This window comes from Gallinula chloropus, assembly GCF_964237585.1.
Source record: "Gallinula chloropus genome assembly, chromosome: 23".
NCBI classification, from domain to species: Eukaryota; Metazoa; Chordata; class Aves; order Gruiformes; family Rallidae; genus Gallinula; species Gallinula chloropus.
Window position 1 is genome coordinate 6922911 of NC_140108.1, and position 70783 is coordinate 6993693.

Consider the following 70783-nt stretch of genomic DNA (forward strand, 5'->3'; position numbering starts at 1 on the left):
TCTGGATTCTCTTGTAAAGTTTCAGGAAACAACTTGGGGGTGCCATGTCTGTCTGAAGGTGTGTGGTGTACAGCTCCCCTTCTGTAAAACCCTGCTTGTGTCATCTGTTTTCTTGATGCACCTCTTGGCACGCAGGCGTCTGAGCAGATGTTGTAACCAGGCCTGTTGAAGCCAGGGGATTCAGCAGAGGAGGGAGGCGCTGGAGACCGTGTTTTACCACCGGACTGGAGTAATAGGGAGCATTAGCTAAATTGAGTTGACTTAATAAAATCTTGATGCATTCCAGAAAGATTGTGAATTCATTAAGGCCACAGCTGGACAATCTGTTCCCCTCCGGTCTGCCATGAGGAGTTTACAGCCATTGCAGGGAGTTGTCATTTACCTTTTCTGTTTAATTACTGTAAAGCTATTCCCCTCCTCCACGTTTGTTTAATATTTTTTTTTCCCTGGCAGAGCTAGGCTCTGGGGAAATTAAACAGCAATTATTATGTTTGCTCACTGGGTTATACCATAACAGATACTTGAAGGTAAGTTGATGTGTTTGATTGGCTTCTGTTGGAGCAGCGGCTGCTGCAGCGGGGCTGTCGGACCCTCTGCAATCCCCAGCACCAGTGTTAATCCTGTGTTTACCTAAGGCCAGGGCTAAACACTAACATGGGGCACAGCTTGTGCTGGGTATACTGGAGCAGTTGAAAACAACTGATAAGAAGTGAGAAAACCAGGGTGTGCAGGGTGTAGTGGCACTGGTGCTGGGTGAAGGGTATGGGAGAGCTGGTAAAGCCAACCCTGGTGTGTTGGGATGGGGCCTGGAGAGCTTGAGCTGCTGAAGAGAATGAGTGAGAGCAGTGGGTGAAAATGGTGAGGGAGATAACAAGGAAGGTGTTATTTGCCAAGAAAGCAGTCTCCTAATAAACGTGGGAATGCTGGGCTGGGACCTACTGTCGGGCGCCTCAAGGCTCTGGTGTCACCTTGGCCTTGGAGCTGAGCTACAGTCGCTGCTGTGTCCTCCCTCAGATCCTTAAACATCATCCCTGCCTGAAACAGAGCTAAAAGGAGGTGAAGCGTGACTTTTTTTCTACATACCTACAATGTGGGGTGAAGTGGCCTTGGCAGAAGAAGGCAGGAGGTTGGAGTTGTGAGCTGCAGATGTGTTTCAGAATTGGAGAATGCTGAGCCATGGTTTTTAGTGAAGGATGTGCTCGCTGTCTTGTGAAGCTTCAGTGATGGGAAAGGAGGTGTTCTCAAGGAAGGGTGATGTTAAAAGCTGCTCATTTTGCTTTGTGTTTGATAAATTGCTGGGGACAGTTAATAGGATGTTAACACAGAAAAATGGGAGTTGTGTTTGCAGGAGAGAAGTGGTGGTGTATCAAGTGGAGGAACGGCTGTCACTGTGAACAGCTGAGCAGATTGGGAGAGAGATGAATCTTCTCCCCACGGTGATGGAAAAAGCTGTTCCTTGGCAAAGTTGATCTGGGTGGGCACTAAGAGCATCTCTCTTGGATGTGGCACAGTGCAGCAATTAGAGCCCCTAGGTCGAGGTGTTGGAATAGACTTGAGGGTCATTTTATTGGGACTTTGCTTCTAATGTTGGATTTATTGGTAAGTGATACAGATGGGCAGTTGTCAGCATCATCAGTGTCTGGGGCTCTGAGAGGTGAATCTCAGGGACAAGAGGCAACCCCTTAATGTTCCCCCATATTCTGGTGAAAGCAGCAGTGCCTGGGACATGGGCACCCTTCCTGCTGGACAGCTGCCTCAAAATACTGTCTGTAGTTCCCACCAAACATCTGGAATGTTAGCACTGCTGGATTCATTAGATGAGGAGCTTTGCTGAAGAATGGTTTTGCATGTGCCCTGAGGGGACTGCTTCCTCCAGTGCTCCTGGTTTTCATCTGCACATGTATCATGGGTCATCCATGTGTGTGCAGCCATACAGAACGTGACAGCTTGATGTCTGAAGTGATGAGCAGGGCTATGCACGCCCCTTACTGTTTCACTGTGAGGTGTTGCAGTGATTGTTACCCCAGTTTTAGCAGTGGTCCAGGAGCTGGATTAAACAGCACCACGTTCCAGGGTGCAGGGAAGGGAAGAGGGTGGCAGAAGCAGTTGGATGTTGCTTATTGCAGAGGGGACAGTGTGCTAATTTCAGATGGTCTGCACACTGCAGGACGCTCCATGGGGCTGGAGTGCCAGACAAGGGCACTCTTTGGAGCAGCAGGTTCAAGCCCAATTTGACTTACAAGCCTTGAGTTTCCCTTCTACCATCGGCCAGGTAGTCATTGCTCTAGTGGTCTCACCCCTCCCTCAGCTCTGGAGTGTGGAGATGAGGGCGATGCCACTCAAACTGAGCGAGTACAGTGATGCAGTGAAGGATGGCTCGGCCTGCTTTATCTTGTGTGATGTTTTAGTGTGCATTTTGCCTGCAATACCCAGTTCCTGGCCTGAAAAACCAACTTCCAAGCTGCACATGATATATTTGCAGGCTGTTAGGTTCGGACTGTTCCGCTGGGTGTAGACCTGCTACCCAGAAGAGCAGATTCCGAGCGGCTGCTCTCAGCCTGCCCCCAAGAACCAGGCTGCCTCCCAGCTCTGGTACAGAGATGTAGGATGTGTTGACTGCGAGACCTTGTGGTGAGGTGAGGTGAGATCGCCAGGAACAAAATGATCATTACAGGGCCGTTCGTGGCAGCGGCGTTTGTGCCTTTCTGTTTGCTTGCAAGCAAAACCAGCAGCTAATTTGCAAGGCTGCCTTTTGTAAAAGGCCCTTTTGATCAATGCTCTCCCCTGTTAATGTTTCAGTAGGCTATTGATTTCCACAGCAGCTTTTGTTCCCTGAATTTATGTGCGATGGCTCTCGGCAGCGCACGCTATGCATGTTTGATTAAAGTTCATTTGCCTTCGCTTGCAGTGAAGCTGGAAGCTGGTTTCACTCCCTGTTTGTAGAACAACCGAAGCTTTTCTGGCTTTGCTCCTTTGTGCTCCAGCTTCTGCCACCCGTGCAGTCACCAATATGCTCCTTCTAATCCTTCCCAGACTCACTCCAGCATTTAATCCCTTAGGTAGACAATATAATATTAGATAGCCAAGCAGCTAATAAGATCTGGCGTGGATTTTTTTCAGTGCAGTAGAGGTCTAACCTCTGCCTGTGTGTATATACGTACGTATAGAACATTAACATTCTCTGTGCGTGTTTCCTCTCTGACTTTTCCCTGCCTGTGTCAGAAAGTTGAGTCATTTACTGAGTCGTGTAGCTGCGCAGTCTGATGAAATAGCAAAAATACTCCTTTATATACCCAAATTTCACAGACAGGGGAAAATTAGTTGTTGAATAAACTTCTCTTTCCTCGCCATCTGCGTGCGTTTGTGACTGCGGTGCCGGGAGGCTCTCAGGAAAAGCAGCACTGTGAGCATAAAGTGCTGGTGGTTTGTTTGGGTTGGGTTTGGGTTTTTTTAATGAATACACACCATTTCTTCTTTTAAAGTTTGGTTTATGGTGTAGTGAGTGTGTAAGTTGTTAAACTTCCCTTGGGACCTGGCGGGTTTGCGATGTGTAAATAGAGCTCAAATAGATTCCCATTTCCTATTTTATGATAGGAGGGAAAGATTGGTTTGCACTCTGCTGTTGCCGTATGTCAGAGGACACATTAATTCACTGACATAAAGACAGGGGATTTACTGACTTGCTCCTTGGTGCTGACACCTCAGATTTGATAGAAATGAATTTATAGGCAAGCTGTGCCTGGCTTCATCTGCAAGAAGAGCCCTTCTACCTCCAAAAAGTGTTGCACAAGCTTTTCTGCCGAGCTTTTCTGCCTCCTGGCACACATCCTCTCCTCAGGCTGACAAACAGTTGTGCCCGATGGACTTTGAGCCCACTTAATGGACACAAAGTGAAGTGTTATTTCTATAGCAAACACGTGCTGTTGACCAGGCAGCAGCAGCAGCACCGGGCGGCAGAACTCTGCCAGCTTCCCAGGTCTGACGTGGCTCGACTGCTCCTTGCCAGCCTACCCCATTTTGGGTTTAGATTCTCTCCAGGAAAGAGTTCTGTATTTCCTTCTTTATTTTTAGCAGAGCTTTTGTCTTTCAGAATCACTAATTGCGGGTAACGATCAATTTTCCCTAATTAGCCTGCCCTTCCTCAAGTGTGGCTCTGAACATGGTTTGGTGTGGGTGTTGTTTGGGTCTGTGCTGGAGGTCAGTAGCATCAATCTCAGCCCATAGCAATGCAGATTAAAACCACATCTGTTTATTGCCATAAATCAAAGTTGTGGTTCTGTTTGTAAATGAGGCATTGGTCAAATTCTGAAGTGTCTTAAGTGTCAGCAGTTAATATCTAGAACCACATCCTCCTTTTGTCTTTGCAGTGTGCCAGTGGTACAGATGTTAGTCCAGGCTGTAATTGCTTGTTGGAGGCCCTTGGGAGAGTTTGGATGAAGGGTGTGTCTTTATTAGAGTCAACTTGAGTGATCTGCGGGAGTACAGGCTGCAGGATTTCCCCACAGAGGCAGCAGGCTGAGGTTATGTTATTTGATCAGATAAAATGCAGTTCAAAGAAACCCTTTTTGTGGGCAGTTTGGGTATGTTTGTTCTGATGTTGATTTTTCAAGGGGCTGGTTAGAACTTCTCCATTTTTTTTCCTTTGGAACTTGAAAGAAACAACACCTTTTACCTTAGAGGCAGACAAGTCGCCAGGAAATGATGGGGTTTCAAAGTAAGAGAAAAGAGATTAAAACCACATGCTGTTCTTCAGTTCGGCATTACATCCGCTGGTTTGAATGGCAGCTGCTCCAGTTTTTGAATGTAAGCCAGCTTCATTATGCTGTGAAATTATCACTCATTTCTCTAGGTGTGCTCTTTTAACTGCTTAATTAATTTAGATGTGGGCATATATATTCAAATTAAACAGCAATTTACTGTAGTAGGATTGTTATGGTTATAGACACCTTGTTGAACACATTTTTGTTCTAACTTTCAGCTTCTTGAACGGGTCTATTTAAAATTACCTGTATGCAGAATGTAGGGTGACAAAATGGCAGTAACTGTTTGAATTGATCCTTATTCTTTCTGCAAGCACAAGGGAATTCTTGGCAGTTTGCAGATTATTTGTTCTGACTGCTCACCGAAGGGCAGCACCTCCGCATCCCCGGTGCCTCCCGGGCTGTGCATCTCTGGGATGCTGATGGGAAGGCAAAGGCGGCCCCTTCCCAACTGCTGAGACCAGCATCCAGGCTGGCTACGTGCTCTTTTCTAGTGGAGGAGGAATGAGAAGGCATTTATTTACTTCTCTTCCTCCCCTGTGAAAGCAAACAGAAAATAATGAGGATTTTTTTTTCCCTGTCTTACCTAAAGAATTCTTTTGTCCGGCTGAAATACATCGCGAAGCTTCCCACGAAAACACGTCTTCACGCATACAGAGAGCAAAAAGGGAGGAGAAAAAAAAGCTGAGAAGTCAGATTTGCATGCCCCTCTAACATACTCCTTCTGTATTTGCAGGGAGAACTAATCACCTTCTATTACTATTGGAAGAAAACCCCTGAAGCAGCGAGTTCTCGAGCCCACCGTAGGCATCGAAGACAGGCTGTGTTTCGGAGAATTAAAACTCGAACTGCTTCCACTCCAGTCAACACTCCCTCCAGGCCCCCCTCCAGTGAATTCTGTAAGTGGAAGCTAAAAGCAATGCATTTATCTTTGTTTAGATGCAGGGAGCAACAGTAATGTGACGGGGCTGTACCTTCCCTGAGTGAAGCGAGGAGATGGAGTTCAGGCAGTTGCCCTCTCCTGGTCCTGTACCATTATGCGGGAATGTGGTGGGCGTCTTTGATCACCAAGTGCTTTGTGCAGTTCTTCAGCATAAAAGCATCCTGTAAAGATGGAAATGCTCGTCCTGGTACTGAATTTCCCCACTTGTTTTCTTAGGTTTGTGTTGTATTTTCTCCAGGGTTATTAGAGTAATGGGACAGTAGAAAATGCAAACAGATGGAAGCCTGTCATCCTGTTGGAAGGAAGTCCTCTCATCCTTCCTGGTGGCCCGTACCTTCTCCTTGGTCTGAGGCTGTGCACTGCAGTCAGCGTTCTAGTGTCTTAATGCATCTTGGAAGAACTTTGGCCTTTACTGAAGTTGGAAATGTCTAAACAAAGAATAAATGCCCAAACCAGTGCAAGGGGATGATCAGTAATGGCCCAGTGGCTACCTAAATGGCAGGGTGAAAGGGTGATACTACCCTGTGAGTCTGAAGTCTTTCTGTAGACTAAACCCAGAGTGTTTCCTGTACCTTCTAAAGAAAAGGGACCACATGGGAGGCAGTAATTGGCAGGATCTTACTTACATGGGGGGGTAGAGGATGTGGTGAGCAGCAGGACAGAGAATTCTGGGGAGGGTGTTAGGTATAAGAAAGGGCAGTTAGCTTCTTGCTGAAATTGATAGGGGTTGTTGCTGATCTCTGTGTGCATGAGAAGTAGGATCTTGACTCCACAGCTCAATCCAAGATACTCGGCACTTGACAGTGCCTGTAGCTGGAAGGACCCATCCGTATGGAGCCGACTGCAGGATGAGTATAAAAATCAATTTAGTAAAAGGAAGCAAGTTCTAGCCTGGTGTTAATTTTGCAGTCAGGGTTTAAACACTTGCAAGAATTAATGTTGAAATCAGGGTAGTGCTAGCAGCTACAGTTATTAAGTGGCACGCTGTGTTAATTTGAGGGGCAGCGAGTTGATGACAAATGCTAATGGCAAGTACTGCAGAATCCCTCCCTCTCGATAACCTGTGCGTTACAAAATACTCCTGGAACCTTTAGGGAAAAAAACCCCAGTGTTCTTGCATCAAGGACTTCTTTTCTAATTAGAGATGCTAACAAAAGGAGCCACAGGGCTTTCTGCTTGTGGCAAATTATAGGCCTGCTATGTCGTGAATTTACAGTGGTGGTGCTAGAAGAATGCAGCACTCTCAGTAAGAAAAGGTTTACTCCTGCATTGTTTAGGAAGATGAACTAAAGAGTTGTTGTGATCTCTGCAGATTCTCAGCAGTTTAGATGGTAGTTTTTAGCTCTCAGCCTTGTAACCAGCTAGTTTGCTGTATGCTGCCTGCCCCAAAGGGAAGTCACCCTTTCCATATGCTCCACTTGTTTGAAACAGGACACTCTAGAAATCCAAATCTGATGCAGCTTAAAGCTCTTAGGGAGGCTTGGGGGGAGAAACAGAAAGCTGGTAGTATCTTTGTAGTACTTCTCGTCTGAAGGAATCACATGTTTTCCAGTTAGATTATATGCAAGCTTCATTTCTTCCACCCACAAAACACATCTAGTTCTTGGGTTAAATATAGTCACTGTCTAGCAGAGCATAACAGCCATCCCCATCTGGTTTTGAAGTCTAGAAACAAAATAAAAAGCATCACATTATCTGTCCACAGAATTTAGTAAAGGAGGATTTAAATATAGAGTATTTGCTGTTAAATTTGATCAGGTTCTAGACATAAACCTTTCTCTGGAAATATGTGCTTTTGGAACACAGCCTCTCTAAGCATGAATGGTATTTGAACAAAAGCTTAATTGGAAGAGTAGTGTGTACTGAGTCAAAAGCTCTGCGCGTTGTATCGCTCGGCGCCTTCCTGGAATCCTCCTTTAATCTGGAGTGATCGAGCCTGGACTTGCTTGGCTTGTGGAATCGGAGATGTGGCCGTCCAAGGCAGGGGGGTTGTAGGTAGTCACAAAATGTATATGAGGACGGTTGTTATTAACTGTTATTTTAGCCAAGTAGGTGGAAAAAGAAAACCCTGGTGAGTTGTTCTTGGCTGATTTCTTCCTCTTCCCTTGTTCTTTACTTATGCAGTGGACTTGAGCTCGGCCAGTGAAGATGACTTTGACAGCGAGGACAGTGAACAGGAACTGAAGGGCTACGCCTGTCGTCACTGCTTCACAACCAGTATGCACCTGATTCCTTGCTGTATTTCTCTCCTCTCTGCTCCTGCCTGTTTAATGCAGGTTCACTCGAGCTGTTGGTATGCATGTACCACTGTTCAAAAACCTGTGGGGTTGAATCAGCTAAAACAGGCAGCATTCCTAGCAGACTTAATGATGCTTTGCCAGTGCAAACTAACATTGCAGTGACAAAGGAGAGGCCTGAGAGGTAGGGACTTACACAGTGGGGGAAATATCTATGTGATAAATCAATACTGGACTGTGACTGTCACACACACAACTTCTTTACACAGCACTGAATCTCTTCTGTGGCAACCTCCTTCTGGTAGATACTTCTAAAGGTTGTCTGAGATTTGGGCACATGTGTGGTGTGGAAGTGGGAGCCCCAAGTAGGGAAGGGAAGGAAATGAGATGTTCATAGAATTGTCTTGGTTGGAAGGGACCCTTTAGATCATAAAGTCCACCCATCAGCCTAACCTACCAGCCACCACTAACCCATGTCCCTCAGCACCACATCTAATGGTCTTTTAAATACCTCCAGGGGTGGAGACTCCTCCACTTCCCTGGGCAGCCTGTTCCAATGCCTAACCACCCTCTCTGGGAAGAAGTTTTTCCTAATATCCCATCTAAACCTCCCCTAGTGTAACCTGTTGCTTGGCACAAAGCTCACTGCACTTTAAGAAACCGCAGCTTTGGAAAAGAACAGCTGCCTGTTAGGTCCCAGGTAGAGGAGAGAACCCTTCTTTCTTTGCATTGAAAAAGCAGTTGCTTAAGTAAACAAGTAGTTTGAATAGTGAAGATGTGCAGGGTGACACAAACTGAGCCTGGAACAGGACAAAGTGTTCCAGAAATTTCTCCAACTCCTGTTGCCTTTAAGGAAGCAGATGCTTTTCTAGTTGGTGTGCTGTGTTTTTAATCCTGCAAAGTGTTTGTGCTGAATATCTGGCTCCATCCCTAAGCCATTGCTCTTCCTGCCCCCAGCCTCCAAGGACTGGCACCACGGCGGCCGGGAGAACATTCTGCTGTGCACCGACTGTCGCATTCACTTCAAAAAGTACGGGGAGCTGCCACCCATTGAGAAGCCTGTAGACCCTCCACCCTTTATGTTTAAGCCTGTCAAAGAGGAAGATGATGGACTCAGTGGAAAGCATAGCATGAGGACAAGGCGGAGTCGAGGCTCGGTAAGCTTAACACTCTCATGTTCTAGATCCTTCTGTACAGAGTTATCTCAAAGAAGGTAGGCTTCTGAAATGCTGCTTTCTCCACCTTGTGCCTGTTGCTGTGTTGCTGTGAAATTTGCTGAGGGTGAGGCTTTGGGAAAAGGGGCTGAAGTGTCTCCTTGGCACGTTCTAGTCAAGTTTGTTTTCATGACTTCAGTGGCTGGCAGTGGGCTGTCATCACGAGGGCTCGACCAGAGTGTATCAGTACAGATTTTGTACTGAATGTGTCGCCCTTTCCAGCTGGACCCACCACAGGTGAGCCCTTGGGCTTATGTTAAAGGAAGAGTTTTAAAACATTGAATGCTCTTAACGCAGTGTTCCTGTACTACTGGAGTTCAAGTCTCTTCCTGTGGAAAACTGCTGTTTTCTCCTGTGGTTGGTGTGCTCTGTCACAGAGGTTTTACTGGGGTGAGATGCTGGGAGCCTTGCTGTGCACAGGCCACCTGTGGGAGAACTCTGAGGCCAGCTCAGTTAGTTCAGTGTTTGGGCTGGTAGAAGGCAGCAGAGGTATTTCTGTTCCTCGCCCTCCCCTCTTCATCCCTGATCATGATGATATGATCATTGCTTTAAATGACTTGTGAGGTCACGCTGTCAGGTGAGGTTGGCATGGCTGTGTTTATGGTAGCCACTCATCCAAGAAACTGACCCAGAGCAAGACTGAAACAGCACTGATTATTGAAAGATGCTCTACTGTGACTCCTTATTGCGTAGCAGGAGCACATTGAAGCTGTGGGTTTGGAAACTGGTCTTGACTGCTTGAATGGCAAGATAGACTTGTTTTTAATGGGACATGAGGGTTCTCTACCCCCTTGCTCACTCTGTGTGTTCTATGAAGAAACCTCAGCCCATGAGCAGCAGCAGCTTTGGAATGTCTTTCTGATGTTGTCATTTCTAGCAGGCACTATTAATAAAATAATCAGCACTGAATGTTTTTGAGGATTTGCCTCCTGTTACTTTTAAGCCCAGATGAGCTCTCAAGGAAGAATTGTAACGCTGCTGAGTGCTCAGGTTTTCATTTTCCAAGCTCTTAGCAGCAGCGCTCCATCCATTCCCCTTCTGTCAGACAGAAAATGAAAGAGCTTGGGCAAATGCTGACTTTGATGCACTTCTATTTCTGTTTAAGATGTCTACACTACGTAGTGGTCGTAAAAAGCAGCCAGCCAGCCCTGATGGTAGAGCCTCACCTATTAATGAAGACATCCGCTCCAGCGGCCGCAACTCCCCCAGCGCTGCCAGCACCTCCAGCAATGACAGCAAAGCTGATTCGGTGAAGAAATCAACCAAGGTGAAATTTGCCACGTTGTTCTTTTGTGTTAGGACCAGACACCTGAGGCCTCTTCAGTCAGCTAAAGGAGATGCAGATTTTAGGAGGCCAGGGCATCTCTCAGTGACCTAGAAATTCCTACTTAGAAGCATAAAATGTCACGGTGCTCCTGATGGATGCTTTGTTCTGTACATGAGGATGCTCAGTGATACAAACCATTAAAGTATCCCCACATAACCCTGCTGCTCTCACGATAAATTAATCCTTCGATTTCAGATGCAAATGCAAGCATTAAGCTCGTGGAAGTAATACAGATCAGCAGTGCTGTGTTTGAGACGAGTAGACAGTTTTGGGGATTCTTTTTAAGCAGTTCTTAATCTTTATTTACAAAGGAATATGAATATGTAGCAATTGAGACGACTTCTGTTACTGTTTCTCTGTGTGTATTTGCTTGGTTTTTCAGAGCAAGCTGACAGTTTAGTCTGTTTAAATGAGTAAGTGTCTTACCCAGAGAATACTGAAGAAACAAAGCCAGATGAAATGAGAAGACTTGCCATTAAGCAGTGTAAATTGAAAAGTAGCAAGTTAAAAATAAATATTTTTTAGAAAAAAGTCAAAGCAGGAGTATGGATCAAGTTTTCACATGATAAAGCTGAGAACTTAGGAAAAATTGAAGTTAGGTGATTATGTGATGTGTAAAGCTGTCCCAGGCCATAAAAGGAGGTAGTAGTCTTGTAATAGCTACTCACAGTTAGCTCTGCATTTGAGGGACTATTAAAATATCCCCCTCAAAACATGAGGAGCAAAGCATGATTTTCCTGTAGGACAAAGAGACTTATCCCTTGCAGGTCATGGATCATGCACACCGACAGCTCCTTTGTTTTCCTTCACTTGGAAAGCTCAGGCCCACATCTGCCTGATGAGGAATGCTGAACTCCATGTTCCTTGTTCCTATTGCCTTGTGCCTGGAGCGTGTGCGGGGTTTGTGTGCAAACCACCCCTTAGGTCTCCATCTGTAGAAGTCAAGTTGCAGTCTGGTTTGGGTTCTGACTGAAATTTGACCTCCCGAGGGAGTGGCTGGAGTGTTAGGTGGATGTGAGTCTTCCAGGAGCTGCTCCTGGCAGATGGTGGGGAACAGGAGCAGCTCCAGAAGGTTCCCCTGCAACCTGTAATTGGACATTGGGCCAGATGTGTATTGTGTTATTAAATACTGACTTTCTCAACTTCTGATGAGTTCCCTGCTCTGTAGGAACCCTCCTTTGTTATTTGTGGTAAATGTGGTACACTGTTACATTTGAATCACTGGTAACTGTTGTGTTCTGCTTCACTCATGGCAGAAGATAAAAGAAGAGGTGTCTTCTCCTCTCAAGAACTCCAAGAGGCAGCGGGAAAAGGCAGCTTCTGACACAGAGGAACCTGACAGGTCCAATGCCAAAAAATCCAAAACTCAAGTGAGTCCCACAGAGGAACGTTTTTCTCTTAGGGGAATGGGGGAGGAGGGGAGGAAAACCCAGTAACAAACCACAAACATGAAATCAGTTTAAGCCACAGCAAATTGTAACTTAATCTGGAAAGCAGCTGGTATTATAATGTGGCTGGAAAGCAGCCGGTATTATAATGTGCTCCTTCTGTTCAAAACACAGCAGAATAATACGGGGTAAGTCCAGAAATTGTGTTTTTGGTTTCAGTATCAACTGTATAGTAGCATATTTGGACTATTTTCCACCCTCTTCCCTGGTAATTCTTTAATTGAAATTTGGGATTTCCTCTTCTGTGGCAAATTAGGCACCACCACTGGAGTTAGTGTCAAAACTCAGTTGAAATACTTCCAGGCTGTCTGTGTGCACCTGACCAGGTTCACTCTGTGCATGGGATTTGGTGATTTTGGCACTAAGTTTGCCATATTACAGAATCCCAGAATGGTTGAGGTGCAAGGGACCTGGAGGTCATCTAGGCCAAACCCTGTGCTCACACAGGGGCACCTGGAGCCCAGTGCACAGGACCATGTCCAGATGGCTTGTGTATATCTGCGGATGGAGAGTCTGCAGCCTCTCTGGGCGACCTGTTTTGTTGCTTGGTCACCCTCTGAGTGAAAAAGCTTCCTTATGTTCAGGCAGAACCTTCTGTATTTGTGCCTGTTGCCACCAAACACTGCTGCAGAGAGCCTCGCTCCATTGTCTTTGCACCCTCCCTTTGGATATGTATGTTTGTGCTGGTTTGTCCCATGAGGTTCAGCAGGTGGTACTCGCAGGTGTGATAGCTTGCACTGGTGGCATGCTGGTCAGGTTCTTTGTGCCAGTTTCTCATGCACGGTGTTTATTCTTCCCCCTCTTGCTGCAGGAGATCAGCAGGCCAAACTCTCCCTCAGAGGGCGAGGGTGAAGGTGAGAGCTCGGACAGCCGCAGCGTCAATGACGAAGGGAGCAGTGACCCCAAGGACATTGACCAGGATAACCGGAGCACATCACCCAGCATCCCTAGCCCTCAAGACAATGAGAGCGACTCAGATTCATCAGCTCAGCAGCAAGTGCTGCAGGCACAGCCCCAAGCGCTTCAGGCACAGAGCAGTTCTGGCCAGGCTCCTCCTCCCACACCACCGATAGCAGCCCAGTTACCAGCATCACTGCCAGCAGCGTCCAGTGCTGCCTCCGCTCCAGCACAGGTCTCGCCGCCGGCGTCCCAGCCCCCTGGCCAGCCCCAGGCCCCTGCGCCCCCACCGCCTCATTCTCACATACAGCAGGCCCCAGCTTTGCACCCACAGAGACTCCCGTCCCCCCACCCGCCTCTGCAGCCTTTGAACGTGCCGCAGAGCCAGCCCACCCCTGCCTCTTCGCAGCCTCACCCTCAGGCTCCGCTCCATGGTCAGGCGCAGCCGGCCCCTCACAGCCTGCAGAGCCAGCCCCTCCTGCCTCATCCTGTACCTTCGCAGCCATTTTCCCTCCCCACACAGTCATCTCAGTCTCAGGTTCCCCTTCAGGCACAAGCGCCGTCTCATTCTCACTCCGCTCTCCAGGTTCAGGTAACGCAGCCTGTCCTGCCAACCGCCACCTCCCTGCAGCCAGCTCAGCCTCCGCGGGAGCAGCCCCTGCCCCCTGCACCCATGGCCATGCCTCACATCAAGCCTCCCCCGACTACCCCGATCCCTCAGCTCCCCACTGCTCCATCCCATAAACACCCTCCTCATCTCTCTGGCCCTTCTCCATTCTCCATGAACTCCAACCTGCCTCCGCCGCCTGCTTTAAAACCTCTGAGCTCCCTCTCAACTCATCATCCTCCATCTGCACACCCTCCTCCTTTGCAGCTGATGCCTCAGAGCCAACCGCTGCAGTCTTCGCCAGCCCAGCCTCCCGTACTGACGCAGAGTCAGAGCCTCCCCCCACCTGCCAATCACCCCCCATCTGGGCTCCATCAGGTGTCCTCCCAGCCCCCCTTTTCTCAGCATCCGTTCGTCCCGGGAGGCCCACCTTCCATCACCCCTCCTTCTTGCCCCTCCACTTCCACGCCACCCACTGTGCCTGGCATCCCGCTTCAGACTTCCATCTCCACATCAGCAGCTTCTAGTGGAAACGTGCCAGTGGTGACAGCCTGCACGCTACCACCTATTCAGATCAAAGAAGAAGTCCCGGATGAAGCTGAGGAACCAGAAAGCCCTCCCCCTCCACCCAGAAGTCCATCACCAGAACCCACTGTTGTGGATACACCAAGTCATGCCAGTCAGTCAGCCAGGTATGGAGCTGTCAGCGGTGCTTCCTCCGTGTGTTCTGTGTCTGTGTAGAAGGGTGCTCTGAAACTGAGTGGGAGCTGAGTGAATTTTATGTGTGCATCTTCTCAGCCTCTCCTAGCATGATTTTGCTCTGGTTTTCTCAGTTTGTGATTGTGAGAAGGGTTTTGTACTCTGCTTGTCTGTGGAGTAATAAGGTGTGATTAATTTTCTCACTGCTCTCAGGGAAGCTGGGAGTACTGATGTGTGTGGGGTGATTTTTTTTCTTTCTTTTTTTTTTTTTTGACCTATAGCTCTTAAATCACAGACTCCTGCATCTCTCCCAGGGCTAAACTCTTTCTGTTTTGTTTCTTTCAGGTTCTATAAACACCTGGACCGCGGCTACAATTCATGCTCAAGAACAGACTTATACTTTATGCCTCTGGCAGGCTCCAAACTGGCCAAGAAGAGAGAAGAGGCCATTGAAAAAGCCAAAAGAGAAGCAGAGCAGAAAGCCAGAGAAGAGAGGGAAAGAGAAAAAGAAAAAGAGAAGGAGAGAGAGAGGGAACGAGAGCGTGAAAGAGAAGCAGAAAGAGCTGCGGTAGGTTTATTTATAGCTAAGAGCTGTTTAAGGGAGTTGGCATGGTGGGGCCTGACCTGGGGATGTGCATCCCCAGAAGCACTGTAACTCTGTGCAGTCAGGTATTTGTGAACAGCCTTGTGTGTTAAGGGAAAGACAAGTGGCTGTGAGCACCTCCTGGCCTGCCCTGGGCGTTCTTCTCGTTGAAGGAAACAGTTTCTACTCCTGCTCTGTGCCTGTGCAGGACACCCGAGCAGCTGGGGACAAGGCCAAGGACTTAGCTGTGCCTGCAGTAGAGAAGCACTCTGTGCAGATGCAGTGAATGCCTTTGTGTACCTCTGTGTGGGCACAGCTGGCTGCAAGGGGAGCTGAAGGATGTTTACATGGGAAGTATACTCAGTTAAAGCCATGTAACTTTTTTTTATGGGGAGACTCAATCTCATCTCTGTAGAAAGAGCCAATATAATTAATCTGTTTTCCTGTGGGCCCTCAGAAAGGAGTGACCCCTCAGCCCACAGAATTGGTAGGTTGGTGGTGTGATCCTGAAAAAGAAGGTGCAGAAGTCTCCCTATTCCATGGTGCATTTCAGAGGTCTGAATCATAGCTGTGCATTTCTGTAGGAATGTAAGTCAGGATATGTGTCTGTGAAGAGATGTCTTCTGTATGGGGGCTTTGCTTTGTTTTTGTAAGGATCTTTGCACAATTGCTTGGGTAAACTGCTTATTGTCCTCTCCAGAAGTGATGGGCTGCCCTTGTGTAGGAGGGGAGAGCAAAGTCCTGATGTGAAAGGACTGGAATTTGTTGTGTTGCGAGTTGTGGAGATGAGTTTCTTTGGGTTTAGTAAGTTTGAGGATACGAGTGACTGTGAGAGAGGAAGGAAGACGCTGCAAACAAGACTGATAGTCTGTGGTGGCAGGTACCAGCCAGCTGTTGCCCATAGATGTGACACAGACAACTGGTTACTGCTCTACTAATGGTAAAAGCAGTTAGCATAGCTTTGAGGCTGCCACTGTAGCTGTCTTCTGGCCTGCAAGATAGACAGAATCCAGTTCTTCCCCAAACCACATTGGAACACACAACTGCAGGAGTCGTGAGGCTCAGCAGGCTGAACTTAGCACCTCTTAAAGCTTCAGGCATGAGGAGGGAAGTCTCTGCCTGCTGTGTTGTAAGCTGAATGTGTTGAACTAAAATTCTCTTCCTCCATTCGGTGCAGCAGAAGGTATCCAGCTCCTCCCATGAAGGCCGTCTTGGAGAATCTCAGCTCAGCGGGCCAGCGCATATGAGACCTTCATTTGAACCTCCACCGACGACCATCGCTGCTGTACCACCTTACATCGGCCCAGACACACCTGCGTTACGAACACTGAGTGAATACGCTCGTCCTCATGTCATGTCGCCAACAAACCGTAATCATCCTTTCTTTGTCCCCCTGAACCCCACCGATCCACTTCTGGCCTACCACATGCCTGGCCTCTACAATGTGGATCCCACCATTCGGGAACGAGAGCTGCGAGAGCGGGAAATCCGGGAGCGAGAAATCCGGGAGAGGGAGTTGAGAGAGAGGATGAAACCTGGTTTTGAGGTGAAGCCCCCAGAGCTCGATGCCCTGCATCCTGCTACTAACCCCATGGAGCATTTTGCCAGGCACGGTGCACTGACTATTCCCCCAACAGCAGGACCTCACCCGTTTGCTTCCTTCCATCCGGGTTTGAACCCCCTTGAAAGAGAGAGACTTGCACTGGCAGGCCCACAGCTACGGCCTGAAATGAGCTACCCAGACAGACTGGCAGCAGAGAGAATACACGCTGAACGGATGGCATCGCTGACAAACGACCCCTTGGCACGGCTCCAGATGTTCAACGTTACGCCTCACCACCACCAACACTCACACATACACTCGCATTTACACCTACATCAGCAGGATCCCTTACATCAAGGTGAGCCCGGGGAAATGGGCTAGGTGGTTTCCCAGGGAACCTCTCACCGTGATGAGCTTGTTAGGAGAAGCCTGCCCAAGCCAGGCAGGCTGTGCCTCTGGAATTCCAGTAGCAATATCCATGTTTCCTTGTATACGTGACTTCTGTGTTTCCTGAAGTTGTGAAAACTGAAATGTGAGCAATTATTTTGGGGGAGGGTGGACAAATATTGGTGATAAGGTAAATGATGATAACAGTACAGGGATCTTTGTTGAGACCACACCCTGGCACTGTAAAAGGTTCCCTGTTTCCCAGACACACTGAGTTGTAGATCACACCTTAAAGCAGTGTCTGGTGTATGGGGGGAGACGCTGGGCGAAGGGAATCCACCCACAATGTCACGGAACTGCTGATGGCTGTTAGGAGTTAGAGTGGGAAAGGAGATGAAACTGGTGTTTCCATATTGAAACTGAAAAAAAAATTAGGGAAGACAGACATTATCTCTTTAGCCATTTGACATGACAACCATCTGTCTGTGGAGCTGAAATTCCCTGTCAGAGTTCTCCTAAGAACCGTCTAAATTTATGGGTTGGCACAGTTTTAGCTACAGCATATACTTATCTGTGGAAATCTTTTTCCCAAAGTATTTAATAGTCTCAAAAGTGAGTTGATGCCTTGCTCATTTCTAAAGCAACCTACGTGGTTACTCCTGTGGGAGTCTGGAACCTGGGAGATGAGGCACTGAGCAGTGTCTTTCGGATTTCTCTGGTAGCAGACTGGAGAGAACATAGCAAGCAAGGCACCAGGTGCGGTAGCTGCTAAGTAAGGACCAAAAAAGAAGAGTCCAAGTACTTGGAGTGCAGCTTCTGGTGCAGCTGGCTACAAAAGCAGCATTTGTGGAAGAAAATATAGCACACTTTGCCTTGGAGCAATATGCATTAAATAGCTGGGATGTCTGCTGCTTGGTGTTTGGAAGGGCTTTGGGTGCTCTTGCAGAAGCCAAACTGTGTAGGAAGGAAATCAACCAGCATCTGGTGATATTGCTGTGGCCAGGGGGTTACAGGTAGGAGGGGGGAGTGTTGAAGATGATAAACTGGTTCTATCTGAGGCAGGTTTGCATATATCCCATCAATAGCAGAAGAAACTTGGTATAGATTGAGTCTATACAAGGATTTTGTCGTCAGGTAAGTCACCGTGTCTCTGCAGGTAAGTCTAGGTACCCACCAGTCATTTGTTCTGGACAAAACCACAGGCATCCTCACTGTCAGTCTAGCAAAGACTGGTGCAGACAAAGTGAAGTCAGTCAGTGTTACGTCTCTTTTGCCTGTATTTGAGAAGTAATCTGACTATAGTCTTGATATCGGGTTAAAATACAGTTAGGGATCCTGAGTGTCTTGAGTGTTCCTTTCTCCAGAGCAGCTTCTCAGGGTGGGTCTGGGTTATTCCTAAATGGATAACCTGTGTGTTTCCTTAGGGTGGGATAAACATTGTGAACAACCACACCTTTCTGCTCTGGACCAGGTAACGGCTGGGGGAGAACTGTCAGCTGTGTTGTATTCCATTTGCTCGTGGTTCCTCTGCAGTCTTAACAGCCCATCATGCAGAGATTTCAGATGAGCTGGTGAATAAGTATTTTTCAGGTTTTGCCAGTGTCTTTTTTTCCATTGTACCAGTGAAGTGATGCCAGAGAGGTTGTCTGCAGGTGTCTCTGCACGGAAGCATGGTGACAATGTCGTGTTTTGCAAACAAAGGGTTTTACCACTTTTTGACCTATTAAGTAGTAGTGGTAGAGTCAGCAGTTCTTTTGTACTAGATGTCACTAGTGATCCTTCTCCTGCATGTGTGAAAAGGGAAAATAGTGAGTTTGGGGAAAATGTATTTTCTGAATGGTCACCATCTTTGTTGTTTCCTCCTACAGCTTGGTGGATTTCTTATTTTCTTGCAGAAATTGCAAGCCCTGGGTTGTTGCTTTAACAGTTAAGACTGTTTGGTAAGCAGATGCTACTTGAAGATAAAAAAGCAGGTTTCAGAATGGGTGGAGCTAAGCTCCTGGTAATTACACACCAGTTAGGCCAAATGCTGATCCAGCTCATGTCTACCAGGGCTTTTGATCTCCCAGCCGTGAGTGATGCCTCCCAAAACAGTTGACTGATTGTTTTCTTTCCTCCTTTTACAGGTTCAGCAGGACCTGTTCACCCGCTGGTGGATCCTTTAGCAGCTGGACCCCATTTGGCACGCTTTCCATACCCACCTGGAACCATCCCCAACCCATTGCTAGGGCAGCCACCTCATGAGCATGAAATGCTCCGACATCCCGTCTTTGGTGAGAGCCTTTTACAGTCCTTTATATGGAGGCTGGCTCTTGATCTGAACTGTCATCTTCTGGGCTTTAGCATTTCTTGGGAGGGGAGCTGGTGGAGTTGAGCTGTAACTTTGTTTACAGCCAAAGGTTGGTTAAGAAAAAAAAGGCAGCTTCGTGGGACAACAGTCTGCAGCCCTCATAGCAAACAAGAGTCTAAAATGAGCAACTCTCTCCTAGGTACTCCTTATCCACGAGACCTGCCTGGTGCCATTCCACCTCCTATGTCAGCAGCCCACCAGCTGCAGGCCATGCATGCCCAGTCAGCAGAGCTGCAGAGACTGGCAATGGAGCAGCAGTGGTTGCATGGGCATCCTCACATGCATGGTGGTCATCTACCAAGTCAGGAAGATTATTACAGGTGAGAGGTGCCATGAAGGCTCTGGAGGTGCAGGGGTGCTAACAGCTTCCTTCATCTTTCTCCACATTCAATCTTCTGTCTTCTGGATTACTGCCTTTCTTGCTGTGTGCTGGTGTACATCCCAGATGCAGTTACAGAATGTGGTGAAGCTCTACTAAGACTCTGTGTAGTTGGGAAGCTAGGGCCAAATTACTGGCACAAGACATGGACTGATGGAGTCTTACGTTGTAGAATTAACTCTGGGGTTTTTAGGTGATCCTGAATTCGATTGTTGCTTCCACATGTCTCTTGCTTGAGAACAGTGGAGGAGGGTGGGTAAAAGGTTTATGAATGAGAAGAGGGGAGGAATTCAGTTAATCTTAAAGTCAATAGGAAGTTGAAATGTGTGAGTAATACAGATCCTGCATTACCGGCTGAGGCTGAGACTGCCTGGGTGAATCATGTGAGCTCCTTCTCCCCAGATTGAGGTATGGTGTTGATAGCAGAGTAGTCCTCTTGGCCTACCTTACGTGACACCACCTTATGTCTTGTTTGGCAATGACCACTGACAGTATGTCAGCTAAGAAGAAAGTCACCAGCACTTAGCAAGGGTCATTCCACTTGTCTGTGGGTGGCAAGGGTGTATAGGAAGCAGCCCATTAAACACCTGCCTTGCAGTGCTTTGTCCTGATATTTCAGCCCTTCTGCTACCCAAAATTGCCTGCTGGCCTCATGCCATGGGGCACCAGTCTGCCTGAAAGTCACTGTCCTGTCTGCAACTGCAGACAAAGCTGAACTGTGATGAGCTGGCACTAGTGATGTCTCTGTCGTGCAAGGAGCACTTCAGTAGCCAGAGGTCATCACTTCCTCCCACAGCCAGCAGCGTTATCACTGCTGTGACAGTGGCCCTCCCAAGTCTGGTTGCAACCTCTGTTCCCTTCAGGGCAGGCAGGTGAGGATAGCAGGAAGGCAAGCTCTCTCTGAAGTGTCACCTCCTTTGTTATGTTAAACTGAGTTTTCTTTCTCTTTCAGTCGACTGAAGAAAGAAGGCGACAAACAGTTGTAATAAATTTATTTATTTGTAATGCTGGCTATGGAAACCCCAGTCCTTGGGAAGGAGTGGAACATTTTTACATACAATAAGAGCTACAAAAGGAAAAGAATATCTTATAAAGATTTCTTTATATATTTAAAACAGAAACGACCACCCAACAAGTAGAGACTTATCAGCATAGTGTTCATTTGTAGAGAAGATTTCTCAAGACTGGTGTGGGTCTCCCTGCATGACAACGTATTCAGAAGCCTATTGAAAATACAGGACTGTGTGGAATATTCAGAGAACTTCCTGCAATCTTGGTTTTGGGTTGGTTTTTTTTTCTTTCTTACTAGTTTGTTTTTGAGTAGGTGCTAGAATCAGGTTCACAACACAAGTCACTGTGCGTGAAGAGACACTCAATGCATCTATAGCTATTTTAAAAGAAACAAGGATTGCAAGTAGGTGACATAACAAGCTCTGAATCCAAGTGCTATAATAATAAAAATTACTTTTATTTTAATACATTGTAGGAAATCTTCATAATTTTAAAGAGAGCTCAGTTCTGCAGCATGGCTTTTTAAGTCTGTAAATAACTTTTTTGGGTAGAGGGGAGAAACAAAACAAAACGAAACTCCAGAAGCATTTATCTTGATTTTCAGTAACATCACAACTTGTGAATTCCTACCTGGTATTGACAGAATACAGAGTTGATTTTTTAATAAAAAATATATATATAATTATCCCTTTAATTAAAGGGAACGATGGGTATCAATAATTTCAAATGGGTAAAAGCTTGAAATTTGGTTTGATATCAACAATAAGCATTAAGTTGCAGGGATAATGTTGCAAATGACTGTTTCTGTTCTTGGTTTTTTGGTTTGTTTGGGTTTGTTGGGTTTTTTTGTTAGTGTTAACATCTCTCTGTTCTGCAGGTGATTTCTGTTGAGTTGGGTTTCTCAGCAGTACAGGTGTCCTTGGAACTAGCTTACCCTTTTGATGCCTACTTCAAGGGTTATTTTTTTCAGAGTGGCCATAATACACTTCTTTCCTATTACCTTTTGGAATTTAATCTAGCTACATTGGTTTTAGACTTTAGGCAAAGGTTCAATTAAATTAATCTGTTCTGAAATCTCTTTTTTAAAACCTTCCGTGGCTCAAACTGGTACAGCCAGGATTTTGTATGCATGTGCATATTTTTGGAGGACGTGCTCTTTCTGGCCCCTTATGTTTGATATGTTCTTAAGAAAAGCAGATAGGCAGCTCAGTGTTCTTAACAGTTGTTTTGCAAAGACCAGTCTCTATTTCTCTTTGACTGTTTTAGTTTTGGTTTTGTAAGCAAAAAACTTTTTTAATTGCCACCAGTGTTCTGTATCTCAGGAACTTACTGCTTTGGGATTAACCAGCTTATATGGACAGTAACATTTACTGACTCCTAACACAACAGGTCCATGCAGAATAACTCCTGTTGGCTAGTTGCCATGAGGATGGTAAAAGGAGAGGAATACACAGGCGGCCAGTGAGCTTTATTTTGGAAACAGCTCTGCTTACTGTCTAGGCAGATTTATTTTTTTCACTGTTTAGCCATGGGTTTTCTTTGCCAGAGCAGAGGGTGATGCAACCAGTGGACATCTGAATCTGCTGGCCATGTTTTCTGCTGGTGCATAACTTCCCCCCCATTCTCTCTCTTAACTCACGAGTGCTCTCTCTGCTGTTGTAGACTGTTCAGTGTGATGGTTGTGTCATAGGACTGTACTGAGCCGTGCTTGGTAAACTTGTAGTTAATCATACATTCTGATGGAAGGCATGGTATGCACAATGAGTGCTCTATCCACCTCACGGATCTCAAACCAATGTTAGTGCCCAAAGATTACTGTTGGACAGTTAGTAACATCAGTTTACCAGTTAAAACCACGCATCAGGTTATGACATCCACTTAAGGCAAGAGTGTATCAGAGAGAGAGGAGGACTATTTCAGCTGATGTTGATCTTTATTTCTGCCTGCCATTCCAGATTTCCAGTGCTAAAGAACTGCAATAGCATTTAATCAGTTCCATCTGCTATATTTGAACTCCCTGTGAAGGCAATAGGAGGAGCAGTTGTGTTTCTGACATTTAGAAACCAAGAGGTCAACTTAGAATCAAGGATGGTAAAGTCTTGGTCAGGTAATGCCTTCAGTTGCTGCCTGCAGTGATGAGGTGAAAGGGTTTTCTTCTGAGTAATGCTTTTTACTTTTGCTCACAGTGGAGTTGCTAGTTAAGATGGGTCTGCTCAGCAGAGAGAGTGCCTCAGTTTACTTTAAAGGTCTAATTAGGCACGTTTCAGTTAAAGCTTCCCTCCTTGTTTTTACCATGGGGAGTTTGGGGGAGTTCAGCCCTTTCTTCTGATACTTTGTTGTGTTTGTGTGTGTTATTTTTAGCTATAGTTCTTAAGGAAGGAAAAAAAAGTTAACTGCCTCCAGTGGTCCCCCTCTCTATGTTTTTTTTTTCAAGCTGAAGTTTGCAGTCTGTTCAAAAACTATTAATTGACTTTTTCTTTTCTTCTTTTCTTTTGGGGGGGACTTTCTCTGTTCACAGCATTCAACAAATAAGCACTGAAATTCTGAAGTTCTAGACCAATGATTAACTACAACTTTACATGCAGTGGTTTTTGAAGCCATCTTAGTGTTCGATGCCCTATTAAAAACAACTCAGACCTTTTGATTTTTCTTTAAGAAATCTCTCTTTATTTTCCCTGTTTTGGAGGTTTATTTTTTAATTTTGCTTTAGTGTTTTTGAAACGTCTCTCTTGTTCTATGTCGTCATGGTTGAGCTTGTTTCACTGCACCGTTAAAGCAGAGTGTACATTCTGACTGCTACATTTATATATATCTTGAAGCTTAATGTATATATGAGTAGTTTGCCATGGGATAACACAGTGTAAACAGAGTAGAAACCCAGAAATCGTGACTTCTGTGTTCTCTCCATTTGAGTATTTTGTAATTTTTTTGAAATATTTGTGGACATAAATAAAACCAAGCTACACTACAGCAGCCAGGTTTTGCCTGCAAGCGAAATGTGTCTTTTGATTGTTGTTAGTGGGGAAAAGTTCACTTCATCTGGGATGATACGGGATGCTGGCATGGCCATTTTGTGTGTTTAAAAGCTGTCTTGTCTTCCGTGGCTTTATTTTTTTTCCATCTTTGAGGTCATTTTAATTTTAACATACACTACACAAGACACCATTGTGTCCAGTTCCAGCGTGTATTCTGCCTCCCTGAGGTGCATTTATGCTCTAGGGCCATATTGCAAACCTTTGACGTATTTTTCTAGAAGTTAAGCCATCAAATTGATAATAATGAACGTGCAAGAATATTTTAGCTGTGGTGACTTCAGGAGCTTTCTGTGTATAACGGTAAGATGTTGTAGCCACTGATCTGCCTGAGCACAAATAGGTAGTTAAAATGAATTAGATATAGATATATACCCCAGTAGCTGAGTTTTTCATGCATTTTATGTTCAAAGAGATGCTACTTTGTGCTAGTAGTCATCTTGAACACAACTGATACAGAGCTGGCAAGGGATGTGTTGCAGAGGGATGATAATTGCAGATAAAGATGCACAGTAACTCATTGTCTATTCATTGCCTGCTGAAAAACTAAAATTTGCTTTCAAATTGCATAAAGTTACATGTTTGTGTACATTTGTAATGGCTCCCTGTCTCCATCTATCAGGGGTTGTAATGCATCTGTGTGAGCTAGCTGTTTGAGAGCTCATGTTTGGAGTTTGGAATAATCAAACCTTAGGAAATTGCTGTGGTGCCACAGAGAGAGGTGGCGAGTGCTTTCACAGAATAAACCTTTAATCAGAAGGGAGATGGGAAGGATGCGTTCTTGATCTGGTTCTGCTTTGGTTTTGATCTGTGATTTCTCAGAAATAGTGAGGTATTTTGACTCCAGTTCAAGCTAATTAGTGCTCTGAGTATAGTGAGCAAAGGAGTGCCCTGTTGTTTGAGTGTGCTTGAAGCAGACGGAGAAGTATTCATGACAAATTGCATGGGAGTTTGGAGCTGCATGTTTGAAAAGGCTGCTCTATTTATACCCTGTGGCATTTTGGAAGGGGAAGGTCAGCTCTCATCTACTGGAAATAGCTTCTGAAAGTGCTTTTTCTGAGGCTGGCTGGAACATGTGCTATGGTATTTATTTTGACATTTGTTTTTTTTTAATTCGTTGTACTTAACATAGAACTTGGATGGGCTTGGCCTCCCCTCCCTTTCTTTGCTACAGGTTCTAAGTTTCCAGACTTAAAATGATGAACCCTATGGGGACAAGGCCGAAGATTTTTATTGCTGCATAAATAGAACAATCTAGTTCCTGTTGCAGTTGTGGCAGTGCCGATGCCACCTTGCCTTTGCCAGGGTAAGGCTGGAAAGTGTGGCTTTTCACACACACACTACCAGACTCTGCTGTGATGTGGTGCAGGCCGCACAAAGGGCCTACGGGTTTAAGCCCTTCCTGAGGCGCGGGTGGCTTTCCAAAGCTTAGATTCATTTAGTTATGTGGAGAAAAGCTAAAGCCTGTCGTTCTGTTTGGGAAACTGGTTTTCTGCCCTTCATACATGTGAAGAAAGGTAGCTGTTAGATCGCCTGTGAAGTCTGTGCTGTGTAGAGGCCTGTGTGGTGCTGGGTTTGCTCCCTGGAGATCTCAGAGGGCCTGTGCTTTGGGCGTGGTGCTGAGGGGCTGGAGAGCCCCGGGCCCGGTTGGGCGGGAAAGCAGGCCCCGCCCCCACCTCAGGGCGGCTGCAGGGCCCTGGCCCGGAAGGTTCCCTTGGCAGCGTGCAGGTAAGAGCCCTTCCCCTGCTGTGACAGGGAAAAGGGTAGCACAACTGTGGTGGGAGGGAGTCTTTGAGCCCTGCTGTGACAGGGAAAAGGGTAGCAGAACCGTGGTGGGAGGGAGTCTTTGAGTGTAGCCTCTGCTTGGAGAGCAGCCATGCCTGTCTGACTGCAGAGGGAAGCACAGAGCTCGGCTCTGCTGTTGCCCGGCCCTTCCTGTCATGGTGCCTTGCTCCAGAGGGAGCCAGCTGCCCCTCTCCCCCTCCTGGCAGTGCCCCTTGGTCCTCAGAGGAGCAGGGTTCCTCCTGGCAAGTTCCCTTTGTTCCCTGAGGCAGCCAAGGCCTTGCAGCCCAGGGGCCTGTTCTCCTCCTCATTTCATCCCTGTTGCTGTGGCAGGTGTTCATCCCTGTGTCCCGGTCAGCAGCTCCCACGTTGGCAGTCCCAGAAGCTTCCCTCCTTGCTTTCCTGTGGGACAGGTAAGCTTGAGAAAACCTTGCTGGTGTTGGTATTTCCAGGGTAGTTTCTCTCCCTGAGTGTGTCAGGCTCGGCGTGTCTGTTGGAGGGAAGAACTTCTCGGGTGCCTGAAGTCATAAACTATCATTCTGCTTCTTTCCTTCTTTACTTAATGTAAGGCAATTAAGCCTGATTTTTCTCATGGTGTTGACTTTGCAGAAACAAACTGGAGCTAAGGATTAAAAACAACACAGTGCAAACCACAAATCCCAAGTGGACTATTTAGCCAGGCTATTTTTTGTTCTTTACAAATGCTCTTCTCTGAGGAAGTGGTAACTTGGCCCCTGCAAATTCAGCTATTTCTATATATGTAAAGGCTGTAGTTCCCTGCCCTGTTTCTAATCTCCTCTTTACCTCATCTCCCTAACGAAAAAACCCAAGTGAAGCCGACAAAAAGCCCCCACCTCTGCATAAACTCTGAGGCATTTTTCAAAACTGTATTGTAAGAACAGTCATGTGGCACCTGACATGTACCAGGGATTGTTGATGCCGTCCAGGCTTCTGGCATGACATAAGCATATCTTCCTTGGGTCTCGCAAATGAGAGAAATGAGTTTTCTCAATAAGCATTGCCCAGATCCACTTTCTGGTTGGACAAGAGGTGGGAAGGGTTAGGCTAATCTTGCATTCCTCTGCAGAAAGGGGAGAAAGCGCTATAAAATCCAGCATTTAATGAGTGGGGGACATTTGGCAGGTAGAAGTCACATTATGGCAGGATTTAAGTCTATTACTTGCCCATCTCTCAGGTTTGAGAAGTAGGAATATGTAAATTCTAGGGCACAAAATCGACTCCAGCTTAAGTGTAAGCATGAATAACACATAATTTAGTATTAATGAAGTGCCTTTCACCAAGCACACTTAGGGTAACTCAGAAGTAAAATTGTCCAAGTGAAAGATCCAGGAACAATTCAAGCAATTGGTCTTGTTACCCATTCTTTTACTCTGAATGCCTTTGGGTCTTTTCAGTTTCTAAATCCTGTTGCAATTCCATTTCATTATGTTAGCTCTTTAAATATTTGTCCAGCGTCCTTACCTGTGGCAATGTCACCAGAAAAAGCATGCTCTGCGAAGCTGTTTAGCTTATGAACACTCCTGTCTCTCACTAGCTGCAAGGCTGTTTCCTGCACCAGGGAACATGTGTATGGGACAGAAATTACTGACTAAATTGATGCACTGGCCTTGGAAAATAGCTCTGTGTGATGTCAATGGAGTTGTATTTTGCTTTGCCTGGGGTCTTAGTTTTGCCAGAACAGGCTATTAGTCAAATCTGCAAGATGGAAATTTCTCTGGCATTGCAGCTTGTTTGAATGAACCCTAATTACAAAGTCTAGGCAATTATAAGGAATCCAGTACTCTTGGCCTGATAACATGGTTCAATATAAGCTTTCAGAATACAGCCACAGCTTCGTGGGGGGTGATTTCCTCCCTCCGAGCTGGATTGTTTTATTGTCGTCTGCTGTCACTGTTTTATCCTTCTGGCTTCTCTCTAGTCTGTTCCTTCATAGATTAATGCTTTTTATGTAGTAGCAAATAGAATGGATATCAATAGCAGTATTTTAAGAAGCACAAGAGGATGCTCAGTAGTAAAGGAACACGTTACCCAGCTTCTGTAAGAAGCTCCAGTGACCTTCAGCACTTCATAATACTGTGGGGTTTGTTTGTCACTGAGGGAGTGTCTGTGAAAATTTACTGGAACTAGAGGGAGAGGATTAACAGAGGCAAATATTTAACAGTAAAGCGTCCATTTTGATATATATACATTCTCTGGGTGCTTTTATGGGTTTTTTTCTGTGAAAGGTCCACTCAGCCCTAAATCTTCTATTGGACAGAATTGCACCATGCCCCCTGTATCAGCCAGCAAGGTCTCTTTATGTTGCAAATATTCCTGTTGCCACTGTTTGAGGTGTGGAAGCATGAAGGTAAATGGGAATCATAATTTGGACTTAGTAGCACTGTATAGAGATGCAGCAGGAGACGAAGACATACTTCCCTTCTAGCTGATGTGCCAGGAGAGATGATGAGCCTGAGAACATCATCAGAAGGAAGGGTGGAGAGTGTCAAGAGTTCCAACAGCTTCTGGAGCTATACCTTTAGGAATTTTGAAGTGTTTATCTTCAGAACATATGCAAATCCCTTTAATACACCGTGCCCTTGTGCCAGTGCCTGTTTCACTTGGCTCCTGGTGCCACCCTGTTACTTCTCAAGAAGAAAGAACAAGTATGACGGGGGTTTCTGTGGAATGAACACACACGTTTGCAACTGCTGCCCCAGGTTGAACAGTGTACAAACACCTTGTGATACTGAACTGAAAGGGTGTGTAAAATGTTAGGGTTGACACAGAGCCCCTGTGAAGTGTCTCACCACTTGACACAGCATTGAGCTAAGCATTGCATCATGTGCATGTTCCCTGTGATACACGGGGACCCTCCAGGTGAAGGCAGGTCACCACAGGAGCAGCTGGGAAGTTCTCTCCAGCTGCCTCAGCGTAGGGGCAAGCTTTGTGTGCATTTGTGGAGGTTGTAACTTGTTCTGAGTTGACCTCAGACTTGGAATCTGAGCAGAGACTTTGGTCCCTCAGTTGGCACTGAGATTTAAGTACTAACTCATTCAGATGACAATACTTAACCTCCTGACTATATCCTGTCTCAGAATCCATGACACATCTTTACTTTGAAATTACTAATAAGGGTTTTTTTTTGTTTCTTATCCCCTTTTGATTTGCTTTTTATTCCTCAACAGGAGAATGTGCTGGACCTGGATGGTTTGTATTCTGTCTGTCCTTTATCCATCAAGCTGCTGCCTTAAATTCTGGTCTGTGCTGAGTTTTAGTGTAGGTGGTATTGATCAGGGAGGTGGAAATACTTACTTTTCTTCCTCGGCTGAGTGATTGCAAGATGCTTATTCCTTTACAATAGAGAAGATAGTAAAACATAATTTTATTGGTTATACTTGGAATCTCTTGCTGTTACTCTTGTAACTTGTGTAGTGCTGAAACAGGACAAATTTCTAGCACAATGACAGCAGCAAAAAAAAATGCAGGTCACTTATTGTTCACTGACATTTCTGTGGTGGCTGGGGACATGGTGGATGCCAAGGGCAGTGAAAATCCTTGTCAGATCTGTGCTCACTGGGGGAAAAACCCATTAAAATAGGTACCTTTCCAAAGCACTTCCACTCTATCAGTACTGAAGCAATGTACCATGCATTTCATTTGTCAGGTGTCTTGAAGACTTAGAGTGTAATGAACTGAGTAAAGGCTGGAGGTAAAGCCTGCATGGTGTAAATTTGTGGTGGCTGTCACTGTGTAAGGGAACTGTTAGTAGCTTGGTGATAGAAACCTCTGAAACTGTTGGGTCTGTACAAACCAGGGCGTTTTAACAGAGTCTGTGTTGGAAGAATCGGCTTCCAGATCTAAGCTCTTTGCTGTTTCTGCCTAATGTGATGATACTACTCTCCTTTCACCTGTTGAATTGCTTTATTGCATGTGGCATTATGTGATATTCTAGAACACAATCTGCTTGCAGTGGGACTGTAGAAATGTTTTCCATTTCCCTTCCGTGTTATTTAAAGCAAAGCTCCTTGACTTTACTAGTTTTTTTCTGGAGACAATACCTGGGGCTAGAAACTGTTGGGAGGTGCTGTGACAGAAACTCCTTCATCTAAATGTAAATGTTGCTTCCCTGCCTCAGGCTGCCTTTAAGAGGCTTTTTCTGTGGGAGGCAGCTACAAAGTAATGGTCCCAATCAATTTATCCGTGTCAATAAAAGGTCTTTTACATGCTCATTTGAAATGTATTGTTCTGAGGTGATAGGACTGCATTTGTTTTTTAAGCAGGTTCTTCAGATGGATTGAGAAATAGCAGAAAGGAGAGGGAGAAGAAATTGTGTAAGGGTTGTTGCAGTTGCAGGGGGTTAAGACTTCGGGCTCTTGTGTGTGAAGGGTGGAAAAAACTAAGGTGCCTTCATAGTGGGGCACAAGATGTGCTGGGTCAAAGTGGGACAGATCTCCCCTTTGCACTGGGACAGTCTCCTCTGACTTGGGTTGAGGGTTGAATTAAAGCAGTTCAATGCAGCCAGGAGGAGAGATTTTCTGAGTCACTTCAGTGAAGTTACATCTGGTTGTAGGTGACCATCTTGGGCAAAGTCACCTTGAAATTCTTTCCCTCCTGTCAGGTTAAAAGGGAAAGCCAGTACAGAAGTGCCACACCAAAGTACAAAACGTGACTCCTCCTTCCCCTATGTCATATTCCACATCAAAATGTGAGTTCTGTATGTGTGTCTCCTGCCAGCATCACCTGTGAGCAGTGCCTTGTATGTGTGGAATTTCATTTTCCTTGTACCCTGTACAGCTCCTGGCAGCGAGGGGCTGACGGGCATGGCTGGGAGTTGATGGCCATTTCACCTGCTCTGCCAATGGATCTGTTGCTGTGTAATCTTCCCTGTAACTCCAGGTTTTCTTTCTCTCTCACAGCATTCTGGTATTCATGGCAAAATTACTTAATGGCCCAGGCTGGTGGTTTTGCCAGTCTGTCCAGGTGCCATTTGGTTCTGCCATGGATCCCAGGGTATAGAGCAGAGGTAATGATACCGACCTACTACAAACTCTGGGTTTGCTCTTTCAAGAGAGCTTTGAACCGATGGATTTTCTATTATTTGTCCAATGTAGAGGGAAGAGAACTTAGTAAAGCATTTTTCAAATCCTAATGGGTACAGAATTAATACTTGCAGCCACATGATTTCGGATGCGATTTGAACCTTGGTTGCTGTGGTTACTTACCCCTATTCTGCTGATTAAGTTCCTGTAGTTACATGGTGTAGTTCTGACTCCTAATGCTCTGGAGCTTGTGCTTTGGAGGAGTAATACTTCAATCTCCAGTGCTCCTAACCAATACAGGCTGGAGCACAAGCATCTCTTGAGAAGTCCCTGGTGAGCTGCTGGCTACACCACCATAAATAAGTGAAATGCTATTGAGCTGAGCTGGATTTTTTGGAGCAGTTGAGAGCAGTGCTTACAATATTCCAGCTAAATGTTTAGTCTGAGATGAACACCTTGTTTTGCACAGTGTGTGCCATGTTGCACAGGCACGAGGACACTACAGATAATGTGCTGAGCCTTTGCCCCACTGTTTGGGAAGTGAAGATACAGGGTTGTCCTTGTGTTACTACTTGTTATGTCTGAGCCTTTGCAGTGGATTAAGGTGTCTCTTGCAATGGCTGAGTTTTTCTTAGCAGCTAAGGGATACTAACGTTCAGGCATCTCAGCTCTGTCCCCTCAGTGTCTAGGTATGTGGCTGGTGCTTTTCTTAGCAGCAGCCTCAGAAGCAGCGTTCCTGCGAGCTGCTGTGTGTATTTCTGCATGTGCCAGCCTGAGCTCTGAGTCACGGAGGGCCGACACTCGCACATGATGGGGGACTAGGCTGTTTCTGGTGGGGCCCCCCAGGGCTCCTGTCTGGTTGATTTTTATTTACAAGATTGCAAATAAGAAAACATGAGCAGTTGGCTGATGGCCCTGGCACTCGTTCCTGTGCCCAGCTGGACTGCAGGCACTTGGCAAAGCCCTTTACACTGCCTCTGGGCTATGGAAGTGCTGGCCTGGGGGCAGGGAAACTCCCTTTCCACCTTGGGGGAGTGAAGGAAGACCGGGTATGAGAGGGTAGGCTCACATCACTTGTCCCAGCCTCGGCCCTCAGTGTGTGCCGATGGTTTCCTGCAGGAGTTGAGTTGGACTGTGTTTTGCCCAGGCTCTTCCCTGCCCCTCGCTCTGCACAGGACCCCTGCTCTGCGCACCATCACCGCGGCCTCGGGCCGGGCGGCAGGTTGTGGCCCGGAGAGGGGCTCTGGCTGTCCCTCTGCCCGGGATGCCCTGGATGCCGTTGCGGTGTTTGCCACCGGATGGCAGCAGATGCTCAGGAAAAAGCAATCCGACATCCCCCTCGAGAATCTGTTTCCAGGAAAACGAGAGGAATTCGTGGCAATTACTGTACCGAAGGCACGGTCAGAAAGCAAGACTTCGGCAAGCATTGCAGCGTGGGCATCCCCCTAGCAGGGGAGAAGAGGCCTGTGGGGTCCAGGACCACCTGCTCCTACACAGCACTGCAAGCCTGTGGCTTTCCTTCGGTTTCTTTTGGCAAAACCAAGTTTCTGTTGCCAAAACTTCCCAGCTGCTTCCTCTTCTTTTACCCTCAGGGCTGTACTCCGGGTGCCTCTTGGCTTTATCTGGCACTGCAGAGTGGTTGTAATTCTCTTTCTTTCACTTTTCTTGTTCTGCATTAGGGGCTGGGAGACAGGCACCCTTCAATGGATTGCTCTGTGTGTGGGTGTGCACATTTATATCCTGGGGGAATGCAGTCTGGGAATTCTGGTCTGGACTCTTGACCAGCTGTGTGGCCCCGTGGTGCCTTGGGTTCCCCCCCTCCAAGTAATGCTTTTGATGCCCTTGTATGGAAACAGGGATATAAACATAAGGCAGCTGCCCTGAGAATATTTGTTTCTTTTAGATGGCCTCAACTCTGTGCTCACTCTTGAATTTGAAAAATGCACAAGCCATGCAATAATATTTAATATAACAAACCCAGCTAACAGCCCTCTTTTTCCACACCATTCAGCAGCTGGGTGACAGCACAAGGGGTTTTATTCTCCACGTTGTGGCTTTCTGGGTTTGACTGTCGCAGCCTCCTGAGAGCTAGCATTTGTCTGGAGGGCATGCCAGAGTGCCTGTCAGTACTGTGCTGGTAGATGTGCTGAGGTGATCAATGGCTACTGTCACACTGTGTTGGTCTAGGAAGGACTGGTCTCTCTTGTACTGGTAGAGGATGCCCTACATAAAATGCTTCTGACCTTATTGATTAGTCTCTTTCTTTTCCTGCACATGGCACCTGTGCATGGAGAGGGGACTGATCTCGAGATGACTTACAGGAGTGTGGCTTTCTGAGACTTTGCCTGGTAGTAATGCTGTCACAGCTCCTGGTGTCAGAGCACTGAGGGGCTCATGGAGTGTGTCTAAAACTGGTGTTTATGGACTGCTTTCAGGCACAGCTTCAGCCTGTAAGTACCTCCAAATGTGGAGCCAGGGCCCCTTAATACCCAGCCTGCATTCCTGGCAGCCCAAACCCTGCATGTACACTGTGCATCACCCAGTCCTCAACAGCCTGCAGGACTAAGAAGTGGTACAGGAGGTCAGTTTGTTTGGTCAGGTAGACAGGACATTTGTTTGCTGCTCTGGCTGCTCCAGCCAATGGCACTACCATTTTCTGTTGAGGTCAATGTTCAACTCAGTGTAAAGTCTCTGAGGATCTGGGTAGCAAATGCAGCAAGTGAAAGCATAGGCTGTGGGGCAGCAATGTGAGGAGGCAGAAAGGCGAGTGGGGAAATAATGTGTCAGGCAGGAGCATTACATGGGATCAGTTACAGCAGGTGCCTTGGGGCAGGCAGGAAGAGCACTGCTTTTCTTCTATGTGGCACAAATACTTTGCCTCTAAAAAATCAATTTTAAAAGAAAGAAGGATAAGTAGGGGTCCACTTTGACAGTTCCTGCCATCTTCCCCCATTATGTCCCTGCCCCAAGACCTCCAAACCTTCACTGTTGCAGAGCTCCCCTAAAAGTAGTTCCCCCTCAAGGGTAGAATTTGGGATAAGATTGTTTAATAGAACAAAACATTTCAGTTCAGATACACATGTGGAGGATTTCTGCAGCTTTGGACCTACTCTAAGGTGAGCCATACTGCTTCCAAGGATGGTCAAGAATACCTGAGGATGGGACTTGGTCACAAACACCGTGCAACTTTATGCTGAGACATGTCATTGCAGATCACAAACTGGGGTCTTCACTGTGTCCTCTCTGCACAACAGTGGGGTCAGGTTTTGGTGACAGCTCAGCCTGCTGGTAGTAGCTGAACTTCCTTGCTGCAGATGATACCTGTGTGTCTGTACATGAAATATACAGTAGGACTTGCTGCTTGTCAAACCTTTAGTTGCAGCAGGGCAGAACCATCCACGTGCAAGGTCTTTCTGCACAGGTGTGCTCAGACATAGGGCAAGGAGCAGGAAGCCTAATGTCAGGAGCTGGTGTGTACATTGGTGTAGTCTGGAGAGACTGGCTGAACCCCAGCCAGGTGAAAGTCAATCAAGAGTAGCCAAAAGCAAACCACCATCGTGTTGCTACGAGAGCACTGCCTTTGACTTTCATGTTGTCCTCACAGCCAGGTGTTAACCCTCTTCCCACCACCCCTGCCAAGTATGTGGGGCAGTTTAAGCTATGCCCTTTGATATTTAGCATCCTCTATGCATGGGGCCTGTCTTTGTAAAGTGAGAAGGAGCATGTCTTCTGCCCAGTGTGTGCATGGCATCCAGCTGGTGGTTTCAGCTTTTATTTTTAATGCAGTCTTGGTTACAAGGTAAATGACAGCACCCCATTCTGCCATGTGCCAAGGAGCACACCTCCCTCATGCCCTGTGCAGGAATGCTAGAGCGTGTGGATTGCTCCTCTTAACTTGCTGTTACTGTTCTGGTGGCAAAAGAGGATTTTGCCTGGAGTTGGACTCATTCATGGGCTCCTGCGAAGAACCACTCTGTGGGGTCTATTGAGAATCTATCCTGCAGCCCACCTGCTCAGCTCCTCATCTTCTGTAGCTTTCCTGGTGGGGAACAGCTCCTTTGTGTCACTCTGCTTGTGGGGGAATGACGAGATTTATGACTACCTACCCTACTCCCCATCTACCTTTACTGGTTTCCCTCCCCCACAACCTCTGCCTTCCCAGAGCTGGAAGGTCACAAATTGAAATCCTGCTTTGAGCAACTCCTGACTTGTTACCAGCTCCTACACATACCTTGTGCTGTTGCATTTTAACTGTTTCCCTGGAAATGAGCCTACATAAATAACGACTTAATGTATCTGTATATAAAAACATCCTTAGAAGGGCCTTCTTTGAGTAGCCTTAGCATTGGCCAAAATATTCTTACCATCTTGCTGCAATGGATGAGAAATGGGTGCTGTTAATTCTGGTTCATGGCTGGACTTGCTTGGTGAAATACAGCTTTAAGATCTGCTGCATTGTGAATGCCTGTTTCTGTATCCCTTTTGCCATGTGTGATATCCCTGGTCCAATACCAATACTGATTTCTTCTATGCAGGTAGCAAGACTTCCTGCTTCTTTTCTGGAGACATTTCCTTGGACTGCTGTACCATCTCTCTAGCTTCCAGAAGTCCCTTTCATTTAGCTTTCACTGCAAGGCCCCTGTCCTGGTTTTGGCTAGGATAGCTCCCAACTACTCTCTAGCTCCTAGCAAGTCGTGTCCCCCCCGATCCCCCCCCATTCTACATTCACAGTTTCACCTCATCTTTCTCCATTTCTGTCCTGAAGATGCAAACCAAGAAAACATAGCAACCATAGATCCACCCTGAAAAGGAAATTCAAAGTGTGTTTTTGGCTGGGAGAACTTCTTGACAGTATCAAAGGCAGAGAGATGACTTTGAGATCAACAAGGTTCAACCCTGGGTCAGTAACCAGCTTTTTGAAACAGACCAGAGAGAGTGAAATAATTCCCCTTAGGTGTCTTCCTTTGTGTTACTTTTGCCACATCAATATATAGGCTTGGCTTGGCTTCTGCTTTCAGTGAATGCAATATTAATCCTTCTTGCTGATACCTGGACCTGTGGGTAAGATGTACCTATAGTCTGTGGCTATAGCATCTATATGGACACTGAAGACTTCCTGTGAATTGCAAAGCACGTCTGTGTTCTCTCTTGATCCGTGTGCACGCCAGCTCTGGAGAGGCACCCAGTCTAATTAGCAGTGATTGGGGAAGGAGCTCACTTGTTAGGATAGGATGCAATAAATAAAATATTAGTGAGAGGCGGTGGGTGAGCCAGGAGATACAAACAGGGCTGTGCAGAAGCTTTTTTAAAAAGAAACGCTGTGGGGAGCCCACAGTAAAAGGAAAGACTGTCAAAAATGCACACAATATTCTGTTTGCCTGCCCCTGTGGAATGCCTGGTTATTATGCAGCCTTGGACTTCTGGGAAATCAATCCCATGCACATGACCGTGCTTCTCTTTTCCCAACAGCCAGGAAGGATTTCAGCACATGCTTGGGAAGGGACGTGAGGAGGGTCTCTAACTGGCTTGGGTTTCAGGATTTGTTCCATTCATTAAATTAGCCCTTTATAGATAATGCTATAGGTTGTTAATGGTTCAATGCACAGCATGTTTTTTATGAGGCTTATCTGCCGTTGCTGGCTCAGTGTTTCTCAGTGCTTTCTCTTCTGGAGACTTTTGGGTGGGAAGAAGACTGCATTAAGTGAAAAAGGACCCCAACATACTGGTGGGAAGCCACAATGAAAAAAGGGTGTCCAGCTATGCTGGATTTTAGTCTGGTTACTACCAGCTTGGGCAAGAATGAGTAAACATTGAGAAGGCTTGGCTTAAATTAAAAAAAACCCAAACAAAACAACCTCAGTACTAAAAATGGGGCCTTTGTCCAAGTCTGTCTGTCTTCCATATTTAAACAATTAAGAGGTGTGTTTTGCCTCTAAGTGATGTACCTTCTCTGACAGCATCTGTAGCACTGGTGTAGCAGGTACCCCTACTTCCTTTCTTACACCTACTTGGTCTATGGTAAAGAGTTTTGTTCTGGATGGGTGAACAGGCTTGTTCACTGTTTCAAAACTACCTGGGTAAGAAATGGGAAGACATTTGTATAAGGGATGAGAAGGGGGAAAGTTTTGTCTTGATTTTTTTCAGCCTGTGGATTCCAAAAGCATGTGGTTCAAGCAAAGTGAAAATGCTGAGATATGGAGGTGTCTCATAATACACAGATGTTTGGAGGGGGCAAGATCTCTTGTGCTGGCTGATTCCATGAAGTACCTATGAGAACTGCTAGATGGGGTAAAACAAGGTCAAACAAGTCCTCCTAGGGCAAAAGAGCAATTAAAATCACTTTGGTTCTTAACAGGAAAGCAGTGAAGCAACTAAAAAAGGGGGTGTGATACGTTGAGAGAATCTAATATAAGAAAGTACCCTGGAGGCAGAAGAAGCCATGTTTTAAAACCATCAGCAGCCACTGGAAGAGCCTGATCAGGAGCAGCAAGAAGTTGGAATAATCAGTCCTGGAAGGAACACAGTTCATTGCAGTAGGCACAGCTGTGAAACACTTCACATCTTAGTAATGGGACTTGGGTTAGCCAAAACTCAGCAGCTGGGTAAGATTTAAAAAAACCCCAAAAAACCCTCAACAACTCAAAGAACAAAAAACCCCAAATGATAAAAAAGAAGGAACCAACCCAACAACTCTGCCTTGCCTGCCTGCATTCTAACGCTGCAGCCCTTGGTGCAAGGTTTCATCTCTAGGTGCTAAGAGTGCCTGGCTTGGCCAGACCTCTTACACTGCATGCAAAAGCAACACACACTGTGTCCTGGATTGCACTGGAAATGCCTTCACCCCATCCTGTTCCTTAGGCAGGTAAGCATTACCCTTGTTCATTTTCACAAGTCTCAGCCTTGTGTGTGTGTGTGTGTGCGCAGAGAAATACTTAAATGTTTGTCTGTATCTGTGTTCCCAAATCAAATCTACAGAAGAGATCAAAAACCTGCAATGGAAAAGGCAGGAGTCAGACAAGGGAAGGAGGATCTGGACATGTAGAGCAGAGGTGAGAAGCTTTTCCAGGCCTGCTAGAGGAAACAGATAAGACAAACCCTGAACTTCAGAGCACTAAAAGGCTGTGAGCACTGGCACATCTCAGCTTTCAGCCAGGGCTCTGATCGTGGCATGACGGAAATGGGACAGAAGTTCAGTGTTACCACTGGCTGAGCACAGCATAATGAGGGCACAGACAACCACGGCTGGGCTCATTAGCCATTCTGCTGCCCAATTAGGCTAGGAGCTAATTGCTCATTAAGGAGACTATACCTGCTGAGGCAGCTGGGCTTCCCTAGAATTCACTGCTGGAGCCACAGCAGAGACCGGGGAGAACAGAAGCCCGATTTGAAACCAAGGAAATGGAAAAACTCGTCTGCCACTGAGGAAGGGTTTTGCTGCCTCTGCCGCCACTCCCTGGGGACAGCAGTTCGATTCCTGGCACCACTGCTGCCTGAAAGGCATGTCAATTAGCCCTGAGCTCCCACTGAAGGCTTCCTCTTCCTGGCATCCTACAGCCCTGATGCTAATGACGTGGAAAAGGAGTGGCTGAGGTGAAGATGCTGGTGAGTTTAAGGTGGAGGGTAATTCTGACCTGTATTTCCTCTCCTGAACATCCTCTGGAGAGAAGCCAAGTTTCTGACTAGGAGGAGGCAGTGCGGTGATTTGAGGCAGCAGTCACAGCCCAGGGTCAGCAATAGGATGCTGGAGAAGGCAAATTGTAGTGCTCTAGTCAAGTCCATCTCCACTGGACATAGGCCAGAGCAGCAGCCCCAGCAACCTGTTGTGGAAAATGAAAGCTGGAAGCAATAATGTGCTCAGGGCCACTCACTTCAGCTGTCTTTTGACAGACTTGTTTTATTGAGCAGTGAAAGCACAGGGACAACATGGCAAATGAACTTCTACATATGTGCAAAGGTTATCTGCAGCACAGATAAGTATGACAGTCCACTGCCACACGCTAGGCAGAGGTATGGAAACCAAGGATTTCCTACCTAACACTAGAGAGAGAACTTTTACCAACACTGAGGAGTTTGCTGTGTGTGCCCTGACATCCTGTGATGGAAGTCTGGGTTGGGTTTAGTTAGGACTTTACTTCCTTTCCCTTTATTCTTTTTCCCACTGTTGTCTATAGCATTGTTTTGATTTAGGGGTTTTTTAACACAGAAACAATATAGGGAAATGTTTCCGCATCGTCCCAGGTTTGGATGGTGGGTTCCTGTGGGTGATGTTGGCATGAAGTGGGCTGCTTTTTATCTGGCATATCGTGGACTTGAGAGATGTATTGCCTCTGTTACTAGACCAGTTCTGTGTTCTTCTCTGCCCTGGTTGCTATTGGAATGAGTGTACTGGACTCCAGCAGAATGCTGGATTAAGACCCTGCCTTGGTTTCATAGGATGTGAGTGACGTGAATGCAAATAGGTTTATATTGTGAAGGTGTATGGGATACTGGTTGGCAAAGGATCATGCAGGATGATGGTGTTTAGCATTTCTCAACCTCGGGGATTCTATAAAGAGTTGCTATCTGACTGTCTTTACTAAGGCTGGAAAATATTGTCCCCTAGGAAAAGGTGAAGAATTTGAGGCATGGAAGCATCTCATACACAGTGCATGACGGAGCTTGCAGACCCAGTCCAGGCCTTTACTGTAAGACATAATTAAATAGCTTCCTTTTCTCAGTGGCAGAATTGTAAACCAAATGACACATATAAAGCTGAATATTTTTTGAGTGTTACTTATATAGTGTCTCTACAACAAAACTCCATTCCAAGTAATTCACTAGCCAGCTCCATAGTGACATGGGCAAGGAATAGATAGAGGTAGAGAGAAGGAGGGAATAACATCAGAGATTTTGGGAAGGTGTTTCAGAGCTGCAGGGTAGAATGATAGGGGTGTGCAGCCCTGAGTGTGGGTGAATGAGCAGATGAGAGACTGATTTTTCAGGTGGCTAAATTCAACTTCTGGAAGATTTTGCTTAAAAATCATCAAAAGTCAGTGCTGTTTGGTCCCTCAAGTGGCATGTTTCTCTGAGAAATGGGATTTCAGTCCCAGATATGCTTTGCTTCTGTTGAATTATTACTTTATTAGGCGAGTGTACTGGAAGCCTGCGGAGTGGTTTTGAAAACCAGGAGTGTGGTAACTGGGCTGGCTCCTCCAGGAACTGAGGAGCCAATAGTGCTGTTAAGGTGTCAGAAGGGGATGGGTGCCCAGCCTGTTTTTTTGGTAGCATTATGTACCTTTTTGTCTACTCAGCATAACTTTGTGTTTTCCATTCGCCCCAAGCGATCCGTGATGGGGGCTGGAGCCCATCTGAGAGCAGCAAGGGGATTAATGCACAAACATCCTATTTTAGCTCTGCAGACTCTTTGTCTCAAAGGGAAGTTGAGAATCACTGGCTGGGGCTTCACACCCCTGTGTCTTTTGGAGCAGGCTCATAGGCTTTTTCTGTGAAGAGGTGGCTGCAGGAGAGGGACTGGGGAGGGAAGGAATGCATTTCTCATTACATGCTGCAGCCTCTCAGCTCGGGCAGCCCTGTCCATCCCTAGGCCCTTTACCCCCTGCAGCTCGCTGATTATTTTTGGCTGAAGTGGAAAGCACAAGCCCAGCATTCTTCCCACAGGGGAGTGACCGAAACAGGAGGGGAGTGATGCCTGGGCTGTGCTCTTTGTGCTCTTTCAGTTAATAGCCACACTTCTGCATGTCTCCAACTCCTGTCCTCTAAGTACAGCAAAGAGCTTTAAGAGCTATTAGGTCCTCTGAGCCCACTTGGGTCACCCTCACCTCTGCTTAGCAGAAGGGGTGAAACTGAGGCACAAAGACTGACTGAAGTCACACAGGGAGGCTGTGACTTCCCATCCACTTTGCTTGGACTTTTCCCCTCTGGCTCTTTTCATGCTGTTGAAGGCCCCGTTCCCTGCTCTGACTTTTCTGCGTGGTGCCCTCCTGGATGCATGGTGCTGTTGGTGATGCCTGTAGGGCATTAATCAGGTTTTAAATGGGAAGGTTTCTCTGGGCTGTGCATTCAGTGGTCTCTTAAACTACTTGTTGAAAAGCTGGCTCTGCCAGGGGTAGGGCTGTAGCTTTTGAGGAATAGTGACATGTATGTGGGAGCCAATTTGACTAGAGAACATTCATGGAGGTTGCATGTAGAAAGCTGAGTGAAGAGGAAAGCTGTGCAGAAGTGGGGTCAAGGGCATCCCAGTAAGCCTGTGAGTGGTGTCTACTCTCACTCACAGAAATCAGGACTTAGTATGGAGGGTTAAAGCACAGAGTTGCATTTCCCAGGTTCTCTGGTCTCCACTACCACCCCCCCAGGCAAACTCCCCATGCTCTGGAGCAGCCTGGCTTGTTTTCTCAGCTAATAGAAAGCACATGAGGAGCATGGTCAGGCCCAGCGACAGCTGTTAGGAATGATTCATGTGGGACACAAACAGGAATGAAGCACTGGCTGATCCCTGGGCAGAGCCTCTCCGCTGCTCCGGGCCTTTCCAGGGGGTGACTACTCCGGATCCCCCCTCCAGCCCCAGCAGTGACTCACTTCCTCCAGCCTTGGCAGAAGCTCTATGTGGGAGGGCCAACTAGATGCTCTGGGGCATTAAACTTTGCAGACATCTTTCCTCTCCCCTGCCCCTTCTCAGTCTGGCTTGTTCTACTCTGAGGGGCAGAGTCCCTCCATGTTTGAGCTGTGGGGCTGGGAGGGGAAGCTGCACAGTTGTCTCTGGCCAGAAGTAAATAGTGTGTTGTAACACATTCAAGCCAGCAGCAATACAAACTGCATTGGAAAAAGCAGAATACATGTACTGGCTTGAAAGTCAGAGTGACAGCTAAAGGGGGAGATGGCTGCTGATCATACAGCCCAGTTTCTGGGGTTTATGTCTTGTTTGCTCACATCCCTTGGTGGCCCCTCCTAATTTCCTCTTGCCTTCCAGGACCAGTGCCCAGTCCTTGGATGGCAGAGGCTCTCTGTGGGATGGCCTGGATTGGGTTTTACTGACTGTTTGTCTAACAGCTTTAGTGCTTGTTTCAAAGTCTGGTGTGCTTTGAAGTAGCAGAGTCTAGAATGACAAGGCTGCAGCATCTCAGGGCAGTGAGAGTCCTGGCTTTCTATGTAGGGCAACCTGATCTTTCCCATCCTGACACCCTAGATCCCAAATTCTCAGGGTTTGGTTTGCATGTAGTGTAAGCTGCCTATACCCTGCCCTTGAAGACCTGCTTGTTCCTGCCATTCTCTGTCTCTGTGTGCCAGCAGGCTGGTAGCTACCAGAGCAGAAGAAAGAGGCAGAGGTGCCACAGCTCTGGCCACGCCAGACAGAGCAAGTGAGACAGGAGCTGAAGGGTGAGAGAGCACATTCTTCCTTGACCTCTCTGCAGGCTTGGCTAAAAACAAGTATTCAGAAAGACCCCCTAGATCCAGGCGCCGTCTCTTTTTAAAGCAGGAGGGCTCTGGTTTAGGAAGCCTGGCTGTGTATGCAGAAAACTGAGGGAGGGCAGGGGAGGATGGTGACACCTGCTCCTCTCTTGTGCCACTCCAGTGTCCCATGGCTCCGCTCCAGAGCCATGTGTCACCCAGAGGAATTTGAACTGGGGGACATGAAGTCTGCACGGCGCCACCACGGCCCCGTCCTGGGGACAAACTCTGAAACTGGACCCTCTGCCCCTTTGCTCCAGCAGACAGAGCTGGCCGTGCCCCAGGCAGAATTGCTAGGCTGGTCATGGAGGCTTTCCACTCCTCTCCCCCCCACCCTGTACCCCTGTAGCTGCCACCCTTCCTCCTCCCCTTCCTCCAGCGCCCTTGCCCTTTTGCACTGACGCTGCCCTTGGAATCAGGCCTGGCAGGTGGGATGTTGTCACCAGGGCTGGCGCAATATGGCATGGCTGAAAAGCGCCTGCATCTTCCCTCCTTCCTTAAAACCCTCACATTCCTTTTGTGGCCTCCGGGCTGCCTGGATACCACACTCAGCTGTCATGGGATAATAGCCATCAAGTCCTAATTACAAATCTCCCCAGCTTGATCAGAGGGTGGCTGGGCAGTTCCATCTGGATTGTCTCTCTGGGACTGCAGTGGGGGGGACTGAAAGGGGAGGGAGCGTAGGAGAAATGCCACACAAATGTTGTGGTACTCAGAAGCATCCAGGCCTCCAGCCTGAGACAAAAATAATCAGGCAGCTCCAGGGGGCACAGGGCTGCAGGGAGCTTTGCTGAAGCAGAGGCTCTGCAGTGTAGGACATAATGAGGTGTGCATACCTCACCCAGCCTAGCCCAGCCCTGTGCAGGCTGAATTGGAAAGGGCAGATGGACTTGATCCCAAAGCATCTCCAGGGGTCCATCCATCAATCCCTCTTGAGCTCCCCCTGGACTTCCTACAGCGATAGGGGAAGCTAGAGAGGTTTCATTAGTTGTAGCAGCCCAGACTTTGCAAGACCTGCAGAATCTCCATGACAAAGCACCGACTGCACACAAAGGCACCTGCGGGGAGTCTACCCTGGCTGCCTCTCTCCAGCCAGCTGACTCCTCAAGGAATGGAGAGCTCCCAGAGCATGAGCTCTTTGCTTTTGCTACTGGCTGGGGCTGCCTGGGCTATAAAGGTACTGCTCAGGAAAGAAAGCATGTGAAAGAAGGTGCCTGCCAAGTGCATTGTTGTTAATGATAAGGCTCATTTCAGAAGTTCCCTGAGAGAAAAGATGTCTTGCCCTGTAGGATTTTGAAGGGATAAAGGATCGGGACTCCTGGTATTTTACCAGATCAAGAGTTAAATGTGGACAGAGGAAGAAGATAGCTGAGAACAGTGTTGGGAGATACACCCTGAGGGCTGGGACTTGTTGAGCAAGGGGTGAAATGAGGAGGTATAGTTTTGTGTGCTAGTCCGTGCCACGTTGGTGAAGTGACGGTTACTCCCCCCAAGCTCGTATTTAATGCTGTGTACACTGAGGACAATACTGGGAGAGATACTTTGGTACTTACCCATATGATGTTGTTTTCTTCATATTAAGAGCCCTGGTTCATTTAAAACCTGTGCAAGAATAATCCACGCGACTGTCACGAGGCATCAAAGGGTTTGGACCGAGAAATGAATGTGTAGCAGGGACTGATCAGCCCTCTGGGGGCTAATGCAGGATGGCAGGTCCCCTGCTCTGCTTCCCGCTCGGGCACCGCCTCTTCCCCCCAGCCTCCCCTCACCCTGGCTCCCCGCCGGGCTCCTCTTCCCGAGCGTTACCCGAGGCCAGCGCTGTGGTAGTGGCTGCTGCCGCCACTGCTGCTGCTCCTCTTCCGCTGAGTTTAACCCAAGGTCAAGCAACATCATGAGCATCATGGCATTTGCAGCCTCGTGAGTTCTTGAGAGATTTAATTTTCAAAGCGCTCCCAACGTCCCCTGGGATAAACCCTGGCGGAGGTCCAAGGCCTGTGACTGCCAAAAGGAACCGTACTAGGCCAGGCTGACAATAATAGCTTGCTTGCTCTGTTCCAGCAAAGGAGGAAAGGAAAGAAAAAAGCAGTGGGGAAGAAGGGGAGGGGACTCGAAGCCCTTTTGGCCTTAAGCAGGCTTAGTGATGTCTGCAGCAAAGCCTAACCTACAGTTGACATGATAATAAAGCACACAAGGATGAGATGCATGTGTACAGAGTCTTGTCCCCTCGAAGACAGCTGCTGAAAATCTGCTGCCCCGCACAGAAGGGGGTGTATGTATGTGTGTGTATATAGCAGGAAAAAGAGTTTCCAGGGGGGTTTTCCTTGGAAAACAGAGAAAGGGCTGCTGTAGGTGCTGAGGGAAGCAATGGGCTTACCAGCATGGCTATGGCCAGATAATGCAGAGGAGTACTAGAGATGCTTTTATCCCCAGTCAGCTAGTGGGCTTTGCCAGAGATCTCAGTCCTGACCCATGACATCTGCTGGTCAAGCCCCAGGTCCCATCAAGTGTGAATCTTTCTAAATGTTTCCAACCTGATTGCTGTCCTGGTTCTTGCAGTCCAAAGGGGCAGCTCAGCCCCAATGGGTGCTTTCTTCTGCTCCCATGCTGGATCCCTCCTTTCTGTCCTGACAGACCCACTGTATTTCATCACTGGGAATCCACTTTGGTTTCTGGACTTTGCCTCTCACCACCAGGTTCCTCCAGTCCTCCTTTTCTCATGGTTCTCAGTCAAGTGCAGCAGCAGCAGGTCAAAGAACAGAAAAGGAGACGCAGCCCCAGGGATGTGTTTGAAACAGCCCTGTCCTGCTCTTGCCCCTGGAGAAGAGGTAACAGGCTGATGAGAGGTACCAGTAAGTACCTGGGTATGCTGAAGGTGAGGGGAAGCCTGCCAGAGGAGTATGGACTACCCAAGGTGTAGGATGCTGGACATGGTTTCGGGGAATTCTAGGGTTAACAAGGAGGATGTCCAAGGTGAGTGAGTCATGTCGTAGGGTTTAAGCTTTCTTACATAGATCATGGTCCTTTCTAGAACCAAACTGCCTCTGAAACTTGCTGGTTATTTACACTGTGATCCAGGTACTGTTGTTTGCTGCCTGGACACTTTCATCCTGGTATACTTTGAAGCATAGTTTTGTGTTCTCTGGCTGTTGTCTGCACATTCACTCCCTGTTGCTCCAGTTTGTCTGGGCTGAGCTGGACAGAGCTGTGTTTGCCTTTTTTCACTGCAATCTTCCTTGAACTATAGGCCAGTCAGGGACTGCACCCAGCAGTTGTTGGGCTGCACCGAGGAAGGCCTCTGTCTCTCTCTTTTTCCTTTATTCTCTCTACAAGAGAGAATAAATAAAAGAGAGTCTTAGAAACAAGATGGGAATTAAGGAAGGAGGTGATGGCTTTTTTAGATGTTGCTGGTCACAAGCCAACAAGCTGGGAAGGCAGGGGATGGGGGTGGGGGGAGGAAGTGGGGGTTTACTGACTCTAAAATCAGCTCGTGTTTCTGTAGGCATGAATGCAAAACCCAAACCAAAGGTGATTTTGGTTTTGACCTTGTAAAATGAAAACATGACAACTGAGCTATTGCCAAACCAAGTCCCAGCTGCCTGCACTCCAGTCTAGCTCTGGTCCATGTCCTGCCATCCCTCCCGGCTCTCCTGGCAGGCAGAGGCAGCAGGAAGCAGGAGGCCTGTCTCTTCCCAGATGGGCTTTAACGCTTTGGTGCAGCACCGCCAGCTCGGCGGCAGGGGGGAGCTGCCACAGATGCGCTTAGACCTCGGCTCTGTGATCACGCCTGCCTCGGGAACTTCATTGTGCAGACCTGTGCTGGAATAGTCTCTGGAACCACGGTTTGGGCTCTCCAGTGGAGTTAAACACAGGAGCTTCCCCAGGCAGAGAGCAGAGCTGCTGGATTTGTTGGAAGGCAGAGCAGCCAGATGGTGACAGAAGGGGAGGAGAGGAGAAGGGGAGTTTGTGAAGGAGCAGCTCTGTATTCCAGTTTCCATCTGGGACTCTGCTTGCCATGAGAATGCCCTGGTAGAGGCTGGTTGTGTCAGAGGCCCAGAGCTGCAGACAGAAGCGGGTGGGGAAAGGGGGAAATGAGGGAAGGCAGAGACATGGCCATGGCAGCATGTCCTGGAATGAAAATTGATATATGCACTTGCATCTTCCAAAGAGAGATTGGGGCTAATGTCAGCCTTGTGTTGGAGAATGACTCCAGACACAGCTGCTTTGTGGGAGAGGGCTGACTTTGAACTGTTTGTTCTTTTTGACAAGCAGGGAACATAACACCTCTGTCCCCTTTCAAAGATAGGACAGTTGGACCTGAGGATCAGGGAAATCTGTTATGATTGTCCTTGTCTTTCATAGCACAGTGCCTGTTCCAGTCTTGTATCCCAGGTATGGCTAAGTGACAAGAAGGTGCACAGGGGAGCTGTATTCCCTCCTCCAACTCAGCTTGCTTTTTGCTTTTATTAGTTCAAAACTAAGTTGTCTGTCTGTGGTCTGGCTATCACATCATTTCACAGGTACCATTGATAAGACTTGGTATTGGAGTGACTGACTTTGCAATGCTGACCACAGTACAAGGACAGAAGTGTAAGGATATTGCTTAACATACAGAAAGAAATGTGATTTATCATAGTGTTACAGAAAGGATGTGTGGGGTTGAGGAGAGGTTTTCTGGTACTGTTGGCTTTTTTCTTTTGTGTGGACATATCAGAATTTAAGGAATGAATTTGACTCCTCCCAAATCTTACTGTCTTGTGGAAAGACATTCACCAGAATTGGCACAGACTGTACAACAGGAAAATGCTTTCTGTCTTTGAATCCACTCACCCCTAAACCAAATCAAAGGAGCAGATTATTATGGGAGATATGATGGGACCCTATTGCTACTCTAGAATTTATTTTGGTGTTCTACTCTAGGAACAGTATATTATGATCTATGCTGCATCTTCCTTCTGCTAAGAATCAATAAATAACAAGAGCTATAACCTTAGGTAGACTGAGTAGCCACAGTTCCCAGCTGTAAAAGTGGAATTTAGGAATTTTTCTAACAGCAGGGCTTGGGAGCTGGGACTTGTGCACGTGGTGTGTGAGATCAGGGCTAGTTTTCTCCAACTCTGACCTTAGGTCTTGGTGTTTTTCTTCAGGAAGGATGGAATTTCCTACTGAGCATGCTAACAGCACACTTGGGCAAGTCAAGCCCTGCATGTGATGCTGGAAATTAATCTGTTTGGGATTTTTGTTGTCTATGTATAATGCCCCTTTTTAAAAAGGGGTTGCAAGTATGGTGAGGTCTTAGGTCTGAATGTGGGGCAGATGGGCTATAAATAAATTTGTGACACAGCTACTGTATATAGCCAGAATGGTGGTTGAGTTTCCTGAAGACTGCAGCAAGTGGTAGTTTAAAAAAATAACCAGAGAAAAGGGGAATAGTCTTCCAAAATATGGAACACCTCGTAAAGCTGGGGAGGTAGGAAACAAGTCAAGCAATCCCAGCCATGGTTTAAACTCACAGGAGGCATACTGTACAGTACATAAAGCCCAGGGAATCAGCTCAGGATGCCAACTAATGAGCTTTTTAATTAGCTGCATTTTTAAGCAAGGTTTAAAACCCAAATAAGTAAGTAAATTAAAGATTTAAAAGGCTGCACAGAATCACTGAGGGGTCAGCACTTAAAATATTAAAATGCCAAAGCAGTTAACTTTACAGTAAGTTTGCGGTGCTGAAGCAGAGCTGCCCCTTTAAGGAAGCAGAAGGCTCTCATTTTTCTGGTCTGAAGCCCTCTGGCTGGAACATGCCATCTGCAAAGATCCATAAATCATCCTGCGCTCAGCAGCCTGGAGTCCAGCAGGGTCTCCATGTGTCCCGGCCCTCGCCGGGAACCTGCGGGGCGTTTCCTGCGAGCAGAGGGTCCCGGCCAGGCGCTGCTTTTGGCTGCAGTGCAGATGTTTCTCCCCAGCCTCATCCCGTGAGGCAAAGGGAACCAGGGCCAGGAAACTTGCAGTCAGCTTGGAAGCCTTTCCTTCTGCTGCTCTGCAGCACTGAGAGGTCTGTGCAGGTCGCACCAGTGCTCCCTGGCTTTGAAGGCTTGGGAGAGTCCGCCTGGGTTAGGGTGGATGATGACAGAATGGGTGGCTTGTCGCCCACCTCCCAAGTCGTGGTGCCTCACAGCACTGTCTTCCATCCAAGTGCCAGCCCCTTCCAAACTTGTCTGTCTCCACTTTTCCTGTGGGGTGCTGTGTAACCATTCTGACATGCCAGCCTGCTGTCCCTACCCCCCTTCTGTGCCTGTGGGTTGGTGTTAGAGGCCTCAAAAAAAAGCAGATTATCAGCTCTGTGTGATTCACCTGCAAGTGCAGGAGAGAAGCAACTAAGACTGTCTGATCACAAGTGTTTCAGGAGAATGAGTGCCTTCTTCCTAACTGTACCCAGGGGCAAAGGCAGGGTCAGGTCCCCATACCATAAAGTACGCAAGACCTCTTTACCTGAGAGCTGTAGTCCTATTCAGAGGTAGCTCTTCTTGGGGTGGTGAGTGTACTTCTCTCATACCCACATGTTGATCATGCTATTAGACACACAGGATATAATAAGGAAGTCTATAGTGAGGGATTTCTGTTTGGGGACAGGCTTAGGTTGCACTCCTGTTGAATCTCAGGCTGGCAGTAGGCTTTATCTCTGAGAACCACCATGTTCCCAAGTTGTCAGTTTAAATCTACAGTGACTCCACTAAGGCCAGAAGTGCTGGAGTGGATTTGTATGGGTGCAAAAGAATGAGAATGTGACCCAGAAATGGAGATCATTGAGAAATTCTAGGATGTGCTCATATGTGGAGTTAAGATTATGCAGTAGTTTTTCCAGCTGTTTTACCCATCACACATCAGATTTGCAGGGCATCGTGGGGTTTGTATCTTCAGTGATTTTTGTGGCGCATATCGTGGTTCAGAGGGCAGCAAAATTTATTCAGAAGTAAAAAGTTACTGAGAAATTATAGGACCATTTTATTTTAAACTACTGTGGATGGTGTTAGCCTGGTGTTTTGGGATGTGAGAACTGTCTGCATTGTACTACATCATGTGTCTTGGCGTTCTGGTGTTTGTCACTAGTGATCTTGGTGTGGCTGCGTGCACCTTGTGGGATTGCTGTGCGGCGACTTGGGTACCAGTCTTCTCCCACACAACTGGATGTAGTGGTTTATTGCTGGGATTCAGGGGAAATGGGGCACTGCCAGCAACAAACTGCCACCTTTTTCACATTCCATGTACAACATACATGTCAGAAACAATTCAAAATCACCAGGATGTCCCCTTGTGCCTTTGCAAGTGGGCAGAGCGAAAGTAGAAACTGCTTTTCGTTATGCTGATGCTTCTGGCTGCCCTCAGGGATGGAGAATGCTAAACAGTCTTGGTCCCCCAAGCATGAGGTGCTTTGGAGAGCCAGGCAAGCCCTGTAACACAGGGCTGCCTCTGACTCTCTAAGTAGTACTGTCACATAGGCAATAATCATATCTTGCAGTGTTTGGAATAGGAGGAAATGAATTTGTCTGCAATCATGATGCTTTGTTAGGGTCTTTTGTCTGAAGATCTCAAACAGCTTTGTACATATCAATTGATAAAGCCTTACTTTGCACTTCTAAGAAGATAAACATTATTGTTCTAGGGGAAGTCTGAGGCATGAAGAGGTCAAGTGAGCTGCCCAGCAGAGGTGTAGGCATTGCCAGAGCTGGGGTTACAGTCCAGAATTTCTGGCACCCTCTGCCCAGATGTCAGCTGCTGGAGGACTGTGCTCCTTCACCTAGGAGTCGTCTAACCTTTCAGAGGGCTGAGCAGGATGGTTGCTGTGGAGTAAGTATGGGATGGAGAAGCATTTTACTCTGTTTCTATTGGTTCTGTTTTCATTTGCCAGTGTCCTGCCTTATTGCGTCGTCTGCATTTCCATCCTTGCGAGTAACGGGATTAGAAGCTGCCATTGGGACTGGTGTTCCCCCTGGGTCACACACTGCTATCATACTTGATAAACCCATAGGGACCCAAGCAGAATTTGAATCCAGGCTTTGGAAGTAATAAAAAGCCAAATATGGACATCTAATAATGAGCTGCTCCTGGGGGAAAGCTCGCTCTCTCTTTTTTTTCTTTGAGCAAGGCAGTAACACACACACTCGGAGCTGTTGGAATCTGGACGTGCAGCAGGGGCACCCGGGTTTGTTCAAATGCTGATTTACTGAGACTTGTGTAAAAGGAGAGAGAAGTCGAAGAGGTGGGAGGCAAAAACTGATCCAGCCCCCAGTGGCCTTGAAAGCAATCTGGCAGTGACTGCTGTCTCCATGCTGATGGATTTGCTGTCACCTCCCCCTGGCATGAGGTGACAGATTTCTCTGTCCGATGAAGCCAGAACCAATAGCCATCCATCACTGTGAGGACAGACAGGAGGAGGAAGGAGGCATGGGGGGGATGGGGGGAGAAGCAAATCCTGGCAAACTGTTTCTCCACCCTCCTTCCGTGTCAATGCTGAGTCATGGGGAAATAGGTCTTCTACATACACATACCCAGGAAGGGACTATTGGTGTCCAGCATCAAGAGGATGGAGGGATCTGAGTCTGGGGATGGAGTGGAGGGGCGTGTGCTTAGGGAGGAAGCTGTCTTCAGCTGGGAGAGAGCTCTGCTCAGGAGACCTCTTGGGATTTTTATTACTGTGTTATATTCTATTGCACTGTGTTAGCCAGTCAAGGGGGAAAGGCTCCTGGAACTGCTGGTATTTTGGCCTGTCTGGTGAAATTATAGTTCCCAGCAGATGGAAGGGCAGGTCACTGCTGTGTTGCAGCTGGGTCAAGGGTCTCTGAAAGGCTTGCCAACCCTGCTACCTCCGATGCACAAGCAGCAGAGCCAGAGCTCAGGAAGTCTCTCTGGCACCCTGTGTCCAAGAGACTCCTGCTCCTTCTGCCTCTCTCTGAGGAGCTAGTTTTACAGTTGGAAATCCCTGTCACGTCCTCTCACTCCTTCAGTGTTGTTTCAGAGCTGAACACAAGATCAAGGCAACATTCTGTCCACTCAAACCTGTGGTGTTGGACAGAAAAAAATCCTTTCTCCATTCCTACAGACTGGAAAGACTAAAGACTCTCTGTTATTATGGGTTTCCTGAAACATTAAGAACAAACAAAACCACTTCCCCTCTACAATTTCAGGTAAAAACTGTTTGTGCTCTTACTGTCTTTAAAGCTGCCATGTCAGTGATCAGGACCCTGTTTGAACCTGTATTTTACAATGATCATAAACTTACTTTGCTTTCTAACATGTTAAATTGCTCTTTAAAAACTGCCAGTTTTTGCTCAGAGATTAAATTCTGCTCTCCTCATAGGACCTACAGCACTACCCTTCTGTTCTAATCAGTGCCCTCTGATGGCCTGCAATGAAATGGGATGATTTAGTCAGTTCTCAGAGCAAGGCTGGAAGTGGAAGTCTGAGGAAGTAACCAGCAGAGGCTGGATTCATTTAGTGCATCCTTAAAAATTTGTATTTTCATGAGGGGAGAACAGATGTCTGACAAACAGATAGACCAGGTATGTGGATGGTTCTGTGCCTGACCATCCTACAGAACCAAAAGGAGTTAGGCCTTTCATTCATTTAGATGTTGTTCTAAGCCTTGCTTAAGGATGTTTCTCAGTCCTTTGTCATCTAAATAACTTTGTAAATCTGGCCCAAAGATGCCTATATGGAGTGTTTATTTCTAAATTGTTCTTACAAAGAGCTAAGGGCGGGGGGGGGGGGAGGCAAAACCCAAACCTGTAGCTGTTTGCTGAAAAGCAAAGAGCACAAGAGTGTTCCTTTAAACTGAATTAGCATGCAGAAACCTTGGGCTGCTGCTGAAGCTTTGCTGCTCCCAGGCCTCAGACTTTGCATCTGTTTTTTCATTTGCAGTGGGCTAATGTGCTGTGACACTGCACCCCTCTGGGAAGCTGCCCACAGGCCGTGTCAGTATTTCCTTCTAGAGAGAGAGGGGGAAAAAATCCCAACCCAAACCTCTCTACAGTGTTGCTTCACAATATGCTTTTCAGAATTAAATTAGAGAGCATGCAGGCTGGAAGCCTCCACCTGGAGACAACATTCCCACTCCAACCCATGCATTTCCTGCATCCTTGGAGTGCCTTTTTTGTTATCTTCTCTTTTTTTTCCTTTTTGCTTCTGGTCTTCAGATAAGAAAGGAAAAGTCAATATTCACATTCAATTTTGGCAGCTGCTTTTTCCCTTTTATTTGAAGGATCTAAAAGGACACCCATCCCCCAAGAAAAAAACAAAACAGTCCTAAGGTTATCATAGCTTTCAGTTTGTTCCATTTTAAACAATTCTGCAATAAAATAAGTTATCTTTTCTCCTACAATTTCACAATAACTAGGAATCCCCAGTGCACACACCACATGTGATAAGTAGGAACAAAAACCCCACAGATTTCTCTCTGAAGAGCAACCAAGCAGGGTCTTGGCCACGTGTGGCTAAGCAGCCCCGTGCCAGGTGCAGCAGGGATCCCTCAAGGAGCCAGCTCTGGATGTGCCCAGCCTGTGCTGTGCCTTGCCAGGCAGAGATCTACCTGCTTCTGAATGAGCTAATCCTAACCTGGAAAAGAGAGAGAGTGCCTGTTAGATTCTCCACCCAAGATAATTAGATAATTACCTGAGAAGGAGGATTAATTAACCTGGGCTCATGGCCACAGTCATGACCGTGCTGCTCCTGTGAAATGAGCTGGTCTCTGTGTGTGCTTGTGATGTGGGGATGGACAAGCTCATGTGGGGCTAGCTGTGATATTTCTATTCAAATGTGCTCTGAGATCCCCTTAATGTATCAGGACCTCATGAATGCAGAATTAATTAACATTCACTATGATTTCATGGCTATTTAATGATCTCTTTGTTATGGGTGGAGAACTGAGGCACAGAGCAATTAGGGACTCTCTCAAGGTCACCCAGGAATTCTCTGGGAGGGCTGGAGATTGAAGCCAGCATTTCCCAGCAGTGACTCAACCACAGCACTTCCTTTTTTCTGGTTTGAAGAGTTGTGGACAGGTGCATTGGCTTGGAAGCTGCATCCCAAGGATGACTGGCTGCAAGTTGTTGGTGGGGGGTGTGGGGGATGATTAACTCTCAAGAACAGTGGGTTCATTCAGAGGCTTTTAGAGAAACCCTCATTGTGGCTTTGCAACCCTGTTCAAGTAGAGGAATGAGATTAAAGGTGAAGTTTCAGCCCAGAGCTCATCCTCAGGCAGGACAGAAAATAGAACCAAGTGAGCTCTCTGGGTTTTTCCCCAGCCTGGAGATGCTCCCTTGGCCAGAATGTCATTTCTCATTTTCTCTGTGCTGTTCTCTCGTCCTTCCTCATTAACCCCTTCTCCTGTGTGAATCCTGCAGACTGCACAGCACTCTGCCCTGCAGCCCACATGGCTGCTAAGAGAATCATTCTGCCTCTCTGAACAGGAATCCCCAATATGTGATTTCCTGATCTTCTCTGCAGGGTCTCCTCTAGTCTTCCCTGCTTTAGGTTCTTGACATTTTAACTGTTTTGTGCCTCTCCACCAAGTCTATGCCACCTCTCCCCTTGCTAACATAAACTACCCCTCTTCCTTAACTGCTTTGAAGGTGGCTGTAGGAATGGAGCCACAAACTGGCAGACCTGTGTACCAGCCCAATAGATGTTGCTGTGTGTTTTGACAAGGTGAGGTTTATCTTTCTACCTGCCTCTTGCAAACTGTGCCAGGGTGAAACTTGGGAAGCTGCTTCCCGAAGTTTCAGGCTTTAGTGTCTCACCACTGCTCACCAGCTCTTCTTTCCCATGGCTGCTCCAGAGCAGTGGCTGCTGGCCATGCTGTGTGGTTTGGTAATGCCCTTTCTCTGCCTCTTGGTAGGTTTTGGGTAAATCTTCCATTTTATCTTCAAAGCACTTGGCAAATGTTAACTCATTTGCACACCATCCCCCTGAGGCACGTGGCATTAAAGCTCTTGAACAGAGAAGGAGAGGAAATCATAAAGCAACCTCAGTTAATTTGCCCCTAATGTTGCACCCTAACAGCTGTTCTGAAAATGATACAAAGTGGACACAAATTTTCCCAGAATTTATGCATCTCTACTATTTTTTTTCTTTTTTCTTTAATGCATTGTATTATCAATAATACCTCATTTTATAAAGCTCCTTCCACTCCTCAATCACTGCCAGGAATGTATTGATGTAGGTCCAGATCCTCAGGATTTTCAACAGCCTCATTCCTTGTGCTACTCTATTAATAACGGACGAGCTCCTGGAGGCTGTACCCTGTCTGTCTTCTCTTTTCAAATCCATTTGGGTGAATGAGAGACCTTCTCTGTGTGACCACACTGCAAGAAAAACATGAGGTACACTCCTCCTGTGACACTTCAGTGTTAACTGTTTTCCCTGCTTCTGGTAGGAAGGAGTTTCTTTCCCAAAGGACTACTGTGTGCTTTGTGAGTGGGTCTGGATGGGCAAAGGGTGGAATTTGCTGCCGTCCAAACAGAAGTTCCTGAGTTCAGGCTGCAGGTAAATTATTAGTGAGTTAGCTCTGGAATGCTCCCAAGCACTGGTGTGGGCCAGTCCTTTGTTCACTACAGCAGAAGGAATCACATCACCTGGGAAAAGGGGGAGGCAGGAAACCTGCTGATATCTGGGGTTCGTTTAAATGTGAAGGCAGGGAGATTATTCTCTATCAAATGGCTCCTGTGGTTCCCATTTGTGGTGAAGCAATTGCCTTTTGGAAGTCGTTTGAAACACACAAACTAGCCCAGGATTTCTTGTGCAACTGTGACTTGACTACTGTATCCCAAAGGTGGCCATAAGGGGCACTGCAGGGTAAGGAATGGGGACAACCACCCTGGTCCCAAGGAAGAGTTTGGTTTCAGAAGACACCACAGGACATAGACAGTAACCCCCAGTGACAGGGAAGGGTGTGTTGCAGTGTACTGAGTGACTGTTTGAGGTGGTAACGTGGAGAGCAACTGATAGGAACAGGAATTCCTGGCTGCTCCCACAGAACATGCAGTACTGGGCTCTTTGTTTATCATCTCACAGATAACTGGTAGCACGTATTCCAAGCTTCTATGAAAACATTCACCTGTGGTACCTGCTCCTTAAGGAGTATGTTGAAGTAGTTAATGTGTAGGGGATATTATTCCTCCTGAAATCATTGGTAAAAGCCTCTATTTAAAGTGAACCTGTTCCATATAAGTCTGACACTTGTTCTGTTAAAGAAACACCTGAAGATAAAGAAAGCAGCTCTTGAGAGCTATGGTAGCAAAGTATGCCAGTGTGTATAATGCCACTGGAAAATGTGAAGATTCTTGAATTTACTTTTCCATCTGCCAAATAGCAACTTCCAACTCCAGGCTGATGCGCTCAACATGTTGCCTGTGAGGCCATGCCTCATGTGTCCGTGCCTTGCACCTTCAGCCCACAGAGGGCTAGCACATACCCCTGGTGACCTCTCAGGACCTGCCTGCCACTGCTAATCTTTCTTTTGCAGTGAATCTTCCATCTGTCTCCAAAGTGAGGAGATGACATGCAGATTTTCAGCTGCAACCCTGCTCCCCTTCACTTTGGTTTTTCTCCACCTTGCCAGTTTATCTTCCAAGGACTCTATTTGGTTTTAATTTCTGCGATTTCTAGCTTGCACCTGAAGGACTCCAGCACTGTCTGTACAGCACACAAAGCCAATGCCAAGAAGTCACCCAAGGAACTGATTTGGCTCTCACTCTCTTCCCTGCTCTGTCAGTTCCATGATTGCTTTCAGGTTTAGTAACAATTTGGACATCGATTCATTTAACAAGTGGGTCTCTGAGTATCCATCCAGAAGCTGAGCTGGTGTGCCTTTTTAATGCCCATTCTCTGTTGTACAGACTGTTTTTCTGTATTTTAAGCACAGGTGGAACTAACACAACAATACTGAAGTGTGCTAACAATAAGCTAGATGGACATTTGGACTGGCAATCCATTCCTTGCTCCAGGCTGGGGGGGATGATGTATCCCCAGTGCTAACTGCAGGTGAGGGCACCTCAGGTTTCTGTCTGGGTAAGTTGGCCCTCACATACTGTTGTAAACTGTTAGTTAGAGAGAGTGGCTGCTCAAATGATGGTGTTTTATTCAGTTGTGTCTCTAGAGATGGTGCCAGCTTGTGTATGAAAAGGAGGCAGCATTTCAGCTTGGAAAGAACTGACACAGAAACCTTTTCCCATTGCAGTATCCTGGTGCAGACCCTGCCTGATCACCTGGCGTTAACAGGGTCTCCAGGTCAGCCTGGGAAAGGAATGGGGACACCTTTGCCATGATTTATTGCAATTGCTCTTGTACCTCATTAATCTGATAGCAGACAGGCTACTTGAAGTATACTCTGAGGCCCACCCATCTGATCACAGAGCCTTTTGTACCAATGGAGGGGTCACAGAGGAATTCTCAGTGGAAGTTGGATCCCATTTCATTATGGCCCCAGCTTCCTGCTTTCCTTATTTCAAGCAGATTGGTGTGCACATGCACACACTGGAAATGTGAAATTATGTCTCTCTTGCAAGACTGGCCTCCAGAGAGTTAATCTGTGCAAGAGGGGAGACCTGAGGGGAGAAAGGGGATACTCTGGTTTTGCTGTTCCCTGGATCCTAGCCATTCTGCTCCAGCTTTGGCTTAGCAAGCATTCCAATCCATGCCCCCACTGCCCCTTCCTCCTTTCCAGCCTTTCATGAGACCTGAAATCTCTGTTCCTTGGCTCTCCCCAGTGGAAGGCCCACTTTGGAGCAGCAGTAGATCTTTTCATGCAACCTGGCCAACTATGCTCTCTCAGGAAGGAAAGCAAGGAGGGGAGTCAAACCTGGGCTATCACCTGCTTGTGGTCTCATCTATCACCTTGAATTGCGTCACAGGATAAAATTACTCATCCAAACCTAATGTTAAATTAAGTCAGGTCTGCAGCAAAGAGGATTAATGGGCTGTGCACACACATGCACATGTTTGGCAGAGTGGCTTTGACCCAGGCAGAGTTTGAAAAGCTTGCTGGGTCATAAGTTGGGCTTGGGAAGGCTGCAAGACTCCTACATCCCTTTGCAGAAATACTGTGGGTGTGGGACCAGCTTCCACCTAGGGAAAGTGGAGATGAGTCCTTGTGGAGTCATCCATGCTATGTAGGAACTTACCCAAAGGGGAGGAATGTCTCTGCTTTTAAAATGGCCTCATGTAGTTGGGGTGAACCATGGAAGTGGAAGGCTTTTAGTAAATGGCTATATAAGCTGTAAACATATTTGATGAAGCCCAACAGCATCTGTGGTGTTTCTGGAGAAATAGCAGGCTGTGTAAGAGCAGAGACTTGGAGGATGAACTGTGTGGGTATATTTAGTGATTGTAGAGATCAGCTGTAAAAACTCAGGAAAAAACAATACTTCAACCTCCTCTTTGTGTGTCTGCTGTAAAAGGCAGCACACTTTTAGAGGACCAAGTAAGGGGCTTGGGTCCTCTTCCCTGCCATGCTCACTGCAGTAGCCTGGGACAGGTTCTGTGGGCTCAGTATATATTCATCTCTGGTGCTTATTAGACCAGGGGAGCAGTCCAGGATGCCCCTCGGCCTTAAAATCTGTGAGCATCACTGGCCTGTGTAAGTGAGGAGTTGGTAGTCTTTGATACTGTGTGCCTGTTGAGTAGTTCAGGGGCATAAGCACGGCAGGTATTTAGCATCCCTAGAATGCTTTGTGTATGAAGCACTTCACAGAAGCCAGGCCCTCACCAGTGCTCCACAGACACCATGAATGATTCCTGTTCCTGTGCTAGGGGTTCTGAGGCACAGTGTCGTGGGTGCCAGGTGCTCTGTTTGCACCCTCTATCCCACTCAGATGGCTGGATCACGCTGCCTTATCACCTGACAATGTTTTTCAAAGGCAACAGCTTCGTAAAGCTTCTCATAATCTACAGCAGATGCTGTGAGGAGCCCGTTTATTAGCTTCATGGGAGGACAAAGCCAAAAACAAAACGAAAGCCCAACCTTCCCCTAACCCACCACACAAAACCTCTATCATAAGTAAAGTAAATGCGTGTGTGTGGTGGGTAGTTCATCCCCAAAGCAAACAGGGTATTTCTCTCCCTCTCTTGGGTTTGGCTAAAAAAAGCAAATAAACCACAGAGGAAGCACGTCACGGTGCAAACCGTAACCAGATGGCGCGGGTGAGAGCGTGGGAGGGGAGAGGGGGTTTCTCTGAATGGAATATGCATGTCAAAGAGGGAAAACTACAGAGAAAGGCAGTTATCAGAGAGACCTCTTGTTTGTGTGAGGGTTTGGGGTGCCCCCCAGCCATGGCTGAGAGTCCTCCCTGGGGGCGTGTTGGGGAAAGTCTGTGACTGAAACTGAGATTGCTGGGGGCTGTGAGTGGAAAAGAAGACAGGGCAGGGCTCCCCGGCATCAGCAGCAGCCTGCAAAACATCTCACTCAGCTCCTTTCTTTTTCTGTTTCACTGTGACATGCTGTTGGACTTTGTCAGGTGCTCCTTTATCTTCTCTCTCACTTGCCACCTCTTTCCTGAGATTCACAGAAATACGTTCTAGACCCTTCTCTTCTCCCTCCACCTTTCCCCACGCCTCTCTGCCTGACCCCAGTAAGAGAAGCCTCTTGTGGGGCTGAAGAGATGCTGAGAGATGTGCTGGGCAGCCAGTCTGGCTGGGTGCAGCTGAAGCAGGGTGCTTTGCAGGTGTCAGGGTGCCTGGTGCAGGTCTTGCTCCTTCCCTCTCTGCTATGTTTTTCACCCACAGTGGTTACATAGGGTGGTTTGTAGCAGAGAGACAAGGTATTCGTGTTGTGAAGTGGGTATTGCTTTGTAAAACATCAGTCCCCCCTTGCAGAGCAGCCAGAGCTCTTATCTGACCCTTTTTCCTTCACGTTGGTGCTCAGGCCAGCAAGGAGTGGGGAAACTCCACCACGTGCTGCTGTAAACCAGCTGGGCTGGAGCCTATGGGTGTGCTGCTGATTTTAAAAGGTGGCCTCCTCTTCCTGTCCCTTTGCTTGGGGTCAGTTTTGTGAAGGTATTGCAGGTGACTTTTTAGCACAGGGGATCAAGCAAAGAGATGAGGATGAAAGATGCTCTAGGGAATGGGAAAACAATTAGTAACCTGGTTCAGCTCTGCTGTTTTGTGCATGGATGTGTGCCTGAGTGTCAGCAAACAGCCTCCAAGCCAAGGGTGCACCTCTGTGTGCCTATTACTTGAAGGTGCACCACATGTAGATGAACTAAGTGGCAAGGAAGCTGGCCTCAGTGCTATGTGAGAATGTTATTTTCCATATATCCCTTGGTCACAGTTTTCCCAAAAGGCATCAGGGACAGAAACTGCTAGTAATAATTTGAAAAATATCCTAGAGCACACTTTGAATATTAACCTTCGTTCTCCCTTAGGCAGGAGTGATGACCATTGTCATTTCAGATGTGGAAACTGGGTATGAAGAAGTGAAGAAGGGCTGATGAGGAAATACAGTGAGGTGTCTGTTCTTCAGTAGTTTGGGAGAGAGAAAAAATGTCCTTACAAACAGGGAGGACAAAAGGGAAATGCTTTCCGTCTGCCCTCCTCCCTGTGCTGGTTAGCTTTTGGTGCTTTAGGGAAAATCATCTGGGAGGGGTGGGTGTTCCTGTGTCAGCTCTTACCACTTGCTGGCCTCTTGGCAAGCAGAAAAAAAGCTGCATCCAGAGATGGGGTATGGTTCAGTTTGTCTGTCTCAAACCTGGCTGGCTTCCTCCTGAAGAGGAGAATGGTGTCTGAAGGATGTGTGGAGTGAGGAAGCAACGTGTGACAGTGTATGAAAAGGGGTAAGGAAGAGGTTTATGGGGTGTGGTATGTGGCAATTCAAGATGGAGAAAGGTGTGGTGGTGAGGGTGCAGAGTAGGATTCCTCAGGAAGGGTGAGCTGGTTTGGGAAACTGGAAAGAGTCACAAATGAGGGTGAAGATGGGGATGGAGTGAGCATGTGTGGTGGGGGAGGAAGATTTTACTGAGGATTGGAGAGGGGAGGGGTGCATGTGGATCTGGATGATTTGGTTAGTGCTTGGAGGGTTTGGTTTGTGCACTGCACTGGCAACACAGAGAGCCCAGAGTGCTGTCCTGTCAGCATGACTGATGTGGCTCCAGATCTCATCTTGTGAGTGGGGGGGGTTTGCCCCGTGGGTAGAGTGAAGTTATGCATTTTCCACCCACAGAGTGTTTCAGGAAAGGGCTGCTGCAGCTTCTCTGGCAAGAGGGAGGTTTGGGCAGATCTGCTTCACCAGCCTGAATGACAAGGGAAGAGTGGAGGGGGAAAAAACCCCGACACATAAAAAGCTGCCTGTTTGTTCCCCCAAAGGAGAGGTGGGGTTAGCAGCCCCCCCCACACACAGTGACTCCCAGGTAGTTATCAAGTCTATAGAGCAGAGCTCTGGCTCTAGGCATGCAAGAAGGGAGGGTTTTCAACAAAATAAAATGCAGGGGTTTTCTTCCAATAAGTTCTTGTGTTAGCTTCTGCCTCCTGTCCCCATTTCCACCCCAGGAATACAGAGACAGCTCCCATCCCCTGAATGTTCTGTTATTGCTGCTGCATGCTAGTTCTGCATGAAGGGGTGGCAAGAGTAGTAATGTTTTGTCCTTCAGGGTGAAGATGGGGTCTAAAAGGAGCCCTGTGAATTACATCCACAAAGGTGAAGGATATTAAGTCTTTGAGGGAAACTGAGACATGGAGGCATGGGAGGAGAGGTTCATGAGGGTAAATAGTGCCAGAGCCCAAAACTGAGCTTCCCAAGACCACTCCTGCAGACTGGGGTATCAAGCTGCCATTGCTTGTACCCAAAATGTGTCCTCTGTCTTGCAGGTGAGATCAGATCTGAACACAGCTATGACTAAATACAGTTAGGAGCTTCAGTGGTGCCAATGGGCTGTTTGCAGGTGACTGAGTTATTGGAGTGCTATGAGCAGGAAACTCTCCAGCGACAGACACAACTGATGGATGTTATGGGCCTGTTTATGTGGACAGCTGCTCTTGGATGGCAAGCAGGGTGGTGCACTGCTAGCTTTAGGATTACAGTGCAACAAGGTTCCTGATCTCTGCAAATGTTGCTCTCACAGACAAGAAGCCTGCCTCAAAACTTTCCCTCTTGCTTCTCTTAACTCTGCATGTGTTAATCTCTAAAGTGCAGCCGATTGCTATGAGCTACTTGAAAATATTGAGGAAGCATGTGGCCCCCAGCCTCTAATCCCTCAGAAATACACATCCTTAGGGGGTATTCATCTACTAACCCAGACTATGGTTTAGGCTAATTGCTGGCCAATATTAGGAAAAAGCATTGACATAACACGGTGTCCTCTACAACTTGTTCTGTAGTCGTTACCCCAGCAAACTCGATCGTATCTGTAATGGGTATGTTGGATTTTTAGTCATTTGAGTGTTTTGTGTTGTTAGGAATTGTTTCTTGATATCCAGAATAAATATTCCTCATCCAAATTTCCCCACTTTTACACTGTTCCTGGAAGGTAGAGTGAGAATTGGCTGCTGAATTAAATGCTGTGTCTCATTCTGTGAGGAGAGTGTTTATGTCTGAGTGCTGCTGGGCTACATCTGTTGGCTGGTACTAGAATGCACCAAAATAAGGCTAGAATTAGAAATCACATTATCCCTCCCATCCCTCCCTCTTGGCAAGGGTGGGGCAGGAGAGAGGGTGGGAATTTTAGAAGGCAGTTCTGATGAAATCCATCTCCCTGGCCCTCTGCATGGAAGCAATCCCAGCAAAACAGAGATGCAGATGGTCTCACCCCTGGAGCCAATGCCTATGTCAAGAGCCTTAGAAATGTGAGACCATACCACCAATGAAGTTCAAACAGCACTGAATATCTGCTGTCAACGCAGAGCAGGCTCCCCCACCCTCCTCTTCCTTTTTTGTAGTTGTTTTGTTTCTATTTATTTGGTTTTTGTGTTTTGTTTTCTGTCTTTAGGCCTTCTTGGGGGCCTAAAGAAAGACTGATGGAAAAACAGTCTGTCCTACTTGGATGGCTTTGCTAAAGGAGAGAGAGACTCTGGTTTGAGATCACATCTGAAAAGGTATTTTCTAGGTATATCTCCATATCTTTCTGTCCCTCCCTCCTATGTTCTTTCACCTCCCTCCAGCATTAACACCCATCAAAGTTTCAGTGGAAGCACTGAATAATGGGCACTGTGGGACCCCAGCCAAGCCCCATGGATCACAGTCCGACATCTGACTTGCACAAACAAGACTGGCCTCCTACCCTGCTCTGTGTGCTGTACCTGTGGAGACAGTCTCTGCTTCTCCCTCTTCTCTGTGGGCAACACAGCCTCTGGGTTTATGGTCTTCATGGATCTGCCTTACTCTTTTGGCACAGCCACTGCTCCATCTCTGCTGTGTCCTCAGCATGAGCTCTCTTGCTGTGATGATGCCATCCTATAAGTAAGCCTGTAAGTTTTAGCTGAGCCTTCTGTTTCAGTAAAGTGAAAGCTGGTCTGCATGTTTCACAGATCAAGCTGTCTGCTCAGGTCCTACGTGCAGAGGATGGCCAGAAGTCTCCACTGAACTATTTTCTAATCCATCTATGACATGAACTGCTAAGCTGAAAGCAATAGCCGTTCTCTGCTGTAGCAGTGGGTTTCCCAGCACCCCTGTGGTACACTGACTGTATTTCAAGCCCTGTTAATTCATCAGGTACCACACTGCATTAGCCAATGGTTCCCCACCCAAATGCAGTGAAAAAGGCAGGGCAGATGAGTCTGTTTCCTGGGCTGGATCATCCCAAGCCTGCTGGACCAATCTGCCTCCAGTGTCTGGCAAACTGCTGGAGGAGAAAGGCCTGTGAGAATGACCTTTGGGGCTAAATTATCCTGCAGGCTGGGAGAGATTAGCAAAGGTAATTTGGTGGCTGCTGACATTCTGTGCTACTCTGTCTCATGATAGGTCACAAACTGGGTTTCACCCAGGTCTAGGAGAAAAGCACGTGTGTGAGGTCCGATGTGGATCCTCTGTAGAACACGTTGCAGGGAAGGAAATAAACTCTTGGCCATCCATCCCAGAAATCTGAAAATTTTGGGCTTCTTTGGGAGAACACTAAAGAATTACAAACTGGAAGACTAGCCCCTGAGCTTGCTTTGAGAAGATTCCTAAGAGTGTGTGTGAATACTCCAAGCAAACACACAACAGGGGAACAGGTACTGAGAGGCTGCTGGTTTTGGCTGTTTCAGAATTAATTAATTCAACGCTAAGAATTTATTTCCAGGTTTCATTCTTTTTTGCACCTTTTCCTAGATGCAGTTTTTACCACTTTTTTTTTTTCATTCTAGTCCTAGTTTTGAAAGGAGAGCAATACAGACACCTGACTATCCCTCACACTTTTCTTAGCTTTTAGTTTCTGAAGTAATAAAAGGCAGGGATCAAAATAAATCAGTGTATGTCTGGAAGAATTCAGAGCACTTGGACATGCAACGATTCACTGAATATGCAGAAAGAAAGATAGAGAATTAATCAGATCAGCAAGCAACTATGAATCTAAAGGAAATATAACCATGATAAAATTCCTGATGCTGGGGCTGCGTGGAGTTTAATCACTGAGGGTTTTGAAAAGCTTGTGTATGTTTTGAGACATTTTTATTCTTTCAGTCATGTCTTTTGAGATAAAAAGTAATAAGCTAATTAAAATGTACCCAAGCGTGGCTGGGAGTAATAAGATGAGAGTATGGACATAAAAAAGCCAAACAAACATGTATACAATCCTTTCTCTAGTTCGGGATGTGCAGTCATGTTTCAGCTTTCTGAACATCAGTGACATCAGTGGGAATGTAGGCTTCATTCAATGCTGGGACAGTCCATTCATTGACAGGTCACGCAGGACTCAAGGAAGACTGGAAGGGCCCTGTTGTGCTCTGGTGCTGGTTAAAAGCTTAGGTGACAAGCAGAGGAGGAACAGTGCTGGAAGTGATGAGGAAGTTAAGCCCTGCTCTGGCCAAAGGTCCAAAGTCACTGTACCAGGAATAGTTTCAGGGACAGGTGGCAGGAATCCAAGGGAACATGCACAGCACGTGAGTTATGGGAACCAGTCTTTACCTAATTGCAAGAAGGGGCTGGAGAACACTTAATTAGTAGTACTTTCTGATTTTGAATGAAGAAGGTAAGTTGAAGGGCATTTATTCCTTAACTTGCAGGTTTGGGGGAATGCATGGATGAAGCAGTGTTACTGACCTTCCAGCTGCAGGTTGGAGCTCCTGAGTGGTATTCAGTGCAGTTGGGCCACTGGAGCTGAAACTGAGAGCAGACATGGACCTTCATTGCAATGACTGTTTTCTCTTGCTCCAGAGAGATTTTGCAAAAGGATGGGAATGCTTGTAAGCAAAAGGCTAGGATATGTGGACATAGTAAGGCCCTGTTTGACAGGCTCCTTCTCTGAAATTTGCTTTAAAATTCTGTGTGAATGGTGGTGTGGATTTGTTGTTTGTTTCTTACTTCAGATTGCCAAGTATAACTGTAGGTGCACACTGCCTATTAATTTAACATCCCAACTTAAACAAGGAGCTGCCTGTCAATATCTCCACCTTAACCCATCAAAAGTCCTGGAGGGAAAGAGGTGGGCTCCATAGCATGAAGAAAAGAGACTTTCTTACTCACATTTTAGCAAAATGTTGTGGTTTAACCCCAGCCACCAACTTAGCACCCCACAACTGCTCACTCACTCCCCCCGCGGCAGGATGGGGAGGCAATCAGAAGAGTAAGAGAGAGACAGCTTCTGGGTTGAGATAAAGACAGTTTAATAGGTAAAGCAAAAGCCACACAAGCAAAACAAAACCAGGAATTTATTCAGTGCTTCCCATCACAGCCAGGTGTTCAGCCATCCTCAGGAATGCAGGGCTCCATCATGTGCAACAGCGACCTGGGAAGACAAACCCCATCACTCCAAATGTCATCCCCTCCTCCATCCCCCTCCCCCCCAGCTTTATATGCTGAGTGTGGTGTCATATGATTAGGAATATCCCTTTGGTCATTGGGATCACTGTCCTGCCTGTGTCCCCTCCAACTCCCTGTGCACCCCCAGCCTGATCACTGGTGGGGTGGGGTGAGAAGCAGAAAAATCCTTGACTCTCTCAGCCAGAACCTGTGATATCAGCACTGTTTGCAGCACAAATCCATATCAGACTGTGAAGAAAATTAACTCTATCCCACCCAGAACCAGCACACAAAAGAAGGTACAAACAGAACAGTGTGAAGACCTTAGTTCTGATTTTTGTGCTGATACCCTGCTTTTCCCTTACCTGTGCTGATGCCTCAAGCTTAATTCACTTAATTCAAGGTCAGGGCTTGTGCCCTCACTTCCTCTGCCAATGGATGTTCTTGCTGTGTCCACAGGTACTCAAGGCTCATGTGCTGTGTGCAGCCTTGCATCTTGTTGCAACTTTTGTTTTGGTTAACAGGTAATACTGGGATGGCTCATCCAAAAAGCAGGACCTGCTGGACCCACAGCACAAGCACTGGCCTGAGATCCAGTGAACCTGAGGTGAGATGTGACTTACCTTCTAAATCATTCCTGAAGGGCAAGCTGAAAAGCATGTGCCACCTGAGTTTGAAAGCATTTTCCTGGTGTGTGTATGAATGGTAGTACAATTTCAGGAGGCTGAACGGGGTACCTTACATGCTCTGCCCACAGCCCATCATGCACAACTAGAGGGAACTGCCACCAGCTAGTATGTTCTAGAGATGTATAATTAGCAGCACTTGCAGCGGCCGCGTGAAGAGAATTAGTGTGCTCATTTACAGTCAGGCCAAATGTCAGAGCCGGAAAAACAGTCCTTGCTGTAGCAACACAAGCACTCTCAAGGAGGTGGTATGAGGTTTTTCACACTAGACGCTGCTGCTGCTGCTGCAGAGTGGGTGCAGCCAGGAGCTCCATCACTCTCACTCTTCCTGCCATGAAAGCGCCGTTTCCATTTCCTGTCACAGTGGTGAGAAAAGCCTTTACGCTGCTGCCTCCTCCCTTGCCCTTTCAAACTCCTTCTCCCCAGTTGAGTCTGCTTTTTGACATGTAATGTGCCCTGAGGAGGATCTGAAAGACAAAGCGTGCTGAAGGGGTACTCCCCTTCCCACGCACATGCTCACTGGGCAAGCAGCCCTCCGTAATCTCTGATGTCTCATTCGCAGAAGCGTTTGCTCTTGAAAAGAAATGCCTGGTGGTTAAAGCGCTTCCAGTAAAATACCTAGTGAGCAGGTAGCTGATTTCCATAATACAGTGAAGTCTCAAGTAAAGAAATCCCTGGGACTTGGTCTGCAGTGGAGAAATGACCTACCACTGACAGCAGGCAGGAGTGCTGTGTTCACTACTGGCTTGGGTTTGCTCTGTGCTAGTTTTGACCCTTGCTTGCTGTAAGGCTGCCGAATGTGGTTTGAACCACATATGTCTGAACTCGTCTTGAACCCATTAGAAAAAAAGGTATTTTTCCAGAGTGGAATGGGAATGGGAGCAAATGGGCATGGAAAGACCTGATGTCATTACTGTGCCCTTCAGTAAGGGAACTGCACCCTACTATTGCTGGGAATTTCTGTCACTGGAAAACTCTGCTGTAACTCAACATCTGGTTTTCCAAATGGCTCTGTAATTCTAGGGTTTTTTTTTTCCCAAGTGTTTTTCAAGCTCAGTTGGCTGACTTGCATCTGAAGGTCAACTAACTTGCCCCCATAGGTCATGCAGCAAGTGAATACTTTGATCCTTGTCCTGACAGATGAGATCAGTTTGAAGCACTTCTGCTGCCAGCGTTGAGATCTGAGCTTCAGGCTTTGGAGACAGGGTGTTTCCTGGATTACACAGCACTGTTTGCCAGCAACTGAAGGGACTGTGAGGGGAGGTTTGGCTATTTGCTTCAAATTTGACCTGATCTCGGGTCTGAAAGCAGGAAGGCTTATTCTATAAACGGACTGAAGGTGTGAACTGCCTTTTTTTGTAGCTTCGTTCTTTTACTGCAGGGTAAGTGTAGGCCCTGCAATGTTTCTTGCAGCTAAAACACAACCCTGGTGTTGGTTTCCATGTACCCTGATGGGCCTGGTGCTAGGAATTGCTGAATAAGTGACTAGAATACTCCTGGAATTTGGAATACTTATTTAAAACTGTGTTTTGGCTCAAGCAGCATTTTGAGCAGAGGAAGAGGTCCATTCCAGGGCCTGTGAATAGCAAGGAATAGTTTTGCTAGCTGGTTGCTCTTGAGGTATATGTAGGCTTGCAGGGCTGAGTGGGTATTTATATTGTGGGAGTGGGTTGGAAAGGCCAGTTGTCTTCAAGGAAACTGATGCCTTCCATCTGCTCTGTTACGGAGGCCTCTATTATTATATATCAGAGCCCGTCAGTGCTGGTGTCCTCTGTATCATTGTTTCCCATCATCCTTGGAAATGCTGTCACCATTAAGAGTGAAAAGAAAAAAATACTGCTTGACCACCTGCCAAGAATATCTTTCCGCATAAAACCTCCTTTTGTGGGCAGACAGGCTTGGAGGAAGCCTAAGGTATTCCAACTGTTCCTGCTCTTCCTCTTGCAGGCCTTTCTAGCATCCAGCAAGGGGAGCTGAGAACCTGCTCCCTTCCCATGCTCGGTCACAACCGCATCCAGGCTGTCCCCATGTAAGGAAGGCAGCATGTCTGTCTGCAGCCTTCAAGGGCTGACTCCCATCCTGCTGCATTTGTCTTGCAAGACTGTGATTCTGACTGAAAGCTGTTGGACAGGAGCCTGCACACCAACAGCCTAATGTGCTAAGCAGCTGTTGCAGGGCCGTATTTCACATCCACGCCTCACTCTTGGACCATTTGCTCTCTCTTTTGTGCCTTGGAAAGGCCACACTTTCCTACTTACTGCTTCCCACTTCTTTCAGTGAGGGAGGATTCCCTTTCCTGAGGTTCTCCCCGCCTCAGCTTTCCGAGCTCGATTGTTCCCGCCTTTTTTCTCCCCTTGGTGGTGCCTTAAGCACAGCAGTTCAACTGCAGGTACGGGGTCAGTCCACAGGGCCGTGCCTGGGAAGCTGCCTGGTTTCAGCAGGTAACCTCCTTACTCCTCTGCCTTTCCTGTGAGAAGACTTCACAGGGGACATGCAAAACAAGAGAAGTTTTGTCTTTTTTTTCTGTTATCACATCCCAGGAGAAGATGGAGGCTCAGTCACACGTTAGAAATCTGCATTGCATGTGGCAACCTCCATATGCCGGCTCAGAGGTTCAGTGTTCCTGCACTAATCTCTGTGTTTTTCCTTTGGTGCCAGCCTTGCCACACTCTTTGAGCAGTATATTCAACTGGCTCCTTAGTTTTGTCCCACAGGGAATGCACAAATCCCTCAGGAGAATCCAAGCTGTTCACACACGCTCTGTGCTCTCCCTGCGGCCTTCCCTGTAAGTAGGATGTCTGACGTTCCTTTCTGTGCTCTGGGGACAGTGCAGGTCTCTTGCTCAATATTAAATTGTCTTTAGTAACATTCAGCTATTAATTTCAATAGGAACAGATTTAGGGCTTTGGTTTATGTGAGTTTGGGAGCCTGTGGAGGGTTGCATGGGAAGAACTCTCAGCAACCTGTGTTTCCCCATACCTACTCTAGGCTCCCAAGGTTTTTATCGAGGAAAGGATCTCTGTCACTGAGGGAAAGTGGTGGTTGCACTTCATTTCTGGCTCTCTGCAAGGACTCAAAGCCATCTCAGTTGCCTCTGTGGTGCCAAGATGGGAGGCAGATGCTGATAAACTCCTATCTGAAGTAGTATTTGTATTGGCTTCACTATGGAGAAATGCAGTTTTGGTCTCTTTCCCTGCTTCCTCAGCTACTGTCAGGCAAAGGACAGAGATGTTGTAAACATGAGATCTGCATAGCAGGTGATTCCACAATCACAAAGCACAGGGAAGAAGGGAATTAAGGGCTGTTTCGAGCACGTAAGTAGTAAATGCTTCTAAAGCCACGTTAGAAAAGAACACAGAGAATTGAAGCTAAAAATAAAACCCATCTGAGCAGCACCACAGCTCCCATCTTGCCTTGCTCTGGATGCCCTTTGGACTGGGGAGATAAAGCGCCACTTTTAACTTCCTTTGTTTAATGTTTCTGGCGTTCAGCTTGGCAAGGATATGTACCTCTGATCTTGGGTTTTACATTCATTTTAATAACTTCCCATTCTGATTATCCTTTGATATAGATATATGCATGCCCACAAGCACTCACATACAAGATCACCCTTCCATGCAGACAGTGAGGTCAATCTTTTGAGATATTTGCAAAAACTAGACTTTAAATAACTTCAACTTTTGCAGGCATTGGGTCCTTCCTGGCAGTATAAGGATGGCAGATCTCAGATTCTCTTGTAGATGAAGAGTCATCAAGAAACTGATGAGCAGAGAAGTTAAATGACTCAAGGTTCATGCAAAAAAAAAATTAGTGACAGCTGGAAGAATAAACCCCAAGATTCTCACTCCCCATTGCCTGCACAGTAGCAGGTATGAGATGTCAGGAAGGGAGCACTGATTTCCCTGGGGCCCCATGGCTGGTGGATACTGCCCATCATTTTTGCTACAGCATAGCATAGCCACATCGTCGCCACACACAGAGCTCAAAGACAGCTTGAAAAGAATGCCATTCAGTCATGTGAAAACCCCTGACAGCAGTGCCCAAAACTGGGGAGAAAAAAACTTGGGGGATTTGCTCATTTTTCTTCTCTTTCATTTCCCTACCTTCGTGAGTTGGTTTAAAAAAAAACCCAAACAAACAAGAAACAAAACAAGCTTTTCTGTCTCCTATCTAAGCAGTCAAACATTGCAAAATGCAGAGGCACCAGTGTCTGTGAGCCTTTGCTGGCCAAACTATGTGGCAGTGGGTGCTGGGAGTACACGTGTGCATGGAGAAGTGGGTAGAGAGGGGACAGAGCTGCTGCTATAAGGGTTTTTTCCCACTTCTTGCCAACATAATCAAAGTAACTCACACCTAATAAAATAAAACACAGAATCCAAAAGCCTTCCTTCCCTCCAGTGGTTTGTCTGGATCCCATTCCTTGAAGCTGAGCTGAGAAAGCAAAAGGGGGTTTTATTTTGGTTGTGTTGTTGTTAATTTTTCTAGAAGGAAAAACAGTGAGGCAGAAGGTGCAGCACGTTTCTGGGACGGATGGAAGTCAAGTGTTCCTAAAGCTGTAGGCTTGATGGAGACCAAACTTTATTGTTAAGTTAATGTCTGGGGTTTTTTTCCTTTTCTTCCTTCCTTATTTTCTCTCTCTCCCTCCACCCCTCTGTTTAATTTAGTCTTCACTTACCACAGATAGGTGGGGTTTAATTTTCTCTTTGCTCTAAATACATGTGTATGCTTTTCCAATTAGACCTGATAAGCCCTGCTCTCTGGTCTGTTTCCATTTAAGATTGCTTTCCATCACAGATGTAAATCTCCAAAGTACTGGACAGCAAATGTGGGAAGTATCAGCAGTCCTTTACAATGTGCCAGGAATGACCAGAGGTGTTAAAAAATAAAAGCATAAGGGCAAGAAATTCCACATGATGTAATGGCAATCCTGTGTATTTATCATCTTCTGCATATGTAAATTGTAACAGGGAAGGGGACTGCTCCTGTGGTCAATTAAAATGCAAAATTAATGACTTAGTGTGTTGGTGATACAAAGCTGGGCTTGCTTCTTGGAAGCTCTGAGTAACACTGATTATGAAACGATCAACCGAAAGTGTGAGCTTGTCAAAAATTGAAAGAGTTCACAGAAAAATGTTGATTTTTGACACAATTTTCAAGAGGAAAGGCACTGAAAGGAACAGCCTCAGCCTTCTCCATTTCAGGTTTTTCCTTTGACCAGGATGTGTCATATTAAATCAGCATATTACAGGGATGGACACAGTCCTGATATGAATGCAAGTACAGCTGTGATCACATCAGGGGACACAGGAGCACCCCTACCCACTTTTGTAGGCCGTGCAGTGGGGCACGTTTAGTCCCCCAAACTGACTCAAGGGGTGGGATGGTGAGCACAGAGCCACAGCTGGGGAGGTGTGTGTGGTCCTGCAGCACACAGCCATCCTGCTCCAGGAGCCCACGGGCAAGAGGCAGCACCCCAGGGCTCGCTGTCAGAGCCTGCCACGG

The 70783-nt window shown here is 46.9% G+C and overlaps 1 protein-coding gene across 1 annotated transcript; it reads left to right on the top strand.

Annotated features, from left to right (window-relative positions):
• Positions 1-8939: 8939 nt before the first annotated feature.
• On the top strand, positions 8940-24186 carry RERE (arginine-glutamic acid dipeptide repeats). The gene is made up of 9 exons (XM_084274711.1): positions 8940-9097; positions 10260-10421; positions 11738-11851; positions 12741-14125; positions 14478-14700; positions 15896-16616; positions 18772-18918; positions 19135-19315; positions 20327-24186. Exons 1-9 carry the CDS (start codon positions 9020-9022, stop codon positions 20358-20360), a joined length of 3045 nt encoding a protein of 1014 aa, XP_084130837.1. The 5' UTR covers positions 8940-9019; the 3' UTR covers positions 20361-24186.
• Positions 24187-70783: the final 46597 nt, after the last annotated feature.

Excerpts from the sequence above, each read along its gene's own strand:
- RERE (XM_084274711.1), top strand. The coding sequence starts at position 9,020 with ATGTTTAAGCCTGTCAAAGAGGAAGATGATGGACTCAGTGGAAAGCAT. Across the intron at positions 10,422-11,737 it reads CGGTGAAGAAATCAACCAAG|AAGATAAAAGAAGAGGTGTC; the intron begins GTGAAATTTGCC and ends CACTCATGGCAG. Across the intron at positions 11,852-12,740 it reads CCAAAAAATCCAAAACTCAA|GAGATCAGCAGGCCAAACTC; the intron begins GTGAGTCCCACA and ends CTCTTGCTGCAG.